Source organism: Rana temporaria, chromosome 1, assembly GCF_905171775.1.
Source record: "Rana temporaria chromosome 1, aRanTem1.1, whole genome shotgun sequence".
NCBI lineage: Eukaryota > Metazoa > Chordata > Amphibia > Anura > Ranidae > Rana > Rana temporaria.
Genome location: NC_053489.1, coordinates 597,563,024 through 597,635,112, shown reverse-complemented (window position 1 = coordinate 597,635,112; position 72,089 = coordinate 597,563,024).

Below are 72,089 nucleotides of genomic sequence, written 5' to 3'. Positions count from 1 at the left end.
CTGCTGGAAAAGGGGTGTCACCCTCTGCCATGTGAAAGGTGTATGAATGGACAGCAACATAATTGGAGCCTTGACGCGGCGTTGCTGCTCCCTAATACCATGGGGTATTGTTGGGTCTAATCCAATTTGGGGTGCATGTGTCGGGTGTGTGCTAGGGACTACAGTGGTGTGCATACATGCATTATACTTGTGACAAGATCAGGGTGTGTTTAATGTGCAAAGAGACGTTCCACAAGACCATTCCGGATTGCTCTTCCCTCAGAAGATCCGGTAGTGTTTCTTGGGGGGGGGGGGTTGTGTGGTTTGGGGGTAAGGTCATTGCGTAGCTCAATGTGCATGCCCCTTCTTTGAGCAAAATTGTGGAGAATACTACATGCCCCGACGATTTGGCACACAAAGTTGGGTGAATACAACAGGGTCCCCCCTGATTTATCCAGACATCTGAATCGAGATTTAAGGATGCCAAATGTGCGCTCCACCACCGCACGGGTACGTGCATGGGCTTCGTTATATCTTTCCTCTCCTGGTGTTTGAGGGTTACGAAATGGGGTCATCATGTGAGGTCCCAGGGCATATGCAGAGTCACCTGGAAGGGAAAAGACAGGAGGATGTTAGTCGTGCATGTGCCCCTTGTGATGTGTGCATCATGGGGGGGGGCAGTCATACCTGACACCCATGTCACTCACCAATCAGCCAGCTGTCTCCATACATGTTCTGGTCAAACTCGGTTGGGATGAGGCTGTGTCGGTAAATAAAACTGTCATGGCTTGACCCTGGGTGTTTGGCACGGACATGCCATATGAGGCCATGTGCATCCACAATCATCTGCACATTTATCGAATGCCAATGCTTCCTGTTGCAGTAGATATGCTCGAGGAGCCGGGGGGGGGGCGTAGTGCCACATGGGTACAATCTATTGCACCCACAGTGCGTGGAAATCTGGCTATTGCATAAAAATCACTGATTGCCTTCTGCCGCAGGTCAGCCGTGGTTGGTTTGATAAATTGTGTGCCCATGCGTCTGAGTATTGCAGGGATCACTTGGTGCACACACCTGCTCATGCTGGATTGGGACATCCCCGCCACCATTCCACCTGTGCGCTGAAATGAGCCACTTGCCAAAAAGTGAAGGGTTGCCACTACCTTCACCAGTGGCTGCACTGCCTGTCCCCGATGGGTCGGGCTGCTGATGTCATCCTGCAGGATTGTTACCAACTCAAGGATGACTTCAGGGCTGAAGCGAAACATGTGATACACCTCATTATCACTCATCTCAAAAAGGTTGTAGCGCCCTCTGTAAATCCTCTCCCGTGCCCTCCTACGAGTCGGCTCAGTCAATAGAATATCAAGAACCATAGCTGCCCCTGGCATGTTGGTGCACAGATGTGAGGTCCCGAAAATGTGGGTGCTCTGCTTGTTCAGCTCGTCTGTCTAGGTGCTGCTGAAGTTGCGCGCTCCTTCAGATGACATTTGGCCATCTTTTGCTAACTTGCCCCTGCTTTTAGCAGGAGCAAGTTTGCCCGGGGAAAAAAGCTTGCGCGCTTCCAGCGCAAGATGCGCATCACACGCGCATGTTTCTGAATCATCGGCAGTACCTAATTTGCATATTCGCTGAGGGAATTCCATGAAGGCGCAACTTACACCCCGCGCAAAATTGCGCGAAAATTGCGCCGGAGCAGCTAGGCTGCGTGCGCGGGAAAATGGCCGCATTTCAGGCTTAACTGGTTTACAGAATCAGCCGCAAATTTGCATGGGAGCAAATCAGTACTTGCGCGGCGCAAATCATACTTGCTCCCGCGCAAGTGCTTCTTGAATCTGGGCCATTGTGTGCATTTTCAAATTTTGGCTTGTTTGAAAAAGTGCAAAAAAACTATTTGAAACTGGGGGGAAAAAAGGGGGTCTTATTAGTTTCCCCCAAGTCATCAATTATGTCCTTAAATGTTTCCTCAACAAAGGCCATTTTTTGTTTGATGATGTACATCTCCCTACTGCACGCCTTGTTTTGGAGGAGGATGTTTTGGGCCCTCGAACAGGAGAATAGAGGCCTTTCTACAGCCACATGTTCATCCCCTAAACCAAAAACAACAAAAAAGTATTAGGAAATCTGCAGGCCTACATCTCATATTACCTGAAGCTGTGGTGACAGATACTGACCTGTAGTGGGAATTTCCACCACATCCTCCACCTCTCCTTCCTCCACTTCTCCTTCCTCCACATCCTGAGGTCTGGGTGGTCGGTGAGGTATGGGTTCCTGGCGAGGTGGTCGGTGAGGTGTGGGTTCCTGGCGAGGTGGTCAGTGAGGTGTGGGTTCCTGGTGAGGTGGTCGGTGAGGTCTGTGTTTACTGGGCTCTGAGGAGTGGTGTCCTCCCAGTCTCCCAGTACAAAAGGTACTCTTATCACACACATATTTGAGGGCAAAATTAGGAATATTAAACATTGCTTGGAAGTGGGGTACAAGTGTCTGTTTGGGCAGTTACAAGCAGAAGACATGATTTTTGCAAACACAAATCTTGACTACTCACCTTTTTGGGATAAGTTTCACACATGTAGACACCCCAAAAATGCACAGGAGCACCTGTGTGGGTCACCCTAAAAAGGTTGTTCTGGTGGCCCACACTAGTGCTCTTGAGTGCAGATGTGTAAACAGCTGCTGAGTGTCCTCTCCTTTAGACTGATGTAATTTTGATTTTAATTCTAGTTACAAACACATCAGCTAGACACCAATGTAAACATATTTCTTGAATATAAACAGGCATTTTAAAATATTTTTAACCCTGTATCTTCATAAAACATTGTATGTAGTGGCCGAACGATGTGTCTGAAACGACTGTTATTCCTATATTCAAAAGCAACACCATGGAGCAATATGCAAGTTCTGAAAAACAATAATAATAGGGACACAGGAGAAGTACTTACTTTTTTCAAGCATTCTCTTAATGCTCCTTAACTGTTCTGGCTCCCTCAGTTTGAGGTCTGACCACCTCTTTCTGAGCTGCTCCTTCGATCTTTTCACCCCAAAATGTCTCTTCAAACTTTTTACCACTTGTTCCCTAATTTTGGCCTTCCTTAAATTAGGGTGGTTATAGGGTCAATGCCTGGCATCATAATCAGACTTTAGCAATATGCCCACCATTTCCGCCATCCACGCGTAGGACATGTTAGATGTCTTGTATCTGCTCCTCGTTTGTGATGTTTCCTCATCAGGCTCCGGGCTTGTTGTGTCGTCGTTCGACGAATTTATAATTACAGACTCCTGCTCATCAGACTCCGCCAGGTGGTTGTTTTTTTGATGAACTAGGCCTAATTGGAGACACCTGCTCATCTGATTCTGCCATGTCATTTGTGTGCCGAAAGAGAAAGGGCGGGGAAACATCGAGTAAGAACGTCATGGGCGGGTGACATGTGTAGAGTGTCACGCATGCGTAGTGTATATAAAGCTTAACACACATGTGTTGTACCTACGTTCGGTGTGCGGAGGAAGTCGTAAAAGCGAGGAACGTGTGAACGAAGGTATGATTTGAGTGGCCTATATTGCAAAGAGATTGAAGGCCTGTATGGGGATAAAGATTACTAGGGGTTATAGACTGTGATTGACATTAGTATATTTGTCTTTTGTTTTGTCTTGCAGAAAAGATTAATCCATTTAATGAGAAGGAGTTCCTTAGTGAATTTATTGATAGATTAAAGGAGCTGCCTGCTCTTTGGGCAACAAAATACCCCATCCACTGGCAAAAAGGGCTAAGAACAGCAGCACTGAAGAGATTGCTCCCATTTGTGCACACTTGCATGCCCCATGTAACCATTGAACAGCTGGACACTAAAATTGGGACCTTGAGAGGCACATACAGGACTGAGCGTAACAAGGTCCTGGCTTCTCAGAGGTCTGGAGCAGCAGCAGGAAAGGTATATGTACCATCGTTGTGGTACTACAGCAGACTGTCCATTCTTGATGACCACCTTGAATCAGGGCAGTCACTTTCCAGCTTTCCCCCCAGACTTCCCTCCAGAAAAAGCTCCAGAAAAACCTCCAGCCAAGCCTCCAGCCTTCCCTGCAGCCAAGCTGAGCCTTCTCAGGAGAAAGATGAGCCTTCCATCCTGGAGGACGACCCAGATGTGGCTGTCTGGAACCAGGTATAGTACAGTATTTAAAATGTATTTATTGTGAAAAAAATGCTGTAAAATAGATGTTAATATGTAAAATATATCTAATGTTTAATCTAAAAGTGTTTTCCATATCAATAGACAGTAGTGGCCCAAAAAGTTAGGGAGAAAAGAATGAAAACTGCTGGGGTCAGAATGATTGTCTTTTCTATTTATTTTCAATCAATTTGCAACAGTCATGAGCTGAAAATTGTGTGTGATTGATGAACCAAAACTCAAGATCAGCATGAGAAATGTTACAAAAAGTTAGTCAGAACTCTGTGTGAATAGCAGCAGCAAAAGAAGGTCATTATTGCTCATTATTGTACCATTCTAAAGATGATTTAAATGTGCAGCATTTAAACGATGCTATAATTTTTACAGCGTGACGAATGTGCTATCTCCATTACGAATGCTACTTTTACCGAAGGTGCGCTCCTGTCTCATACTTTATTCTGAGCATGTGTGGGTTTCTAAGCATACACACAAACGTGTTTCTCGTTGTAAACCAGCCCGACGAGAAACATGACGAGAAAATTGAGACTCCCGACGAGAAAAAAGAGAGCATGTTCTCCTTTTTTCTCGTCGAGATCCACAACAGTTTTCTCGACGAAAAACATACACACAAACATTGTTCTCTGCAAAAATGCTCTACCAGCATTTTTCTTGATGGATTTTGCCAAAGAAAACAGTTGTGTGTATGAGGCCTAACACATCAATTAGGTGATCAGGTAACAGGCCCTCATTAGTATGAGACCTGGAGCATTACTGACAGCTCACTCTCTTTGGTGGGAGCACGCCGTGCACAGGGTGCTCTGAGCACAAACACAGCAATGCATATATGCAAATCTATGGATACGGACCCACTTCTGTGAGGCTGAATATATGTGTATGCTCAGCAGGAAGGGGTAATATATATATATATATATATATATATATATATATATATATATATATATATGTATTACTTTGCTATCTTAAGTAATGATAATGTTTGCCAATAAATTACTCTGGTTTAGAGGGGTGTACAGGTTGGAGCTGAAGTGGCTAAGGGCATCTCCCAAGCATGTTATTTAAAGGATAGTTTCATCTTTTGTAGCATGTTACACATTACACACATACACATTATTAAAAGGGGCTTAGGAAAGGTTAATTTTCTTAAGTAAATAGGGAGTAACTGGGTGGATGGGGTGGGTTAAAATTTTGCAAGGAGATTGGCCTTAACCAACCTTTCCACTAAATACCACATTATACAAACAAGTACAGAAATGTTAAAAAAATATAGTTTGTTTTTAGCACAGACAACAGCCATTGTAAACACCTTACTAAACACTAGAACCTTAGAAATACTTTAAGAAATATTCTAGTCTATAACAGCAAATTGATCAGTCATAAAACAAATATGAGGAAGAGTAATTTGAGTAAAGAAGCCCACAGCTTACACTTGAGCAAAGAATCAATGGAGAGCACAGAAAAATATATGCTCATATTAGGAAAAAATAAAACTTTTTGGTACCTGTGGAAGCTATAACTTTATATAAAATAAAATAGATAAAGAAAAAATATCTAAAAAGACAGCTTGTGTTTACAGAGAATGGGTTTAAAAGCCGAACAAAATCAATACAACTAATGCGTTTAAACATTTTCAATTAATGGATTTTTACAAAGTAATACATTTGTTTGTCCATTTGCTAAATGTTTGTAAAACCACTTATTTCTGTTAAACTCCACAAGTGGCAGCTTACTAAAAAATACTATTAAACAGATTTAAAAAAATAAAAATAAAATACAAACTGAAGGCTTATGTTTTATATTTCTGCACGTGATGGTAAAAAAAAAAAAAAAAACATGACTAAGAACATAAATTTTGTTGAACTTGTCATGCTGCAATAATAGTCATTAGGGTTAAAGTATAAGTCCCAACATACCAACAGTTCTAAGGAATGATTACATGGTTTAATATAAGTAATAAATAATAAGCCATAGGGGCTCATTGTTCGATAAAATAGGACTCACTCTGGCTCATTAGGGTTAATTAAAGTTGTATTTAATTCAGTCCTCCATTTTGTACACATTCACTTGGCTAATTAAAAAGTATACACCTTTATTAAATTAATATCAGGTGCTTATATCACATTCTTTCTTACAGAACAAAGCAAGGTTTCTTATCCCTCTTTTTGATTATGTTATCTAGCCAGTAATAGTTAACTAGTCATGACTAGTAGTGATGGGCCGAACACCCCCCGGTTTGGTTTGCACCAGAACTTTCGAACATGGAAAAAGTTTGGACCCAAACCGTGAATTGTATTAACCATTTGCCCTCCGGGAGGTTTACACCTTCAAGATCAGGCCATTTTTTGCGATACAACACAGCGTTACTTTAACCACTTTAACAGTATATATACTGCAGCAGATCGGCTCTCCTGTGCAAACTGACGTACCCATACATCGCTCTGTGTTATACTGCGGTTCCCGCTGACTCGATGTCCACCGGTGACCCGCGATCACAATGAGGAAAGCCAGAATGGGGACCTGCCTATGTAAATAAGGCGGATTCCCACTCTGTCAGGGGACATCATGGAGATCTGCTATTCCCAGTGATTAGGAACAGCGATCTCTTTGCCATTCCAGGCAGCCCATATTCCATACAGTTAGAAGACACCCAGGGAACACAGTTAAACCCTTAATCACCCTCTAGAGTTAACCCCTTCCCTGCCAGTGCAATTTTTACATTGATCAGTGCATTTTTATAACACTGATCAATGTAGTAATGCCACTGGTCTCCAAAAAGTGTTACTTTGGGTCAGATTTGTCAGCCGCAATGTCACAGTCCTGCTAAAAATCACAGATCATGCCATTACCAGTAAAAGTGTAAAAATATATAAAAGTCCCTATATTTCCTGATATTTCTGCCTGCTGCAAATTGATCATGGCCTGTTAATTGATCATGCCTCTGCCTGCTTCCTGAACTGGACACACATTTGCCTGCTACTGACTCAGGCCTGTTTATGGACCATGTTTCTGCCAACTGCCAGGACCAATACTTTGGCTGTGCTAACCATGTCTCTGTCTGCTGCTTAAACCAATGCTTTGGGTGTGCTGACAATATCTTTGCCTTCTGCCTGTACTGACCCTGGATGGTTTATGAACAATATTTCTGCCTGCTGCCTTTACAATTAATTTTGCTGTCACTTTCCATGTCCCTGCCTGCTGCCTGGACTAATGCTCTTCTCTGTGGACAACTGCACTACTAAAACCACAGGTAATGTTTTGTTGCCCTTTGCTCAGCAGAATGTGTTTTGGGTGTAATTCTTGGTATGTTCATGATGGGTGTTAGAAATATCTTATAAGGGAGCATGGTTTGATAGCAGACTGACTTGCTCGCTAGACCTGGTGCTCTGTCTTACCTCTGCCATTCTGACAGCCATCCTGCAGTGAGCTGGTTTCTATTTCCCCCGATTCACCTCTCCCCAGCTGTGGGCACTGTCCCACGCCACCAGCATGGTTAAAATCAGGCAGTTCCATAGGCAAGATGGCTCAGACAATCCCACACCATCCCCTTCTTTACAGCCTGAGCTTCTGAACTCCCAGTGTGGCTTCTCTCCTGTGCTATGTCCAGACCTAGATGCTCCAGATACACAGGAAGGATCTCCTTTCTCCTCGAGCCTGATGTGTGATCCTGAGACAGATGGGGATAATTACCAAAAGGCTGCTGAACCCACATTTTCTTAAATTATGCAGGCTATATAGGACTGTAAGGCTGCACTTACCACCCAAATTGAAACCATTCTTATTGATTATTAGTTACTGAAGCAAGATGTCACAGAGAGATTATGGGTGTAGAAGAGGAACTCATTTGCTCTTTAGAAGACACTCTAATCCCTCTTATCTGCCACAGTACAAATGGCTATCAGTGAGATGGCGGCACTCAGGGCTTGGAGAATTGATAACAGGAAGTGGCACCTGAATTCTTTTTGACCACCTGGCTACAGGAAATGTTTGGGGCTGAATCCATGCCCCCTACCTTCACTATATAATGAGTGCATTGCACCTAACCCCGCCCATCCCCATTGGGTATACACCTACGACCACTGATTGTGAGGATCCTCAAATTCTAAGGTTGCCATTCTCAAAGCTGCCAGGATGAAAGAGACTCCGCTACAATGGTAATCTTGTCTCTATATACCCTGATTTTTCAGCAAAGTTTCAAAGGCAACAAACTTCCTTCCAGAAGGTTAAGACCCGCTTGAGAACCCAAGGTCTCTAACATACCATGTTGTATCTGGCTAAACTATAAATCATCTTGGTGTGAAAAGCTCACTCCTTCACCTCCCCAAGAAAGGCAATGACCTGGTTGGAAGATCACTTTGGACTCCCGCCACAACAGCAAAGACAGTGAACACCTGGATTTTATTGCGCTCATTTTTCTCATCTATGTGAGCCTTCTAGTTCCTCATTCCCTATTGACCTACATCTGCATACCCTGCTGAACACTTCTGGATGGTCGTTTCTTCTCTTCCTGTTTGTTTGACTTTTTACAGATTTTCTCTATATCTACCTTTAAGTGCCTTCTCATATCTGCTCCAGTATTTAAACGACTGACTTCATGTTATATCCTCTGTTGGTACTGGAGCCTTTTTGCATCTGACCAAGAAAAAGTACATGTAATCATGTGCACTCTATCAGCTGAATAAAAAGAGAGTGGGCAATTGAAGCTCTCTGTCACAGGGGTCCATGCAAGGAGTTCATATGACAAGTACAACTGGTGGTCTCAGGGGGTGCTGGCTGTGTTATAAACAAAAAAAAAGTTATAATAAATATCCCCAAAAAATATATAAAAAAATAATTCTTTCTCACTTTAGGCTGATATATATTCTTCTACATATTTTTGGTAAAACAAAATCACAATAAGCATATATATTGATTGGTTTGCGCAAAAGTTATAGCGTCTACAATATAGTGGATAATTTTATGGCAGTTTCATTATTATTATTTTTTATTAGTAATGGCAGCGATCTGCGATTTTTATCATGACTGTGACATTATGGCGGACACATCGAACACTTTTGATGCTATTTTGGGACCATTGTCATTTATACAGCGATCAGTGCTATAAAAATACACTAATTAATGTGTAAATGACACTGGCATTGAATGGGGTTAACCAGTAGGGGGCTAGGAAGGGGTTAAGTGTGCCCTAGGGAGTGATTCTAACTGTGTGGGCTACCTGTGACACGACACCGATGACAGGGAGCAGTAGATCAGTGTCATGTCACTAGGAAGAACAGGGAGATGCCTTGTTTACAATTGCATCCCCCCATTCTGCTGCTCCGTGACATGATCGGGGGACACCGGCGGACATCGAGTCCGTGGGCACGGTCATGGACTCGCGGCACGCCCGCAGTTTTATAAAGCAAAGTACTGGTATGTTTCTATGGGCACAGAAGCCATCATGCTGACGTACATGTGCGTTACACGGTCAGCAAGTGATTAAGTAAGGAATCCTGCGTGGTCCTAAAACATTGAAGTGTTTAAAATGTTATAGTGATCCCAATAAAATGTGTTTTTCTAATACAAGGAATTTTCTGGTGACACAAGTCTGTGGCCATTAAAATATGGTACTGTCCATCTAATCACTTCAGTAAAAATCAAAAATTGAAAGCCTGACATTTTAATGTCTCTCAATAAATCCAAACCAAGACATTCTTTGCATTAGGAATAGATAAATAACTATAATAGTCAGAGTCTTAAAGCTTTTGTTACCCTAAAAAAAAGGATCCTGTTCCTTTAAAGCATGTCATACAGCACAGTGCTTGTGCTGTGTCATTTATCCCTTTGTAGCACCTAAAATATCTTGCTGATCCTGACTTGTTCTGCCCTCCCCTCTGTAAACTGACCACAATTTATCATGGGTGCTGAGCCCTGACACCATGGTCATTTTACATGCCTCTATCATCCACAGCCCTGCTCTCTGCTGTCCTATGTCTCCTGTGTCCTCCTCCCCCTCCCCTCCCTGTCTGTCAGCTATTCTGTGTGTGAGACGTCCCTCCTCTTCTACCACAGTCCCAAGCAGTGCAAAAATTACTGCTCACAAGCACTGTCAGCCCCACTGCTAGAAAAACATGTAGTGTATACTATATTCTGCTTTTTTCAAATTCATCTTCTAAATACCTTATTCTTTCTCCCAAATCAGTGGTCACATGACCACCTGTCGCTCGCTCCCTTCAGTGTATGTACTAGGGAGGGAGGTCACGTGACCGCCCAGCAGACATTAAAGGGAGAGCTCAGCCCTTCCCTCCTTAGTACAAATCAGAAGGAGAGAGTGGCGGGGAGAATGTATAAGGTATTTAGAAGATGAATTTTAAATAAAATGGCATACAGTATAAACTACGGGTTACACTAGCAGTGGGGTTTGTAGTGCTGGTGTGCACTGCCTTAACTATCCCATTAATTATAACAACATTTGCTGCTCTTTTAATACTGATTTAAGTAGATGTACACACTAACTAAACCAAGTGACATTTTGTTTACTTATGCATTGTGTATCATAAACAATTCCCATGGTTTTGTTTTTTGGAAATTACTGTTTTCACCATTTATTTTCTTTATTCATCACCATCTTGTAGCTCTCCTCTAGCCTATTTCATCCACTTTGTATCTACATACAATTCAGCATCAGCTACACATAAGGGCTCTGGACTGGCTCCCTGAAAGTGACAATGGTGCACTCTGTCTGCACAATATGTACTTCCATTATCACTTGAAACTGAAAACTCAAGAGCACTGTCCCTGAACAAAGACTATGTGGAAGAACATATGTGGCTCCCCTTCAGTCCACCTGCCCTCATCTATCCATCAGAATACATGTGCCTCCACTGTGGGGACACTCGTAGTTTAGTGTTAGAACCACAGATTAGAGGGTGCCTTGGCGTGGCTCTGTGGCTCACCCATGCGTTTGAAAATGTATGTGGACAAAACCCTTGTTTTTAACGCATACTGTTAGACAGGTTAAGTGGTTGTTCTGCGAGCTGGTTGGTAAGTTGCCTTGGTTTTTCCCTGGGCATTCCCCAGGCTTTGTTGTTATCTGCTGTAGCCTTCCAATGCTACTCACTGCAATGGCCAGCTATAGATGGGGCGGTGGACAAGTTTATGTTTCACCTGTCCACTTGGTCCAGCAGCGCACCAGAACCTTTGAAGCCATTGCGCTACATGCTGGGTGTTTGGTGTGTTCCTGGAACCTTTTAAGGAGGGGTGGCTCCCCTTCAGTCCACCTGCCCTCATCTATCCATCAGAATGCATGTGCCTCCATTGTGGGGACACTCATAGTTTAGTGTTAGTACCACAGATTCCAGGGTGCCTTGGTGTGGCTTTGTGGCTCACGCATGCATTTGCAAATGCATGCGGACAAAACCCCTGTTTTTAAAGCATACTGTTAGACAGGTTAATTGGTTGTTCTGCGAGCTGGTCAGTAAGTAGGCTTGTTTTTTCCCTGGGCATTCCCCAGGCTTTGTTGTTATCTGCTTTAGCCTTCCAATGCTACTTACTGCGATGGCCAGCTATAGATGGGGCGCTGGACAAGTTTTTGTTTCACCTGTGGTGCTTGTATTGGTCCAGCAGCGCACCAGCACCTTTGCAGCCATTGTGCTACATTCTGGGTGTTTGGTGTGCTCTTGCACCTTTTAAGAAGGGGTGGCTCCCCTTCAGTCCACCTGCCCTCATCTATCCATCAGAATGCATGTGCTTCCATTGTGGGGACACTCATAGTTTAGTGTTAGGTCCACAGATTCCAGGGTGCCTTGGTGTGGCTCTGTGGCTCACGCATGCGTTTGCAAATGCGTGGGGATCAAAACCCCTGTTTTTTACTTTCAAAGAATTTTATTTTTGAAAGTTAAAGTACAAAGCAACAATCCATACAATCACACAAAAAAAAGGATAATGCACAATAAAAGGAACAGAGGGCGAGCTACACAATAAGACAGAGGCTGAACATTAAACAAAGCAGACAGGTTACCCCTGACCTAACTAACTGTCCCCTGGACCGGCCACCAGGGAGTTGGTAATGGCAATGACCAGTTGCTCAAAGAGAGAAAAGGGATAGCAAACTGAGACAAGAAAGAGAAGAGAGAGGAGAGGGAAGCAAGAAAAGAGAAGGGGAAGGGATATATAACGGTCACATTTTGCTAGTAAAGAACTGACACTAATTAGGTTGAATTCCAGGGACGAGGGATATTCCCATAAACTTAGCCCAGGGACCCCAAACCAACTTGAATTTAGGCATAGAGTCGTTAAGGATAGCGGCCACCTTTTCCTGGGCCATGATCCATGACACCTTCCTGATTGTGCCTTAAAGGAAACGTTCGGAAGCTTCCAGGCCTTGGCCAGTGTGATTTTCGCACCAAGCAAGATAAAGTGAATTAGTCTACGCGTCTGTTTGGAAATCCCAGGTAAGTGGGCATTCAATAAGATGAATTCCGGAGACCTCAAAATCTCGCAGCCAGTAATTTTTTATGAGGATAAGTACCTTCCTCCAGAAAGGCCTGACTCTAGGACATTCCCACCATACATGAGCGATAGAGCCCAGTAGTTGGCATCCCCTAAAAAATAGCGGCTCAATTGAGGGAAACATTTTAGCTAATCTATTAGGTGTGAGGTACCATCTAGTTATAACATTCAAGCTAGCTTCCATGAGGGGCGTATTGATAATACCTTTATATGCAGATGCTACGGCTGACTGCCAGGTCTCCAGGCTCCACCAAAACTGGAAGTCCTCCTCCTATGCCAACATGAAGGAGGACTTACCAGCGGGTAAAGAAAGTGATGCATAGGTGATCTAAATGCCTCCCCTCCTCTCCATGGACTGACTGCACCATAATTCATAGTTGGAGAATTTGGGAGGGATATGTTTAGAAGACCAGATGCTGTGGAGGAAATTACTGATTTGATTGACACGGAATCTTTCCGACTGCGGAATATCTAGATTGCTCACACAGTAGGCTAGGCATATAAGGCCATTAGATGTGAATAAGGATGAGCCCAACACCCCCCTGTTCGGTTTGCATCAGAACTTGCGAACACACCAAATGTTCATGTAAACTTTAGAACCCTGTTAAAGTCTATGGGACTCGAACATTTGAAATTTAAAGTGTTAATTTTAAAGGCTAATATGCAAGTTATTGTCCTAAAAAGTGTTTGGGGACCTGGGTCCTGTCCCAGGAAACATGTATCAATGCAAAAAAAAGTTTTAAAAACTGCCGTTTTTTCAGAAGCAGTGAATTTAATAATGCTAAAAGTGAAACAGTAAAAGTGTAATATTACTTTAAATTTCGTACCTGGGGGGGTGTAAAGTCAGCATGTGAAAAAGCGCATGTTTCCCGTACATAGAACTGTCCCTGCACAAAGTGTCATTTCTGAAAGAAAAAAAGGCATTTAAAACCGGCTTTGCAGCTCTAATGAATTGCCGGCTCTGGCAATTACAGAGATGATTCATTCACAAAAAATATAAATAAAAAAGCTGGGGGTCCCCCAAATTCCATTAACAGGCCCTTCAGGTCTGATATGGACATTAAGGGGAACCCTGCCGTCAATTTAAAAAAAAAATGACGTGGGGTTCCCCCCAAATATCCATACCAGACTCTTCAGGTCTGGTGTGGATTTTAAGGGGAACTCCACCCCAAATTTAAAAAAAAAAATGGCGTGGAGTTCCCCCAAAAATCCACACCAGACCCTTATCCGAGCACGTTAACCTGGCCAGCCGCAGAAAAGAGGGGGGGACAGAGTGGGCCCCCCCTCTCCTGAACCGCACCAGGCTACATGCCCTCAACATGGGGAGGATGTCCCCATGTTGATGGGGACAAGGGCCTCATCCCCACAACCCTTGCCCGGTGGTTGTGGGGGTCTGCGGGCGGGGGGCTTATCAGAATCTGGAAGACCCCTTTAACAAAGGGGACCCCCAGATCCTGGCCCCCCCTATGTGAATTGGTAATGGGGTACACTGTACCTCTACCATTTCACGAAGGAAGTGTAAATAGTTAAAAAAAAACACACCATAGAAAAAATTCCTTTATTAATAATAAAAAAAAAATCCAGCGATGTGAATCCACTCTCGGCCAAGCCCCCCGCTCCAACTTGGTCTTCTATCCAGCGATGAATGATCTCTCCAGCGACGGGTGATCAGCGGTCTGGTCCAGCGACCTGTGACCTACGAGGGTGCGTCAGAGGGGGCAGGGTCACGTGACGGGTGGCCGCTTCCCCTATATAAGAAATGTCACAGCTCCAGAGCGTCATTCCGCTGGCCTGTGTCCAGCGGAGAGAGGAGCTGCCTGCTGCGCTCTGGACGGATGTATCTTCTCATCGCTGGACCGGGCCGCTGATCACCCGTCGCTGGAGAGATCATCCGTCGCTGGATAGAAGACCACGTTGGAGCAGTGGCCGGGCCGAGAGTGGATTCACATCGCTGGATTTTTTTTTTTATTAATAAAGGATTTTTTCTACGGTGTTTGTGTGTTTTTTTTTAACTATTTACACTTCCTTCCTACCGGGCAAGGGTTGTGGGGATGAGGCCCTTGTCCCCATCAACATGGGGACATCCTCCCTATGTTGAGGGCATGTGGCCTGGTGTGGTTCAGGAGAGGGGGGGCGCACTCTGTCCCCCCCTCTTTTCTGCGGCCGGCCAGGTTAACGTGCTCGGATAAGGGTCTGGTGTGGATTTTTGGGGGAACTCCACGCCATTTTTTTTTTAATTTGGGGTGGATTTCCCCTTTAAGTCCACACCAGACCTGAAGGCCCACGTCATTTTTTTTTTAAATTGACGGCGGGGTTCCCCTTAATATCCATATCAGACCTGAAGGGCCTGTTAATGGAATTTGGGGGGACCCCCAGCTTTTTTATTTTTATTTTTTATGAATGAATCATCTCTGAATTGCCATAGCCGACAATTCATTAGAGCCGCAAAGCCGGTTTTAAATGCCTTTTTTTCTTTCATAAATGACACTTTGTGCAGGGACAGTTCTATGTACGGGAAACATGCGCTTTTTCACATGCTGACTTTACACCCCCCCTAGGTATGAAATTGAAAGTAATATTACACTTTTATTGTTTCATTTTTAGCATTATTAAATTCACTGCTCCTGAAAAAACGGACGTTTTTAAAACTTTTTTTTTGCATTGATACATGTTTCCTGGGACAGGACCCAGGTCCCCAAACACTTTTTCGGACAATAAATTGCATATTAGACTTTAAAATTAACACTTTAGATTTCTCCCATAGACTTTAACAGGGTGTTCCGCGGCTTTTCGAATTTGCCGCGAACACCCATAATTATTCGTTGTTCGCCGAACGGGCGAACAGGCAATGTTCGAGTCGAACATGAGTTTGACTCGAACTCAAAGCTCATCCCTAGATGTGAAGAACTGACCCAAGCGATACAGCCCTTTGTCAAGCCACCATCTGAAGGCTTTTATGTCCAGCCCAGGGGAGAATTTTGGATTACGAAATAGATGTGACAAGGGTTTAACTTCTGAGGTGAGGTTAGGATTTAATTTCAATTTATCCCACAAAGCATAAGAGTGAGAAAGGGTGGGGGCTAAGATTGGGGGTCTATTCTTAGGATTTTGCCATGATAGAAAATCTAGGGTGTGAAGGGGAACAGCCTGCCCTTCAATCTGTACCCAGTCCGGTTTTTCCCACTGAGTGTAAATTATGGAGAATTGAGCTAGTCTCGAAGCTAGGTAATATCTATAAAAGTGAGGCACGCCCAAACCGCCATGTTTTCTCGAGAGAAAAAGGGTCTGTTTCTTAATTCTATAACCCGAACCCCCCCCCCCCCCCCAGATACATTTTTGAATTTTGCTCTGGAAGGACTTTAAGTGATCCCTCCTCAATGGGATAGGGAGAGCTTGGAAAATATAGAGAAGCCTAGGGAGCAGAGTCATCTTGACAGCGTTTATTCTGCCGAGCCAAGATAAATTAAGTTTTGACAATGACTTCAGATCTTGTTCCAATTTGTGGAACATGGGAGGGTAGTTCTTAGCATAAAGAGATTCAAATTTAGAAGTAAGGGAGATACTCAAATATTTGATAGAGAGAGAGAGAGAGAGAAGGTCCCTCCAGGTTAACAACAAATTAGCTTTAATGAATAACAGGTTACAGCATCCACTTACATCAGAAATAATGATGATCCGGCATGTGGATCCTTGGTGAATAGTTCTCAGATATAGCGTACTTCCGGGCTAGATGTAAGCTGAGGTAATGCTCTGTTGCCTCTCTGTATCAGACCCTTCGTTTGTAGGAAGTCCTATCTGGAGCGGTGTGTACATCGGGAGCGAGGCGTGGAGCGCAGCGTGAGTTGCAGTGACGTCACTGGGAACTTTGACATGCGCATAGACTCGGATCATCTGGTTCATACAGGACAGCATTTCCTTCCCCTGTCCTCTTTCTCACTGCCTCCATTCATCTTTAGAGTTTTAAACATTTATTATAAACATCTTGAGGACTTGTTGTAAACTGACTTTTTAAGTTTCTTTTTTTAACCTCATATACCACTAACCATCAGCGCCACTACCCCAATCTTTTGTCCAAATATTTGATAGCAGAGTCACTCCAGGCAAACTGGAAATTTTGTTAAAGCAGGGCAACCATCTCGGAGCTGAGAGAGACATTAAGAGCTAGGGATTTGGAGAAATGTACTTGTAAACCAGATATAGCCCTAAAAGCTGCTAGGATCTTATTTAACTGCTTGCCAACCACCCACCGTCATATTATGGTGGCAAGTCGGCTCCCCTGCGCGAGAGCCCGTTGTTAGAGTTGAGCGGACACCTGGATGTTCGGGTTCGGACCCGAACCCGGACTTTGAAAAAAAAGTTTGGGTTCGGGCCCGAACCCGACCCGAACTTTGACCCAAACCCGAACCCCATTGAAGTCAATGGGGACCCAGACTTTTGACTACAAAAATGTCTCTAAAAAACTAAGGGAAAGGGCGGGAGGGCTGCAAATGGCAGCAAAATGCCGGAAAGAGCATGGCAAGTACTCTGGAAATAAATGTGGATAGGGAAATAACTTAAAATAACATAAAAAAAATAAAAATAAAAAATAAAATCATTTTGACCTAGGAGGACGACGTCCATATGTAGTAGGAGGTTGAGGTGGATGTGGCGGTGTAGGTGGAAGCGGCGGTGGAGGAGGAGGAGGTAGCCAACACAGCAGGTTTTGGATTTTAATTTATTTATTTTTTAAATTAGGGTAAACCCCAAAAGAGTGAGAAAGATCTAGGGTTGCTACCTCATCCCTTTAAACCTGAACACAGAGTAATTACACAGGTTCTGGGGCAAATTTAATGTCGATAAGGCACCAAGTGAGTTTAATTAGCAGCACCTTAATCAGCCAGAGAACCTGTGTAATTAATATATTTTTGCTTTTAAAGGGATGAGATGGCAACCCTAGAAAGATCAGAAAAAAAAACCAAACAATGGCTGGGTAAGGCCGGCCCGGTGTCTATTCTGCACAAGGTACGGACAAGTCCTCTGGGATCCATGCCTGGTTCATTTTAATGAATGTGAGCTTGTCCACATTGGCTCTGGACAGGCGGCTGCGCTTGTCTGTGATAACGCCCCCTGCCGTGCTAAATACATGTTCAGACAATACACTGGCCGCAGGGCAGGCCAGCACCTCCAAGGCGTAAAGGGCAAGCTCAGGCCATGTGCCCAATTTGGAGACCCAGAAGTTTAAGGGGGCATAGCCGTCATTCAGTACGTGTAGGCGTGTGCACACATACTGCTCCACCATGTTGCTGAAATGCTGCCTCCTGCTAAAATGTTCCATATCAGCTGGTGGTGCTGTTTGTTGTGGCGTGCTGACAAAGCTTTTTCACATTTCGGCCATGCTAACCCTGCCTTCTGAGGTGCTGGCGGTGCCCCTGCTGCATTGGCGACCTCTTCCTCCTCCTCTGCCTTCGCCTTCTGCTTCCACTGTGCCCCCGCTGCCAGGTGGGAATTGCACCAGCAGCACGTCTACCAGCGTGCGCTTGTACTCGCGCATCTTGCGTTCACGCTCCAGTGAGGGAATTAAGGACGGTACATTGTCCTTGTAACGGGGATCCAGCAGCGTGGCCACCCAGTAATCAGCACCTGTTATAATGTGCGAAACACGCCGGTCGTTGCGGAGACACTGCAGCATGTAATTGCTCATGTGTGCCAGGCTGCCCAGAGGCAATGAAAAGCTGTCCTCTGTGGGAGGTGTATCATCTGTGTCCTCTGTATCCCCCAGCCACGCACCAGTGATGGCCATGAGCTGGTCTGGATGCCATCCTGCTGTGAACATGGTTCCTCCTCCTCCTCCTCCTCCATGTCTTCCTCCTCCTCATCCTCCACCGTGTCATCCTCCAGAACTGTGCCCTTGCTGGACAATTGTGTTCCTGGCCTTTGTTGGTGCACAAACCCACCCTCGGAGCCACTTGTGAATGACTGCCCTGAAAGCCTTGGAAATGATCCCGATTCCTCCTCCTCCTCCTCCTGTGCCACATCCTCTTCCATCATCGCCCTTAGCGTTTTTTCAAGGAGGCATAGAACTGGGATAGTCACGCTGAGAGCGGCGTCATCGGCACTGGCCATGTTGGTGAAGTACTCGAAACAGCGCAACAAGGCACATAGGTCTCACATGGAGGCCCAGTTATTGGTGGTGAAGTGGTTCTGTTCCGCAGAGCGACTCACGCGTGCGTGCTGCAGCTGAAACTCCACTATCGCCTGCTGCTGCTCGCACACTCTGGCCAGCATGTGCAAGGTGGAGTTCCACCTTGTGGGCACATCACATATGAGACGGTGAGCGGGAAGGCTGAAGTTACGCTGCAGCGCTGCCAGGCGAGCAGCAGCAGGGTGAGAACCTCGAAAGTGCGCACAGACGGTCCGCACTTTCTGCAGCAGCTGTGGCATATCGGGGTAAGTTTTCAGGAAACTCTGCACCTCCAAATTCAGCACATGCGCCAGGCAAGGGATGTGCATCAAACCGGCTACGCCCAGAGCTGCTACGAAATTTCGCCCGTCATCGCACACCACCAAACCCAGCTTGAGGCTCACTGACGCCAACCACTCATCGGTCTGTTGTTCCATGTCCCTCCACAACTCCTGCGTGGTGTGTGGTTTTTCCCCCAAACAGGAAAGTTTTAAAACTGCCTGCTGGCGTTTACCCATGGTTGTGCTGAATTTGGTGGTGAATTTGTTACGCTGACTGGATGAGGAGGCGGTAGAGGATGAGGAAGCGGAGTAGGAGGAGTTAGGAACAGGAGGCAAACTGAAGCGCCCTGCAATCCTCGGTGGTGGAAGGACATGCGCCAAACTGCTATCCGCCTCAGGCCCAGCCGCCACTGCATTTACCCAGTGCGCTGTTAGGGAGATATAACGTCCCTGACCGTGCTTACTGGTCCACGTATCCATAGTTAGGTGGACCTTGGCACAGATGGTGTTGCGCAGTGCACACCTGATTTTGTCCCCCACTTGGTTGTGCAGGGAAGGGGTGGCTTGCCTGGAAAAGTAGTGGCGGCTGGGCACGACATACTGTGGGACAGCCAATGCCATCAGGCTTTTAAAACTCTGTGTCTCCACCAGATGGAATGACAGCATTTCAAAGGCCAGTAATTTTGAAATACTGGCATTCAGGGCCAGGGATCGCGGGTGGGTAGGGGGGTACTTCCTCTTCCGCTCCAGTGTTTGGGAGATAGAGAGCTGAATGCTTCCATGGGACATTATGGAGATGTTTGGGGACCCAGGTGGTAGTGTTGCTTGCCGATACTCTAATTGAGGGGTGGCAGGTGGTACTGTCACTACAGAGGTGGATGAAGAGGCCGAGAGGCCCAAGACTGATGCAGAAGAGGAAGCAGGAGGAGCCAAAGACCTTTCTTGGTTTTTGAGGTGTCTACTCCACTGCAGCTCGTGCTTTGCACTTAGATGCCTGGTCATGCAGGTTGTGCTCAGGTTGAGAACGTTTATGCCTCGCTGCAGGCTCTGATTGCACAACGTGCAAACCACACGTGTCTTGTCATCAGCACATTGTGTGAAGAACTGCCACGCTAGGGAACTCCTTGGACCTGGCTTTGGTGTGCTTGGTCCCTTGCTGCGTTGGGCAGTAGCAGGCGTACTGTCTAGGGCAGACCTGGGCAAACTACGGCCCGCGGGCCGTATACGGCCGGCGGACCTTTTAATCCGGCCCCCGGGCAGAGCGATAGTTACGGTGCAGTGTCATATTCTGCTGCCTATCTCAGAATGCTGCGGAAGTCACGTGGCGGCGAAATGCGCATGCGCAATGCGTTCCAACGCAAAATGCGATGCGTTCCAGGCAGCATTCTGAGATAGGGAGCAGCGGGAGAGAAAGAGACATACAGATGTAATGAGAGAGACATACATATATAATGAAAGAGACATACAGATATAATGAAAGAGACATACAGATGTAATGAAAGAGACATACAGATATAATGCAAGAGACATACAGATGTAATGAAAGAGACATACAGATGTAATGAAAGAGACATACAGATATAATGAAAGAGACATACAGATGTAATGAAAGAGACATACAGATGTAATGAAAGAGACATACAGATGTAATGAAAGAGACATACAGATGTAATGAAAGAGACATACAGATGTAATGAAAGAGACATACAGATGTAATGAGAGAGACATACAGATGTAATGAAAGAGACATACAGATGTAATGAAAGAGACATACAGATGTAATGAGAGAGACATACAGATATAATGAAAGAGACAATACAGATATAATGAAAGAGACATACAGATATGATACAGAGAGCGTTAAAGAGCGGGGGGGCGGAGGGAAAGACATACAGATGTAATGAGAATCGGCAGCACTGCCTCCAGCCCCGTGTAAACACACAGTAGCCTGCTTATTCCCGAGGTCGAGACCCCCACACCCTAGCCTGCTCTGCTGAAGTGCCCACCATATGCAGTCACTTGTGCCCATCATACGCAGCAGTTGTGCCCACCATATACAGTCACTTGTGCCCGTCATACGCAGCAGTTGTGCCCACCATATGCAGTCACTTGTGCCCATCATATGCAGCAGTTGTGCCCACCATATACAGTCACTTGTGCCCGTCATAATCAGCAGTTGTGCCCACCATATGCAGTCACTTGTGCCCATCATACGCAGCAATTGTGCCCACCATATGCAGTCACTTGTGCCCGTCATACGCAGCCAGTGTGCCCACCATATGAAGCTACTTGTGCCTGTCATACCCAGCCAGTGTGCCCACCATATGCAGTCACTTGTGCCCATCATACGCAGCCAGTGTGCCCACCATATGCTGCTACTTGTGCCCACCATATGCAGCCACTTGTGCCCGTCATACCCAGCCAGTGTGCCCACCATATGCAGCTACTTGTGCCCGTCATACGCAGCCAGTGTGCCCACCATATGCAGTCACTTGTGCCCATCAAACGCAGCCAGTGTGCCCACCATATGCTGCTACTTGTGCCCGTCATACGCAGCCAGTGTGCTCACCATATGCAGCTACTTGTGCCTGCCACACCCAGCCAGTGTGCCCACCATATGCAGTCACTTGTGCCCATCATACGCAGCCAGTGTGCCCACCATATGCAGCTACTTGTGCCTGTCATACGCAGCCATTGTGCCCACTATTTGCAGCCACTTGTGCCCGTCATACCCAGCCAGTGTGCCCATCATATGCAGTCACTTGTGCCCATCGTACGCAGGCAGTGTGCCCACCATATGCAGCTACTTGTGCCCTTCATACCCAGCCAGTGTGCCCATCATATGCAGCTACTTGTGCCCATCATACGCAGCCATTGTGCCCACTATTTGCAGCCACCTGTGCCCGTCATGCGCAGCAGTTGTGCCCTCCATATGCAGTCACTTGTACCCGTCATACGCGTCACTTCCTTCTTCTTCTGTAGCGGCGGCTGTGGCTCCTGTGTCCGCTTGGCTCCTCAGGCTTCCTCCGTCATGTCTCCTTTTCCGCCAAAGAACTATTTCCAACAGTAAATGAAACTCAAAATGTGTTTGAGTGAACATGATTGGAAATTTTCACTAATATGAGTCACAAATAGTGAAAAATGTTCATTGTTTTGGGAAATTTTGTTTAATAAATTAAAAAAATAATTCTTGTAAGGCAACCTCACTTTTTCATTGTTTAACTATAACAAGTACTCGTACCAGTTGTCCAACAATGATATTTACTGCTTTTTATAAAGAAATACAATTGATTTTATGCAGTATTGAGTTTAGCCTTTTGGCCCGGCCGTCCAAAATATTTTTAGTTTCTCATGTGGCCCCATCGAAAAAATAATTGCCCACCCCTGGTCTAGGGGATGGATGCTCTGCTTTGGCACCCTGCTCCCTCTTCTGCTGTGCTGGTGGCTCTGTGCAACCACCGCCTCTTCCTCCAAACTACATGGGTCATTCCATGTCGGGCTGAGGACCTCATCGTCCTCCACATCATCTTCCACCCAGTGTTCACCACTGCCCTCCTTGTCGGTCTGCACAATTGCAAAAGCACCAGCAACTGTGTTTCATCATCATCCAAGATGTGCTGTGATGGTCCCCCCATGTACTCATCTTGAAATATAAGTGGTTGGGCATCGGTGCACTCAATCTCTTCCACTTCTGGGGCTGGGCTAGGTGGATGGCCCTGGGAACACATGCTAACAGACTCATCAAAAAGAAGAAGAGACTGCTGCATGATTTGGGGCTCAGACTGCTTGGCTGATTTGCAAGGGGGTGAGGTGAAAGACTGATGGTGGACATCGGCTGCAGGCGCCAACTCTGAACTTTCATCACAAGACTGGTTGGAAGACAATGTGAAGGACCTGGAGGCACTGTCAGCAACCCAATCTACTACCGCCTGTTCTGCTCCTGGCCTCAACATTCGTAGAGCTGGATTAGGCCCGACCAAATACCGCTGCAGGCTCTGTCGGCTACTCGCATCTGAGAAAGGTGTTTCACTTGTGCGTGTAGCTGGCACAGATCGACCACGTCCTCTCCCTGTAACAGGAGCTCCACCAGCAGCACCACGACCACGGCCACATCCCTTATTTGACGTTTTCCTCATATTTCTCAAATGTAGGATCTTGCCCTAAATGGGTGTTTTTTAAATACAACAATAGTGTAATATGGTGTAATATGCAGAGATTCACCTATATATTTCTCTCCCTATAGCAAGAAGCAGGAACCTAGCCCTAAACAATGTACTGCACAAAATATATATAAGTGCACTGACACCTGCTTAACCACTTACCCCCCGGACCATATTGCTGCCCAAAGACCAGAGACCTTTTTGCGATTCGGGACTGCGTCGCTTTAACAGACAATTGCGCGGTCGTGCGACGTGGCGCCCAAACAAAATTGGCGTCCTTTTTTTCCCACAAATAGAGCTTTCTTTTGGTGGTATTTGATCACCTCTGCGGTTTTTATTTTTTGCGCTATAAACAAAAATATAGCGACAATTTTGAAAAGAATGAATATTTTTTACTTTTTGCCATAATAAATATCCCCCAAAAATATATAAAAAAATTTTTTTTTCCTCGAATTAGGCCGATACGTATTCTTCTATATATTTTTCGTAAAAAAAAAGCGCAATAAGCGTTAATTGATTGGTTTGCGCAAAAGTTATAGCGTTTCCAAAATAGGGGGTATTTTTATGGCATTTTTATTAATATTTTTTTTTACTAGTAATGGCGGCGATCAGCGATTTTTTTTTCGGTACTGCGACATTATGGTGGACACTTCGGACACTTTTGACACATTTTTGGGACCATTGGCATTTTTATAGCGATCAGTGCTATAAAATGCATTGGATTACTATAAAAATGCCACTGGCAGTGAAGGGGTTAACACTAGGGGGTGGGGAAGGGGTTAAGTATGCCTGGGTGTGTTCTTACTGTGGGGGGGGTGTGGCCTCACTAGGGGAAACACTGATCCTCTGTTCATACATTGTATGAACAGAAGATCAGCATTTCCCCCACTGACAGGACCGAGAGCTGTGTGTTTACACACACAGCTCCTGGTCCCCGCTCTGTAACGAGCGATCGCGTGTGCCCGGCGGCGATCCCGCCCACCGGGCACATGCACGGGAGTCTGGGGCGAGCGGGGGGCGCCGTATAGCTACGGGCTCTCGCCCAGCAGAGCCGACCTGCCGCCGTAGAATGACGGCGGATGGTCGGCAAGCAGTTAAGGGAGATAAGTGGCTGAATATATAAAGCGTGGTCGGGGGCGTGGTCATCTTATCACTGGAGAACTGGAGAAAGTGCAGAGAAGGGCAACCAAACTGATAAGAGGCATGGAGGAGCTCAGCTATGAGGAAAGATTAGAGGAACTGAATTTATTCACTTTTGAGAAGAGGAGAATAAGGGGGGATATGATCAACATGTACAAATATATAAGAGGTCCATACAGTGAACTTGGTGTTGAGTTATTCACTTTACGGTCAACACTGAGGACAAGGGGGCACTCTTTACGTCTAGAGGAAAAGAGATTTCACCTCCAAATACGGAAAGGTTTTTTCACAGTAAGAGCTGTGAAAATGTGGAACAGACTCCCTCCAGAGGTGGTTCTGGCCAGCTCAGTAGATTGCTTTAAGAAAGGCCTGGATTCTTTCCTAAATGTACAGAATATAACTGAGTACTAAGATTTGTAGGTAAAGTTGATCCAGGGTAAATCCGATTGCCTCTCGGGGGATCAGGAAGGAATTTTTTCCCCTGCTGTAACAAATTTGATCATGCTCTGCTGGGGTTTTTTGCCTTCCTCTGGATCAACTGTGGGTATGGAGTTGGGTGTATAGGATTTTACTGTGTTTTTTATTTTGTTTTTTTATTTTTTGTGGTTGAACTGGATGGACTTGTGTCTTTTTTCAACCTGACTAACTATGTAACTATGTAACTATGTAACTATGTAATCTGAACTAACGTGGATATTTTGGAGTGTGGCGTTTTTTGAGCTTGCTGTGGAATAAGGAAGGAGTTTTGGAAGATTACATACGGTTGTGAGTACTTCTAGGCTGATTGAGGGTCCGCCGTGACCACTAGCTCACCTGCAAGGAGAATTGGATTACACCTTTTTTATTTGGAGTGATTAATGCCTGGTTAAAGAGTTTGTTTGTGAGTGTATAATTTGAAGATTTCACGCATGGTATTTATTAAAACTGGTTTACAGTATTACACTATTGTGGATTTTCTTTTATCATTTATGTGGACACAATTGTGGATTGCACTATTTTGGAACAGATCTCTTATCAATACATCTGAGTGGTCCTGGTTTAAGCTTTAACGCCAAACACGAGAGTGTGAGGCCTATCATTCTGGTGAGTGCGTTTTTCTGAAGGGTGGAGGATTCACTGAACACTGTGGTGTGGTGGTAGAAATCTGAGGAAGAGACCAACACTTATGAACTTTATTTATGTCACTTTTTAAACACTTATTTTTTCACGGGTTTTTGATAAATCATTTATCCGTCCGATCATCTATGTATGGTTGTCTTACACTTTAATGTGTTTTAATCATCACTACATTGTTATTTTGTGTATATATATTCACATCTTTATTTAGTTTTGTAAGCGCTGCTTTATATATTCAGACACTTATCTCCCTTAAGCAGGTGTCAGTGCACTTATATATATTTTGTCACAATCTTGTCTTTTAATAGCAGCAGCTAGTTAAATTCATTGGCCCAGATTCAGGTACATTTGTGTTTTATTTGCGGAGGCACAGGGCAACGATTTTGCCCTGCGCCCATGCAAATATTTTGCGCTGCCCTCGATTCACGGAGCAGTAGCTCCGTAAATTGCGATGGCGCGCCGGCAAAATTGCCCGGCGTAAGCACGCGCAATGCAAATGATCCTGCCGGGGGCGGGAATCATTTAAATTAGGCGCGCTCCCGTGCCGAGCGTAGAGCGCATGCTCCGTCGGGAAACTTTCCCGACGTGCATTGCGGCAAATGACGTCGCAAGGTTGTCATTTGCTTCAAAGTGAACGTGAATGGCGTCCAGCGCCATTCACGAATCACTTACGCAAACGATGTAAAATTTGAATGTCGCGACGCGGGAAGGGCGGTATACTTTAGCATTGGCTGCCCCTACTATTAGAAGGGGCAGACTTACGCTAAAGACGCCGTACGAGAAATCCGTAACTTGCGTACGCAGGGCAATTTGCATACTATACGCTGATCACAATGGGAGCGCCCCCTAGCGGCCAACGCAAGAATGCAGCCTAAAATCAGCGTGGCATAAGAGCCTTATGCCACGCAGATTTTAGGCTGCAGTCGGCGTTACGATGTTCCTTAATCAGGAGCATTCGTAATGCCGGCACAAGTAAGCAATTGCGCTGCGTAACCAGTGCCAGTGGCATTTTTATAGTAATCCAATGCATTTTTATAGCACTGATCGCTATAAAAATGCCAATGGTCCCAAAAATGTGTCAAAAGTGTCCGAAGTGTCCGCCATAATGTCGCAGTACCAAAAAAAAGCTGATCGCCGCCATTACTAGTAAAACAAAATATTAATAAAAATGCCATAAAAATACCCCCTATTTTGTAAACATTATAACTTTTGCGCAAACCAATCAATAAACAATTATTGCGATTTTTTTTTACGAAAATATTTAGAAGAATACCTATCGGCCTAAACTGAGGAAAAAATATGTTTTTTTATATATTTTTGTGGGATATTTATTATAGCAAAAAGTAAAAAATATTCATTTTTTTCAAAATTGTCGCTCTATTTTTGTTTATAGCGCAAAAACTAAAAACCTGCAGAGGTGAGCAAATACCACCAAAATAAATCTTTAGTTGTGGGAAAAAAAGGACGCCAATTTTGTTTGGGAGCCACGTTGTACGAACGCGCAATTGTCAGTTAAAGCGACACAGTGCCGAATCGCAAAAAGTGCTCTGGTCTTTGGGCAGCAATATGGTCCGGGGGTTAAGTGGTTAAATTAGGAAGAGAGGTTAGGGGGGACGTAATAAAGAGTATTAAGTCATCAGCAAATAAACCACACTTGTGCATCTTGGAACCACAGGCAACCCCCTTGACGTCAGGATTCTCTCAAATCGCAATTGCTAGCGTTTCCATGGCCATCGCAAATATTATAGGAGACAGTGGACACCCCTGCCTCGTACCTCTAGCAATTCGTATTTTGGGGGAATAATAACCCTGCAGATGTATAAGCGCTGTGGGTGAGGAGTACAGGGCTTTCAACGTACCGATGAAACGGCTACCATACCCCCAATGCTCTAAAAGCGTAAAAATATAAGGCCAAGAAACTGTATCAAACGCTTTTTGCATATCCAGGGGAAGAAGAATTCCCTGTTGCTTTGGGCCTCCTGGCCAGTTAGATTGGAGGATCGAAACTATATTGATGGCTCTCCTGGTTTGGTTGGGTCACTGTCTCCCGGGATAAAACCCACTTGATCCTTGTGGATGTAAGAGCTAATGAAGGAGTTTAACCTGTTTGCTAGGATTTTGGTAAAGGATCTTGACGTCATTTTTTATCAAGGAGATTGGCCTGTATTTCCCTACCTCTTCCGGATTTTTATCAGGTTTTGGTATGACAGTAATGAAGGCTGCATTTAGATCAGGATTAAGGGGCTTGCCTGAAGTTTTTTCATTGAAGAATTTTGTCATAAAAGGGGCTAACAACTCAGAAAACCCTTTGTAGTAGGGCATTGATAAACCGTCCGGACCTGGGGCCGAACCCCTCTTAAGATTTTTAATGACCTCCAGAGTTTCCTCCACAAAAATTAAGTCCTCCATAATAGCTTTATGCTCATCCGAGTTGTAAGGGCGAGATTAAGTTCCAATCTAGCGACGTCTATTTGAGATATGTTAATTCTGGAGGGATCTTTTTTATTTTGGGCTCTAAGGGATGCGTACAATTTTTCGAGTCTGATAATGTTCGCCACCCTTTCTATTTTAATTTTAGAGGCTAGTTGGATAAACTTCCCTCTGATAGTAACTTTATGGGCCCAGAGAACCTCCGCAGAAACATTTCCGATATTATTTAGAGTGAAATATTCTGACAAAGCCATATGAATTTCATCCACATTAATGGGGTCAGATAAGATGGATTCATTAAGTCTCCACTGAAAGGGCTTGGGTATATGCGAGGGATTATAAAGTGTAGCTAATACAATGGAGTGGTCCGAAAGAGGTGAGTCTATAATTTGGGCCCCGGTAACATTAGGAAGATGGCTCGTGGACATGATAATGTGGTCAATTCTAGCATAGGATTGATGAGGGCAAGAGAAATGGGTGAAGTCCCTAGTCATCGGGTTCTGTCCCCGCCAGACATCCGCTAATCCTTGTGCATTGAGAAGTCTAGCAAATTTTAGGCTACAGTAGGTGACCGCGATATTGTGTCAATCTCGCTCCCTTTCTCAGCGAGATTGACCACCTACGAGCCCCATCGCGGGAGCCAGCGCCGAGATGGCTTGCCGCGATGGAGACAAAGCTGTCATAGAAGCAACGGGGATCCGACTTGGATTCCTGCCAATTCTAGCTTCTGCATTTGGTGTGCATTCCCGAGAGGGAGAACTCCACGCCAATTTTTAAATAAAAAACCGACATGGGTTCCCCCCAGGAGCATACCAGGCCCTTAGGTCTGGTATGGGTTGTAAGGAGACCCCCCCTACGCTGAAAAACCGACGTAGGGGGTCCCCCAACAATCCATACCAGACCCGTATCCAAAGCATGCTACCCGGCCGGCCAGGAAAGGAGTGGGGACAAGCGAGCGCCCCCCCTCCTGAGCCGTACCAGGCCGCATGCCCTCAACATAGGGGGGGTTGGGTGCTCTGGGGCAGGGGGGCTCACTGCGGGGCCCCCCCACCCCAGAGCACCCTGTTTCCATGTTGATAAGGACAGGGCCTCTTCCCGACAACCCTGGCCATTGGTTGTCGGGGTCTGCGGGCGGGGGGCTTATCGGAATCTGGGAGCCCCCTCAAATAAGGGGGCCTCCAGATACCCACCCCCCACCCTAAGTGAATGGATATGGGGTACATCGTACCCCTACTCATTCACCTGGAGGCAAAGTGTTAAAGTTAATAAACACACGACACAGGGTTTTTAAAATAATTTATTAGTCTGCTCCGGGGGCCCGCCCTGTCTTCTTTAGCTCTTTCACCAGGGGGGGCTTCTTCTTCCGCTCTCCGGGGGGTCTTCTGCTCTCCGGGGGTCTCCTCCGCTCTCCGGGGGTCTTCTCCACTTTCCAGGGGTCTTCTCCGCTCTCGGGGGGTCTTCTTATATCTTCGCCGCTCTCCGCTGTTGACTCGGCGCACCTCGGTTCTTCTCCCGCTGTCCGGTGCCTTCTCCTTCAGGGCTGGCCGCCGCTATCTTCGTGTGTTAGCTCAATTACTAGCAGGCGGCCAGCCCGCTCTTCTGTGACGTCTTCTTCTCTTCTCTTCTTCTCCCTTCTTCCGATGTTGACCCGACGCCTCTTCTCGCTGCAATGACAGGTGCGCGGTTTGCATCCGACTTATATAGGCCTACCCACGTGGGTAGGTACCACGTGGGTAGGTACCGGAGCATGATGGGACTGTGACATCATAAGAGAGGCCTATATAAATTGGATGCAAACCTCGCACCAGTTATTGCAGCGAGAAGAGGCGTCGGGTCAACATCGGAAGAAGGGAGAAGAAGAGAAGAAGAAGATGTCACAGAAGAGCGGGCTGGCCGCCTGCTAGTAATTGAGCTAACACACGAAGATAGCGGCGGCCAGCCCTGAAGGAGAAGGCACCGAACAGTGGGAGAAGAACCGGGGTGCGCCGAGTCAACAGCGGAGAGCGGCAAAGATAGAAGAAGACCCCCGAGAGCGGAGAAGACCCCCGGAAAGCGGAGAAGACCCCCGGAGAGCAGAAGACCCCCCAGAGAGCGGAAGAAGAAGCCCCCCCTGGTGAAAGAGCTAAAGAAGACAGGGGGGCCCCCGAAGCAGACTAATAAATTATTTTAAAAACCCTGCGTCGTGTGTTTATTAACTTTAACACTTTGCCTCCAGGTGAATGGGTAGGGGTACGATGTACCCCATATCCATTCACTTAGGGTGGGGAGCCGGTATCTGGGGGCCCCCTTATTTGAGGGGGCTCCCAGATTCTGATAAGCCCCCCGCCCGCAGACCCCGACAACCAACGGCCAGGGTTGTCGGGAAGAGTGCGCCCCCCTACCCCAGAGCACCCAACCCCCCCATGTTGAGGGCATGCGGCCTGGTACGGCTCAGGAGGGGGGCGCTCGCTCGTCCCCACTCCTTTCCTGGCCGGCCGGGTAGCGTGCTTTGGATATGGGTCTGGTATGGATTGTAGGGGGACCCCCTATGTCGGTTTTTCAATGTAGGGGGGGTCTCCTTAGAACCCATACCAGACCTAAGGGCCTGGTATGCTCCTGGGGGGGAACCCATGTCGGTTTTTTATTTAAAAATTGCGTGGAGTTCTCCCTCTCGGGAATGCATACCGAATGCCGCAGCTAGAATTGGCGGGAATCCAAGTCGGATCCCCGTTGCTTCTATGACGCGCTCACTGGAATGTGCTTTGTCTATTCCAGTGAGTGCGAGATGTCGGCACCATGTCGCCGAGAATCAGCGCGATGCTGTCGTGCTAGAAACACATTCTCGGCAACATGTACTGTAGCTCTAGTGGGGCAGGTTAAAGTAATTTTGTCAGGGTTGGATTTATCTAGCCCTTGGTCAAGCGCCAAATTGGAGTCACCCCCAAAGATGGGAGTCCCCTCAATCATAGGGTTCAGGGTAGACATCATGGATTGAAAAAATTTCAGTTGGCCTTTATTCGGGGCGTAATATGAGACAAAAATCAATAAATGACCCTCTATCTGCCCCTTAACTAAACGGAATCTACCTCCCGGTCTCTATAAGCAGCCTGCCATGAGAAATTACAAGATTTGGAGAACAAGATTGCTACCCCTCTTGTCTTATCCTCTGCTTTTGCAAGGAAAAAATGAGGAAATTATGATGAAGAAAGGTAGGGCTGTATAGCTTAGGGAAGTGGGTTTCCTTGTAACATGATCACATCAAATTTAAGTGATTTATAGCTGTCAAACATCTTTCTCTGTTTGTTGGGAGAGTTGAGGCCCTGGGCGTTGTGAGATGCTATTTTGAGCACGGGTGTAGGTGTGCTAGTCATGTAGAGGAGGAGAAAGAGTGCTGTCAATCCCTGCGTCGCTTACCGTTAGAAGAGCTGGACCACAAGAAATCGAATATGCAGATCTTCCATATGAAGGCACAGCTTGAGTAGGAACCTCAAAATGAACCTGGATGAAGATTGAGAGAATAACAGGCGATAAATATCCCAAAATACAGGAGAGGGAAGGGAAGAGGGGAATAAAAAAGAAAAGCAAAGTGAGAAAAAGAGGGGGGGCGTGGCCGAGAGCGGCATGTGAGGCCGGGTACTCACGACCAAACATGTTCGCTGGAAATGTCCGACGGGCTGTTTCCGGCGTACAAGGCTGTTTTTTCATTTGGCCCGCTGGCTTGTACACACCAGCGGACCATATTTCCCGGCGGACCTGAACGCGTGCACGTAATCCACGTTTGACGTCACTATAAAGGGAAAGGCCAAAGTCAATGGCGACGCCCTCTGTTCCGCTTTTGCTAGTTACGGCTTTGCTCGTGTTAGTGAAGGTTTGGTTAGAGCTGATTCGCGCTTCTCGGTCTCCAGGCTTTAGCAGATAGTATTTTCTCGTTCAGTGCGTGTGCTTGTGGGTACGTAGTTGGCATTCGGGTACAGGCGTGCAGTTCGTTGTGCTTTGCAGTTTCGTACTGTGCGTTCGCATCTGTGTGTCGTGCGTTCTTTGCAGGTACCGCTGGATTTGATTGTGCTTTCTGTTGGAGTGTGTTCTTGACTGACCAGCCGGCCGGTTTGAAGCCATGATGGAGCAGCAGCGTCAATTTTCGCGAGTTGGTGCTGTTTATGGGATGGCTGCTGGATATGTTCATTATTCCAGTACTTTGGCCAGAAACAGGGGGCGGAGGCGTTTCTGGACCAAGAATTGGTTGCGCCAGCGTGACCAGTTCTCACATATGCCTCTGCTTAGGGAAATCCAGGAGAATAATCCTAATGACTATAGGAATTTTCTCCGCATGACGGACCCCGTATTCAACAGTCTACTGGAACTTCTGTCCCCCTATATCACGAGGCAGGACACTGTGATGCGCCAAGCCATCACGGCCGAGCAGAGGCTTATTGCCACGTTGCGGTACCTGACGACTGGGAGGAGCCTGCAGGACCTCAAGTTCTCAACAGGCATCTCTCCGCAGGCGCTTGGGGTCATCATACCGGACACGTGTGCTGCCATCATCAAAGTTCTGCACGAGGAGTATATTAAGGTAAGTTCCCTCATTTGAACCTCACAATGTGTCTTTAATAATGTTGGCAACTAACAAAAAGTTCCCAGATATGCTGTGTGTTTAACTTTTACGTTCCCTTTTCTCACTATGCATGTTGATATCAGCTTTTACATGTTCTTTTTATTTTGGCCTACCTGCATATTTGGACCTTACCCAATATTAACCTGTCCAGCATGCTATCTTCGTGCCAACCCCCACCTTGCCACTTTATATATATATTATTTTTTTCTTAAAACAGTTTAAACACCCCCCACCCCCCCTTCAAAGTGTTTTTGTCCCCATCAGAGGGCTGTGGAGTCTGTTATTAATTAAGTGGGCGTATCTATTTGTGCCCCGAAATTCTCCCTTCATAATTTGAAAATGCTATTTTAAAAATGTAAAGTTGCACAAGGATGCTTGCAGGATTATGTTTGCAATGTTTATGTGCCAAAGTACTAAATCTCTTTTTTTGTTTGTCCCCACAGCTACCCTCCACACCACAGGAATGGCAGTCTGTGGCTTCCCAATTTGCCGAGCGGTGGGATTTTCCTAACTGCGGTGGCGCAATAGATGGGAAACACATCCGCATTGTGCCCCCACCCCACTCGGGGTCCTTCTATTATAACTACAAGGGTTATCATAGTATCGTGTTGATGGCGGTGGTGTCGGCACAGTATGAGTTTCTATATGTGGACGTGGGGAAGAACGGCCGGATGTCAGATGGGGGAGTGTTCTCACGGACTGATTTCTATGATCGTCTCCAAACTGGTGGTCTGGCATTGCCACCAGATGAAGATAATGTGGAAGGACTTCCGTTTGTGTTCCTAGCGGACGAGGCTTTCAGGCTTGGACCTCACCTAATGCGGCCTTTTCCCCAGAGGACCCTCACCTTAGAGAGGAAGGTGTTCAATTTTCGGTTGTCCAGGGCTCGGAGGGTAGTCGAGAATGCCTTTGGGATCCTCTCCAACCGGTTCCGCCTGTTCCTGACATCGATACATTTGGCGGAATATAAATTGAACACCATTATATTTGCCTGCTGCATTTTGCACAATTTTCTACGCAGGCACTCCCAGACGTACCTAGCCCCCATGGGCTCTGAGGCAGGACTACCCTCAGAGAACATTCCTGGCCTGGACACTGGTCGCGCTGGCTTGGCCCCCCAATCTGCTCGTGAGGTACGCGACAAATATGTTGAGTACTTCATGGGTCGGGGGGCCATTGCTATGCCAGATCATATTTCTTTCTAATTCGGCCCCCAAAAGAAAGGAATATTCTCAGAACTAATAAATAATTAGACCATTGGACTTTATACAGTTGTTTGTCATTACTGCTTTTTCTCTATTTTTCTGTCTTCCAGGTTCTCTCCAAAAATAGTGCACTTCTAGTGCCAAATTTACTTACTCAGATGTATTAACTAACCACATTTGCACATTAGTCACTCATCTACAAACTGGGTATTCAGTCTAGAAATAAGAAGCCACTCATTTTTCAGCTTTTGATGTCACAACTATATTTTTTTATTTTAGTCATTTTTCCCCAAAAAATGTGTCTTTTTTGGATGAATAAATTTTTTTGGAATTTTGTGTTGTAAATATTTGCTTTTAATTCTTTATTTTTTTGTCTTTATTGACAGTGATTATCAAGAATACTGATCGAAACACAATGTAATAATAATTTCACTGAAAATATACGCCAGAATTTTTTGGCTTGTCTCCTATATATCTATCTCTACATATATATATATATACACACTTCTAAACATATATTTTTACTACTTTTGATCAAAATTAAAGGTATTATTTAGTTTGGTTTTCAGTAACCCAGAATAATTTATATGTTTCTATTTTTTTTGGGTGTTTTTTTAAAATAATTTTTCGCTTTTTTTTAAAAATATATTTCTTTTTTTATAAGACATTTATTTACATTTCGAAATTTTTGGGTATTGTTTTTCTACAAAACATTTTTGTGCTTTGTATTTTTTTGTGTCTATTTTTTTTTTGTAAATTTTAACACAACCAAAAAGTTTTGTATTTTTTTTAAGATAATTAGTTAACTTATTTCTTTAGGTGATATTTCTTGTTCGTTTTGTGATCTGAAACTGTAAACATTTACAACCAAAAAAAGATCAACACCAAACCAAAATATAAAAAAAGAACAGCAGTCAGTCATGGATGGTGTGCTTTCACACTGGAACACGCCAACATTTCTAAATGCACACATTCAGTGAAAAATCGCCAAATGTCATTGGTTAAACAGACAAATGGCCACATGTGCTATCTGACATCATGGGTGATCAATGTCTGTGTTTTGTGGGAGCAAACCCTTCTTCCTCTCAGGACTTGAGGATCGAGGAGGGGTTTGTACCCACAAAGCACAGACAATAGATAGTCTGTGATGGCAGATAGCACATATTGGCACACTGTGTGTGCATTTAGAAATTTTGGCGTATTATAAAGTACAAAAATTAAAAATGGTTTTGTGGGCGGGGGATGGGCGGGGGATGGGCTTTTGTGTTTCAGTCTTTGACACGGCCCATCATGTCAATGATATTTTTGAAATTCTGTTCGATGACTAGCATCCTTTGGCGCATGTTGTCCATTTCCGTGCTGCACTCTGAAATGACATTTCGAACATTCTGCTCCATGACGACCATCCTTTCCCGCATATTGTCCATTTCCGTGCTGCACTCCATTACTTGCTGTACAATTATTGAAGCACTTGCACGTGAAAAATGTGCTACACCATCTTCATCCCCTAAAAACAAACAAATTGGCATTCAAAATATGTAAAGAGTTTCCGGCCTATCTGCATATGTTTGGCCCTATTAATGTTGGGGTGACACTGACCTGATGGCCTGATAATTTCAACATCCACAATTTCACAATCTTCTATGACTCCTCCTTCTTCCACCACCTCAGCCTCATCCTCCACGACTCCTCCTTCTTCCACCACCTCCCCCTCATCCTCCACGACTCCTCCATCTTCTTCCAGAACTCCTTCTTTATCCATCACTACCCCTTCAAAATCACTCAATTCTGCTTCGTCCAGTTCCGCCTCATCTTCACCGAATTCTAAATCCAGAGTTAAGTCTTCCTCCTCTCTTCCTTCCACATCCTCCTCTCTTCCTTCCACAGCCTCCTCTCTTCCTTCCACAGCCTCCTCTCTTCCTTCCACATCCTCCTCTCTTCCTTCCACAGCCTCCTCCTCCTCCACATGTGGAGGTGTTTGATTTTGTGGGTGTCTGGCCCTCTCTGCCTCCTCCAATTGCTGGCGTCTTCTTTCCCCTATAAGAAATACGAAAAAACAAAAGGTATACTCATCAGCACACAGATATTGTATATCATAAATCGCACACATTGCATAGACGATACATTTATGATGATTTTTGTTTGTTTATTCTTTCAGCAATCCTCCATTTTTGGCGTAGTTCTAGGCCAAGCTCTGATCCTGCCCCTTTTTTGCAAAGAAGTGACACACATGGATGTCCCCCCAAAACATTAATTCTCGTCGACCCTCCAAATAAATATCCTTTGATTGTTGAGACACAGGTGCTTTGCATTTCCAGATGTTAAAACATCAGCTTTATTTGCATTTTGGAGAATGAATCTTGTTTGCCTGTCACATGCACTCAAGTAAATTTCTGTGATTTTGCTATTCAAAAATGTTTGCAAACAAAGTTTGTGGCCAGTCAGCCATGTCCAGGTGTGTTGTTCCTGGACTAACCTCGCATTTTTGCGAAACAATGTCATATTACGCGTGTTTACTATTTCACGAAATTTGGTAAAGGTTGTTATTTTACATAAACACAATACAGTATCTACACGTGTTCAAAAGTACAAGCAGGCCAAGGAGGCAGATGTCAAAAACTACATGTCAACACATTATTGCAGACATTTCCCCCCCCCCCCCTTAAATAATATGGACTTACTTTTACGCAGAATTTTGATCTTCTTCATGTGATGTGGCTCCCTCAATTTTAAATCGGACCAACGCTTCCGGAGTTGCTCCTTGGACCTGGTGACACCAAACATTCTCCTCATTCTCCTTGCCACCTTGTCCATTATGTGTGACTTTCTACGGTTCGGTGTTTTGTAGGGCCCACATTCACCATCATAATCCTTCCTCCTCATGATGTAAACCAACTCCACCATTTCTTCAAACGCCATATTAGTGGCTTTATATCTTTTAGGCCTGGATCGGGACGGTCCTGCCTCTGTCCCTTCACTTGCGCCATGAGAGCTCCGTGCCCGCTCGTGTGACATCGCCATCTTTCCTTCCCACAGAGATTAGGGGCGTGGAAACGTGGAAATGTCCCGTCAGGGGCGGATATGAGGGCGGGGATTCTTGCATATGCGGAGTGTCGCGAATGCCAACAACGTATTGACGTAGTTTACGCGGAGAATATTCGCGCGATTCCAGAACCTACACAGTTAACGCCATATTTACATTTTCAATTGATTAGGGGCATGGCAAAGGTGACGAGGGCGGCGTTTCATACATACGCGGAGTGGATAAAAGGTGCATGACGTGATTACGTGTTAATTCATCGAGCGTAACAAACGAGGATTTTGAGAGAGGCAGGTAAGAAATTTAAACATGGGATCAGCAGTGGGCTATAAAATGTAGAGCCATGGGATGGGGGTTTGGTCTGTTGGTTGCACAGTTTTATTAAGCTATTATGTCTCTTGGATACCAGAATGTGATTTTCGTACCCAAATGCTTTTGTAGACATCACAAAATATAGATGTCAAAAATGATGTAACTCATTAGCAATTATGTAGGGTGTATTCAGATCAGGCCAAGTATTGTTCTGTGTTGGTTGGACAAAGGTCATTAGGAAGTGTCTTTCATGTAATCAATGCTGAGGGGCAGGATATCTACACATGCAATAGTGCCTTGATCAATGCTGTCATTTGTAATAATTGGGTATGGTTGTATATTTCTATTATTTCCTGCAATGGAACCAAAGGGGTGGCATGTATTTAAAAAATTTTAGCTACAACCAACCAATAGGGCAGAGCTGGCCAGCATTTTGTAAACAAGAGACACTGTGTTTGTATTTCTATATAGGTCCTACTTTTTTAACAACAGATTCTATCAATGTAAATGCTGAGCCTTTTTTAAATCGAGTTTTTGGTTTCTTTTTCTTTTTGTAATCTAGACTAAAATTTCAAAAATAAAAATTGGAAATGGATCTAATGCAGACCCAAGACATAATCCAGCACTTGCTGGATAAATTTAGGGAAATGCCCATCCTGTGGGATTCAAAGCAGCCCACCTACCACAACAAGGACGTACGAGCGGCAGCACTTGAACAGCTAGCAGCATACATGAGGACATGGGTGCCAGAATGCAGTGCCAACATGGTGAAGGATAAACTTGCCAACCTCAGGGGCACATATAGGAGAGCATACAAAGCTCACCAAAAGCAGCTAAGATCTGGAGCAGCAGCAAGACCACCAAAGGAACCCAAGCTGTGGTATTACAACCAGATGTCATTTTTGCGGGATCAACTGGAAGGCAGGCCATCTATGTCAAGTCTGAATCCCAACCTTCCCTCCACGTGACCTTCCAGCGGGACTTCCCCAGATCACCACAGCCCTGCAGAGTCGGATGAAGAGGGCCTGGCTGACAGAGAGGCAGATCTGCGCCTCTACGATGATGAGGTATAGTAGTTTCATAACTATTTATGGAATAATATTAATTATTGTTTGATTCTTGACTTGATATTGGTTAATAAAATACAAGCTGGGAAGCAAAAATCAAAAGTCGTGGGCAAACAAATAGGTGTCAGGGATGACAACTGCAGGGGTCAGAGGGTGAGTCTGTTTTCAAGTTTAAATTAGCGGGAAAAAAGAAAATTCAAGCATGAAAATGTGAGTGATTATATTTATAAATATATTACAACATGTCCCTTTTTTTTACACAGGAAGAAGAGACCAGCCAGGAGGTGGCAGATCCTCTCCTCACTGACAGCCAGGCCGAAGGGGTCAGTGGCAGCCAGGAGGAGGCCGGGCCCAGTGGCGTTCAGCAGCTCCCCAGGACAACCACCACCAGCCAGGCTCCTCCCCTCCATATTAGGCCACCAGGCCGAAAGAAGAAATTGGGGGCAGTGGAGGAAGCCAGCCTCCAAATGATTAGGGAGGCGAGTGCCATCATGAGGGCCCCCCTTAACCCCACTGAGGCCTACAGTGCCTCCCTGGCACATGATCTAAATAAAGGCACGGAGGAGCAGAGGCAACTGGCAAAGGGTGTGATCAACCAGGCCCTTTGGTGGATGCAGAGGGAGCTGCTGACCCCAGACACTGGGCTATGTGACCCGGCCCGGCTTGCTCAACACCATACTCCTGCTGCCACATCATCCCCACCTGCAAGGGCCCAGGGAAGACCCGCTGTAAGGCAGCCTGGAAGGAAGGTTGCAAGGAAGAGGAGACGTTGATGCCCTGCCTTCCATTTGATCCCCCACAAATGGCATCTTGTTTGGACTACCACAGCTTGGGTTCCTTTGGTGTTATGTGCTGCTGCTTCTGATTTTAGTTTGTGTGCCTCTTGAGGTTGGCTAGTTTAGCCTTCACCATGTTTGACAATGCAAGTTTGCATGTATTTTGCTAGCTGTTCAAGTGCTGCCATTCTGTTTTTGTTCCTTTTTATCATTTGCTAAAATAAAAGCCTTTTTGTTGAATTTAAAAACGTGCCTATTGTTTGTAATACTTTGGGGATTATTTTAGGCATCAAACATTACAAACAAATAAAATGTTTCATCTAAAATATTCACTAACTCATGTGGGGGGGGGGGGGGCATTTGGTGTGCCAACATGGTAGACAATTTAAACAACCTTCAAAATAATCCAGTTAAATATACAAACAAAAGCAAAATCCTAACAATTTGCTATTAAAAAATTCTAAATGGTGACATAACTATAAACACATAAATAAAGTGGGAAAGATAAACATTAAACATTAAAATAAAAAAATTATACATGTGGAGGACCACTAAAAATATGATACGTCGGGCCAATAAAAGATTGCTAAAATCTTACTACATCACAGCTAACAAATGTCACTTTTCAGTATGGAACAACTCAGTTGAAATAACATGAGCTAAATAACTGATTATTTCTAGCAAGAGAAGAATGAATAAAACGACGGCATCAAGTGTTGTTTATTGTGTGGTTTGCTTCAGTGTTCTATTGCTAGAATTAATCTTTCTATTGACGAATGTGCCATATCCCAAACAAACGTGAGTTTTACCTGAACGAGCGCTCCCGTGGCCTCATTTAGTCTGAGCATGCGCTGGGTTTTTGTACGTTGGTTTTGTGTACTCACCACCAAACATGTCCGTTCGGACAGGATTTGAGCGGACGGTTTTAAAACAAGTTTGCAAATAAATGTCTGCTGAAAAACGGCCCGGCGGGCAAATGTACGGTGAAATTCTGTACGCTCGTAACTACACACGACCAAACATGTCTGCTGAAACTGGTCCGCGGGCCAGTTTCAGCAGACATGTTTGGTCGTGTGTACGGGGCCTGAGAGGACGTGCATCACGGAGCTCCCGCACTAATCCTCTAATGATCCTCTTCCCAGCCAGCTAATCCTTGCGGAATTCGACTGATTCATTGCAGGCTCCCTTCTGGACACTCCGGGTGACATTAGCGGCGATCGTGGAAGCCATGCTGACCCGCAAGCAGTTAGAGACCGGGCCGCCCGAAATCCAACATGGCGCCGCGGCTCCTCTCTCGCAGCGCGCACAAGGCATGGATAAAGGCAAGGACACGGGTAAGCCTCCTAAAACCCCTCGAGGGACTGGGAAAGACCCCCCAAAGGATATACTTTATTATGCCCTGAAGCTAACGAGCGCAGCAGCACATGGGAGTGGGGAGGACATGTCAGCTACCCCTGCAGTCTTTCATACGCAGGCCCCCTCAGTGAGGGACTTATTGATGATGGAGGAGGATGAGGAGGATGGGAGAGATGCTCAGCTTTCCCTAGCTGACATACTGCATGCGGTGAATAAATGCACAGCGTCAGTACACTCATTGCAGGAGAATTTTGGCACTTTGAAGGAGGAATTGGGTTTCAATAGACGTGATCTGCAGAAGACGCGGGAGCGCACCACTGCTGCTGAGGGACTCATCAGCGATTTGGAAGACAAGCTGACACCACTCATAAGGGATGTGCAAATCACTGACAGGATTGCCAGGGCAAATGACCTCAAGTCTGACGACATTGAGAATCGTTAACGACAAAATAATGTTCGCATAGTGGGGCTCCCCGAGAAAACTGAGGGCAGGGACCCCACCGAATTTGTGGAACAATGGCTACTCCAGGTGTTTGGGAAGGAGGTCTTTACCCGGTTATATTCGGTGGAACGGGCACACAGAGTACCAACTAGGCCCTTACCGCCAGGACAACCGCCGCACACCATGATTGCTAGGCTGCTCAACTATAAGGATAAAGAAATTGTGCTCAGACAAGCGAGGGAGCAACACAATATCCTGTTTAATGGGGCTCGTGTATCGTTTTACCCTGATTACTCTCCGGAAGTACAGAAGAGAAGAGCAAGATTTACTAATGTCAAGAAGAGGTTGCAGCGGCTGCGGGCCTCATATGCCATGCTGTTCCCAGCGAAGCTCCGGATCATAGTTGGCGGTCAGTCCCATTTCTTTGGAAAATTAAATTCAGCGCCAAACAAATAAAATAAAATTAGCTAAAATACAAAAGCTGCTCCTCAAAAACAATACTGATTGTGATAAATGAAAAAATGTAGAGGGCGCTAGACCACTCAGTGATACTAAATAATATTAAACCAAAGTGATCCTGTGAAAAAAATAGTTATAGATATGTAACTATCTGATATTAACAAAATATATAATAAAGATAATTGACAAAAAAAAATGTATATTCAGAAGTGTCTCTGTGTCAAAAAAAATATATATAAATAGTCCCAATAATGTGTTCAATCAATGCATCACACATATATAAACAAATCTTCTTTGTTGAGTTTTCTTTATGTGAAAAAGGAGAGGAAAGCCATCACCACAAATCCAATCTTCTTAATCACCCTCTAATGGTGTTGAAGCAAACAGATGCGCTTACCGGAAATATTGGACTATTATAATTAAACAATAGTCTGTTAGACTTATGCAGGATTGTGCCTGCATACACATCGGACAGGAAAACCAAATTTGAACCTCGGTACCAGGGATTCCAGATAGGATATGAAACAAACAAAAAGGCAATGGAGATGCCAATAGTGTGATATTGCTAAAAATTTATTGTATTTAAAAAATATAGAAAAAACAAGGTACAACGGCCAAAGATGGCCTCTTACTTTAAAAGTGCCTACCCGGCACTGGGGCTGCAGGTGTGTCACCGCTACCTTGCGGTGCGGTACGTATCAGGGTCGTCTAGTGCGGTGCTAGCTCCGTAGCACGGCTCGGCGTCCCAGCTGTCAGCTAACATGGGCAGGGAGGCACGTCACGTGATCGGGTCCGCCTCCGACGTACGTTTCGTCAGGTACAACGTCTTCAGGGGGGGCGGCGCCCCCTGAAGATGCCCCTGAAGACGTTGTACCTGACGAAACGTACGTCGGAGGCGGACCCGATCACGTGACGTGCCTCCCTGCCCGTGTTAGCTGACAGCTGGGACGCCGAGGGGTGAGTGTGCTAGTCCATAAAGCCCTGGAGTTTCTTCTGATGGACAAATTGATAGATGACGAGGGGCGTTATGTGGTTCTACTGTGTAAAATTGGTCAACTGAAATGTATATTAGCTGCTATATATGTTCCCCCCCCCTTTTAACTCTGAGGTACTGCGGATTTTGTTAATGTACCAGTTGGACCACCCTGATGTACCGTTCGTCGTCATGGGTGATTTCAACTGTTATATGGATCCTGTCATGGACAAACATCCGCCTCCATTGGCTTCCCGCAACAGAGCTCGAACAGCACTGCGGAAGTTCACGGAGGAGGTGGGGTGGGTTGATCCGTGGCGCAGCCGTAACCCGCAGCAAAAGCTGTTCTCCTGTTTCTCCAAGACTCACCTTTCTCTGTCACGTATTGACTTATGCTTATGCTCGCCCCAGACGGTCAATCTGTTGGAGGATCTTAGATACCTGGTGAGAGGGTGTCGGATCATTCCCCTCTTTTGGCATCCCTGATTGTTAGGCCCGCTACGGATCTTCCTAGGGCTCCTTGGAAGCTCAACACCTTCTGGCTTAATTTGTTTCCTTCCCATGCACAAGTAGCGGAGGAGATTGCTGGGTTTTGGCGGCGCCATGAGGATCACTCGGATTTGGGATTGACCTGGGAGACGTTTAAAGCGTTTCTCAGGGGAATCTTGATAACGGAGGTTAATGGTATCAAGGCCAAAATGAATGGGATACAGGAGCAATCTGAATTATTGGTGAGCAGGCTGGAGGCAGAATTCATTGCAGATCCTTCAGATGCGGCTAGAGAGGCGTGGATAGCTGCACAGGAGGCAGTGGGCTGATAGAAAATGGTTTTTCAATAGACAGGCTTTCTTCGAGGAGGGGGAACAAACAGGCCGTCTGCTTGCAAAGATAGTGAAGGCGTCCCAAACATCCCCATCTATTGGCGCACTACAAAAGGAGCGGGGTGGGCTTGTAAATACTCCCGCACAAATTATGGAGGAGCTGGTTAGGTTCTATTCTGATCTATACAGGTCCCGGGTGGCTTATTCAGACTTGGAGTTACAGGAGTACCTGCGGGGAATTGAGCTACCTAGTTTGTCGGCTACCAAGAGGGCACTCCTGGATTCTCCAATCAGGCTGGAGGAACTGCAGGAGGCTCTCGGTCTTTTTCCTAATTCAAAATCTCCGGGGGATGACGGTCTACCCATGGAAATTTTTAAACAGTATGGGGGGATAGTCTTGCCACACTTGCTCAGGGTTCTTAATTTTGCTAGAGAACGACAGTGTCTACCAGACTCCATGACCAGAGCTTGCATTGTTCTTCTTCTGAAACCGGGTAAGGACCCGCTCTTACAGAGCGACATTAAAATTTTAGCGAAGGTCCTGGCTCTGAGGCTTAACAAGGTCATCTCCTGCATCATTCACTCAGATCAGTCCAGCTTTATGCCCCAAAAGTGCACAGCCATCAATCTCCGCAGGCTTTATTTGAATATTCAGACGTGTTGGAGCACATGGGAAACAGGGCCCTATTGTCGTTAGATGCCCACAAGGCTTTTGACAGCATAGAATGGGGTTACCTTTGGGCTGTTATGGGAAAATTTGGCTTCGGTGAACAGTTCCTGTCGTGGGTACAGTTATTATACTGTTCACCCAGGGCCCTGGCATATGCACTATCCAACAAAAAGTTTCCCACATATGCGCTGCTGCAAAAAATGTGGAACAAACTTAGACAGATGCAGGAAGTAGAGGGGTTCACAGGTTTCAGCCCGATCTGGGACAATAGGTACTATGAGGAGTTGCTCTCATTGGACTGTGGGGCACGGTGGAGAAGACATGGTGTTACGCTTCTGAAACATATTTTTGTTGCGGGTGAGCTGATCCCCTTCCCTGAATTGAGGGAGAGGTATCGCCTCCCATAGTCTATGTTCTTCCATTACATGCAGTTGAGACATGCTGTGATGGCGCAGGCAGGGGGGCCCCGTGGGTTCTTTCGAAAGCGCCGATATTCAAATTTATGGCCGAGGTGTCTCAGTTTAAGGGTTTTATTTCTGACGCTTATTCAATGATCTTAAATATCTACTTAGATGACTTTCCCCTTGGGGTGTCCACGAAGTGGGAGAGGGACGTGGGGACCTTCGAGGATGAACAATGGGAGGAGGCACTTCAGGCAGTGCAGTTGTGCTCCCTGAATGTGGCCCAGCGGTTATCCCAATTGTATATTGTGCTCAGAATGCATTACACACCCGTCAGACTATTTAAAATGGGGATAAGGTCAGACTCCAACTGCACTAGATGTGCAAGGGACCATGGCGACCTAATTCATTTACTGTGGCGGTGCCCCAAGCTTCATTTATTCTGGTCAGGGGTCGTGGCTCTCCTTAACAGTGTTTATCTGACTAACATTCCTGTTGACCCAAAACCGTGTCTTCTTGGAATTATAGATGATACGTCACTGGACAACAATAGCAGGCAAGCCATGTTGAGAGCTCTGTTTCAGGCCCGTAAGCTAATCCTTCGGCATTGGAAGGCAGTTGATCCTCCAACGTTGAAGGAATGGATTGCTCAAATGGGTGACACCATAAGAATGGAGAGGTATGTCTATCAACACAGGGGTTGCTCGAGAAAATTTGAGCAAGTGTGGGCTCCATGGTTAGATTCCCCTGGCTAATCCCCGGTAGATCTGGTCATGTATAGGTTGCTTAGATAGATGGGGGGGGTAGTCAGCCATGGGGGGCAGTCAGAGAGTGGGGAGTTTGATTCATTGGATTTATCCTTTGTATGTGATGTGGGGGATGTGGGTACTCCAGTGGGGCTAGTGCCTTTTTAAAGAGTGGCCTCGGACTGAGGTCTTATGTTATATGGGAGTCTGCTGTGCTTTATGTGTGAACTGTCATTTGCACTGGTGGAATGTTTCGGTGCTGTGTTTATGAGCTGTGTACTTGCTGTGATTTCCTTTTCTGTTTAAGAAAAAAAAATGTTTTTTCTCAATAAACATCTCTGTTTTAAAGAAAATAGAAAACGGAGAGGCCACAGACAGCCTTTCCGAAGGTGTCAGATCAGCTCCCAGGGGAGGAAAAATCCCCCTGGGACCGGATCCCTCAGATAGTGTCTGCTCCAAAAATGGCAGACAACCCATCCCGCAAAGTCCAAAGAGTCAGAGGGATAGGTGGAGGCACATGCTGAGCACCATGCTCCTAGGCACTCAAATAGTTTTTTAAATTGTTTTCTATAACACAGAAGAAACAGTAACCCACAATGAAGGCAAACCAAAAACCCCTAGGTGGACTATCTTGATAGTTCCCCAACATTTGCCCCCCCCCCAAAGGAAACAGGAAACAAGGTTAACCATTAATAAAGAGGGGGGGAATTGGTAGACGAGTATTGGGGGAGCTATAGCTCCTATCACAAAGGATGGAGGATCTAAAAACATACTCCCTCAAGGAGTAGCAGAAAAGAGAAAAAATAAAAAAGTCTGCAGGCATCTTTCAGGTCAGGCGAACATCTTCCGGTTTCTTCATCTTCGGGTTGTTCCAGAGCGGCGTCAGAGGGCTGGTAGGAGAAGGTCGTTTAGCCGAGTTGTAGGCTGGATCTGAAGTGTCTATATCAGCTTCCAAGGCAATTAGCTTCAGGGACAAGAGGGTCTTCTCTCCATCTTGGAGACTAGCAAAAGAGGAGTGTTTACTCTTATAGAGAAATTTAACAGTGAATAGGAAAGTCCACCAGTAATTAATGTCCTTTGGGGTCAGGACCGACAGGACAGATTTCAGGGTCTGTCTCCTCTGGATCGTCGATTGGGAGAGATCAGCAAAAAATTTGAACAGGATGACCCTGACATGAGATTTGTTTCATCGCTCTAGATTGCTTCATTATATCCTCTTTGACCAGGTAAAAATGAGGTTTAACGATGACATCCCTGGGGGTCCCATCCTTTCTAGGGGGTCCAAGAGCCCTGTGAACCCTATCGAGTTCAAGACGGTGTGGCGGGATGTTTGGGATCAGTAAATTAATTATCTCGTGAGTAGCTTGGGAGACATCTGTTATAGCTTCAGGCAGGCCCCTAATCCTGAAGTTGTATCTTCTGCATCTGTTTTCTAGTTCATCGATTCTGAGTAGGGCTGACTCAAGCCTGTCCTACAGCATCTGGATATGGCCCAAATTCTGGTTAGTAGTCCCAACTGTGAGGTCAAGCTTGTGTTCTATAGCTTCCATCCTGGAACCCAGGTTCTGGAAGTCAGCTTTTATGTTGTTGGTTATTTTAGCAGCTGTAGACACAAGCCCTCTTTCCAGCAGAGCTGATAATCTTAGGAACAGGTCATCAGAGTGAGATCCTGCCATTGGGATTGGGGTTGTTGGAAAGGGACTCTCCTGATGTACAGGTAATGTCGGCCCAGCGGTTGGAAATGCAGACTGCCCAAAGTTCCTGCTGAGTAAGGATTCGGTGGAGGCTGGGGAAGGAGTCATTTGAGGGAGCATCATGCTCTGGTGGGCTGGGGTGTAGGTCAGGGTAGCCGGAGCTATCACTTGCCTCTGCTCCGTGTGTCCCTCTGTGCTTGCAACGTGCTGCTGGGCCGTGGCAGCCATCTTGGTACACCCAGGTGGCTGATCCTGGTCGAACTGCGGCCCGAGGTCCCAACGAACCTGGTTGCCACTCATACGGGGGGATACCCTGAGTGAGTGGGGCTCCGGATCGACCAAGGAGACACGTCTGGGTCCCCTATGTGCGCTGCTACAAGTGCCGTTGGAGCTGGGTGTGACGGAGCTCCGGCTCACGTGGCCATCTTAGAAACTCTGCGCATTCACACTCACAAAACCCGTTTTTAACGCATACTGTTAGACAGGTTAATTGGTTGTTCTGCAAGCTGGTCGGTAAGTAGGCTTGTTTTTTTCCCGGGGCTTTCCCCAGGCTTTGTTGTTATGTGGAAGAACAACCCGGTATTATTTTAAAGAAGGCTTCTAACTTTATAGGTTTAACTCTATCAACGTTTATAGTTATTAGGATTTGATCCACTTTAAAGTAGACATCACTTTAGTTACTCTTAATACTTTATTTGAGCTGTGTCACTTGAGCAAGTGTGTCTAATTTCTCCCTTTGCAGGCCAAAAGTCCACTTTAATTGAGAGCCAGGAATAAAAAACACATTGTCATATGTGTGCATACTTACAGTATATGGTGAGGCATAGTGCAGGAGTACACTTATTTTAACTCTGATGAGCAACCAGGTGTACAGTATTGACAGATTTCTTTCTGTTGTCTGAAGCTGTCTTTAATATTAGGCGGTATATGTTTAGATTTATTTATTTTATCAGAAAACAAGTTATTTGGCAGAATCACTGTTTTTCTCAAGGCAAAATATATTTGTTCTCCAGTGCTGACCTCCAATTCTTTTGTAGAGTACGAAATAGAAAGGTTTTTATATGTAACAACTCGACATATCTTTCTGATTGCCAGTGAAGCAGAAACTGTACATTTTTTTTTCTTTAAAAAAAGAAACTGTCTTATCTTGAATTCCTCTACCTTTCTTCATGATTTTATTATAATAATCATTCCGTAGTTCAAGAAGAATTATTGCTTCAGAAATGCTGCCCCTTCTGTGAAATCTGAATCTTTTATATTCCTCCAAATGCAGTTAAATAGCATTGAGAAAGGAACTTTGTCTGCTGTTATACTATAGTAATACAGTGAATACTGCTAATACTGACCCTCTTTTGGTTATGACCCATTTCATATTTTTCTGTGGATTACAACTAAATTCTTTATCATGTTTTATTTAACCATTTATTCAATTAAAAGCCACACATGAATTACATGGTGGCCAAAATTAAATTATTTTTAATCTTATAATATTAAAAGATATGCTACTTTTATGTCCAGTTGCCTTCCAGTTCAGTAAACTTGATGAATGCTACCAGACTCTGAATTCAACTTTATGTTAACCTAAATGAGTCATAATATAAAAGAATGCAGAGCAAAAAAAGCATTTTTTTTCAAGTATGAACATTTATATTGTTATGGGGTGTACAAATATATATATTAGTAAAAAACAAGAGTAGTTGAAGGCTGAGCTTTAGTAAGACGAGTTTAACAGAGGCATATTATAAACCAATTGTGTTTCAGTTTAACCACCTTTATCAATTTACTGTTAAATAGAAAAATTCAGTAAAAAAAAGGTTTACGTGTTTATATTAAAAAATAATCACATATTTTGTGGAACCTGTGCCTTAAAGTCAAGCGGGCGACAAAGGCCAAGTCATTGGTTTTGGTCATAATCCCCCTGCAGCTGATTATTTTCATCAGTGTTAACTTACTATATCCTATTCCACACTGTATCTATTTGTTAAAGGCACTAAAAACCTTCCTGTTTTTTTTTTTTTTGTCTAAGATATGCATAGATTATGTAGTTTTACGGTGCCATTTGGTAACTTGTATGCACAGCCTATAGTAGAGTAAATCTCTGCTTTCCGGAGTCAGAAGTTTCTGTTTGTGTAAAAACATGAGGCATGCCACATGGTACTGTATAGGTTAATACATGACCTCTGTGAACTGACACTTTCTGTGAAGAATCTACTGTACACATCCCACAATCCTTGGACTGCTCAAATAAGTGCTCTGCAGGTGAAAGCTGCATAGTTTTTAGATTTGAAACAGGCACAAGCAGGCAGAGCAATGGAGAGAAGAGATATGTTTTCGGAACATGACTCGGAACAAGCTAGGTTAATGAATACAGGGAATTGATCTACAATAGCCACTTCAGCCCCTGAAAATTGTACCCCCTTCCTGACCAGAGCACTTTTTACAATTGGCACTGTGTCACTTTAACTGACAATTGCGTGGTCATGCAATGCTATACCCAAACAAAATTTGCGTCCTTTTTTCCCCACAAATAGAGCTTTCTTTTGGTGCTATTTGATCACCTATGTGTTTTTATTTTTTGTGCTATAAACAAAAAAGAGAGACAATTTTGAAAAACAATGATTTTTTAATTTTTGCTATAATAAATATCCCCAAAAATTATTTTAACCAGTTAACCACCAGCCGCCGTCATATAACGGCGGCAAGGTGGTTGCTTAACTGGGGGCCGCCGTTATGTAACGGCGCCCAGCAGAATTAGTAATGTGCGCCGCCTCGGGCGTGCACAAAGAAAATTCTGTGCGCGCCGGGTCTATGAGACCCGGCGCTACACAGATCACGGTAACTGACCGATAACAGCAGTCTTTTACCATGTGATCGCGCCGTCCAATGACGGAGCGATCACAGGTAAACAAACCGGCGTCATTTGATGACGCCGGGTTCCTCCCTCCTCTCGCTGTACCAATCGGATGGCAGCAGCAGTGTGGGATGGATCTGTGACTATTGCAGTCACAGATCCATCCATCCCTGCTCAGCCATCCCTGCATTAACCCCTGCAATACTCTGCCTTCCCTGCGCAATACTCTGCAATGGTCTGCCTTCCCTGCGCAATTACTCTGCAATACCCCCTGCGCAATACTCTGCAATACCCCCTGCGCAATACTCTGCAAAACCCCCGCGCAATACTCTGCAAAACCCCCGCGCGATACTCTGCAAAACCCCCACGCGATACTCTGCAAAACCCCCGCGCGATACTCTGCAAAACCCCCGCGCGATACTCTACAATACCCCCGCGTGATACTCTGCAATACCCCCGCGCGATACTCTGCAATACCCCTTGCGCGATACTCTGCAATACCCCCGCGCGATACTCTGCAATACCCCCGCGCGATACTCTGCAATACCCCCGCGCGATACTCTGCAATACCCCCGCGCGATACTCTGCAATACCCCCGCGCAATACTCTGCAATACCCCCGCGCGATACTCTGCAATACCCCCTGCCAGTACTCTGCAGTACCCCTTACGCAATACTCTGCAGTACCCCTTGCGCAATACTCTGCAGTACCCCCGCACAATACTCTGCAGTACCCCTTGCGCAATACTCTGCAGTACCCCCGCACAATACTCTGCAATACCCCCTGCGCAATACTCTGCAGTACCCCTTGCGCAATACTCTGCAATACCCCCGCACAATACTCTGCAATACCCACGCACAATACTCTGCAATACCCCCACACAATACTCTGCAATACCCACGCACAATACTCTGCAATACCCCCCACACAAAACTCTGCAATACCCCCCACACAATACACTGCAATACCCCCCACACAATACTCTGCAATACCCCCCACACAATACTCTGCAATACCCCCCACACAAAACTCTGCAATACCCCCCACACAATACTCTGCAATACCCCCCACACAATACTCTGCAATACCCCCGCACCAATACTCTGCAATACCCCCCACACAATACTCTGCAATACCCCCCACACAATACTCTGCAATACCCCCCACACAATACTCTGCAATACCCCCCACACAATACTCTGAAATACCCCCGCACCATACTCTGCAATACCCCCGCACCAATACTTTGCAATACCCCGGCCAATACTTTGCAATACCCCGGCCAATACTTTGCAATACCCCGGCCAATACTCTGGGGAAAAAAATGTGTTTTAACCACTTCCCGCCCACGTCATATGAGGTCCTTGACTTTGTGCAGGGATATCTAAATGATGCCTGCAGCTACAGGCATCATTTAGATATCATTTTTTTCAGCCGGCGATTCTCTACACCATAAGAATGATCATGGCGGCTGTTCCGCCTCTTGATCATTCTTACGGGAGGCAAAAGGGGATGTCCCCACTCCCTTCGCCCTCCGGTGCTTCTTCCTACTCACCGCTGCGATCGAAGCCAGGATCGTTTGTTTTTTTGTTTTTTTTCAGGCTTCCCAGCCTAGAGGTGAGATGTGGGGTCTTATTGACCCCATATCTCACTGTAAAGAGGACCTGTCATGCTATATTCCTATTACAAGGGATGTTTACATTCCTTGTAATTGGAATAAAAGTGATCAAAACATTTATTTTTGGGGAAAAACGTGTCAAACTAAAATAAATAAAGTAAAATGAACAATAAAAATAAAAATAAAATATTTAAAGCGCCCCTGTTCCCGCGTGCTCGTATACAGAAGCGAATGTGCACGTAAGTCCCACCCACATATGAAAACGGTGTTCAAACCACACATGTGAGGTATCGCTGCGAACGTTAGAGCGAGAGCAATCATTTTGGCCCCAGACCTCCTCTGTAACTAAAAACATGTAACCAGTAAAAACATTTAAAACGTCACCTATGGGGATTTTTAAGTAGCGATTCCACAAGCGTGTGCAATATTGAAGGGTGACATGTTGGGTATCTTTTTACTCGGCGTAACTTTATCTTTCATATTATGCAAATTTATTTATTTAATTATTATTATTATTATTTAATTATTATTTATTTATTATGTTTTTTTTTTTAAAAAGCACAAAACTATTTTATTTCCCAAAAAAATGCGTTCGAAAAATTGCTGTGCAAATACCATGCGCGATAAAAAGTTGCAACGACCGCCATTGTATTCTCTAGGGTCTTTGCTAAAAAAGCATATATAATATTTTGGGGTTCTATGTAATTTTCTAGCAAATAAATGATGATTTTTACATGTAGGAGAGAAATGTCAGAACTGGTCTGGGTGCTCCAGAACGCCTGATGGTGCTCCCTGCATGTCGGGCCTCTGTATGTGGCCATGCTGTGTAAAAGTCTCACACATGTGGTATCGCCATACTCGGGAGGAATAGCAGAATGTGTTTTGGGGTGTAATTTGTGGTATGCATATGCTGTGTGTGAGAAATAACCTGCTAATATGAAACTTTTGTGGAAAAAAAATAAAAATAAAAAAACCTTGATTTTGCAAAGAATTGTGGGAAAAAATGACAACTTCAAAAAACTCACAATGCCTCTTTCTAAATACCTTGGAATGTCTTCTTTCCAAAAAGGGGTCATTTAGGGGGTATTTGTACTTTTATGGCATGTTAGGGTCTCAAGAAATGAGATAGGCCGTCAGTACTTCAGATGTGATCAAATTGATCAATTTTCAGTAATTGGTACCATAGCTTGTAGACCTTATAACTTTCACCCAGACCTAAATAGTATCCAAATTTTTTTTTTTAACCAAAGATATGTAGCAGTATACATTTTAGGCCAAATTTATGAAGAAAAATTCATTTTTTGCAAAATTTTATAATAGAAATGAAGAAAAAAATTTTTTTTTACAAAATTTTCGTTCTTTTATCATTTATAGCGAAAAAAATAAAAACCGCAGAGGTGATCAAATACCACCAAAAGAAAGCTCTATTTGTGGGAAAAAAGGACAAAAATGTCATTTGGTTACAGTGTTGTATGACTGAGTTATTGTCATTCAAAATGTGAGAGCACCGAAAGCTGAAAATTGGTCTGATTATTAAGTGGGTTTAAGTGCCCAGTTGTCAAGTGGTTAAAAAACAAATTTCTTCATCAGTTTAGGCCAATATGTATTCTTCGAAATATTTTTGGTAAAAATTGCAATAAGCGTATATTAATTGGTTTGCACAAAAGTTAACGCATTTACAAACTATGGGTGTGTGTCCCCTCACTGTGTTCTAACTGTGTGGGGAGGGTAGAGAAATAACAGATCACTGTTTCTTCTTATACACCCCTCATGATTGGTGATCAGATAATACATTTTAAAAATGGGTGGTATGTCCTCAATAGTCTGTAAAATAAATATTGATGACCATTAGCAATCAGTTTGCATAAAGTGCAAAGTGCACTCAGTACATTCCAGGCTAACGTGAGCTCTTAGTTTGTGATATTGATAATGATAATTTCTCATTGATCACAGGTAGGTTTTGGCTTCAACAAAAAAACAAAAACAGCTGCACCATATTTTCACTCTCCAGTTTTATTAAATCCACCCCACTATGTATCAACACTCTTCAAGTGCTCTTTTGTGCCACCACCTCATGTCAGGTTAACTCATTAGAAAATATTGATTGGGCCAGATCCTCATAGCGAGTACGCCGGCGTATCTACTGATACGCCAGCGTACTTTCAAATTACCCACGTCGTATCTTTCGTTTGAATCCTCAAACCAAGATACAACGGCATCTGGGTTCGATCTGACAGTTGTACGGCTTCGTACGCCTTCGGATCGTAGATGCAATACTTTGGCGTCCGCTGGGTGGAGTTTGTGTCGTTTTCCGCGTCGGGTATGCAAATTAGCTTTTGCCGACGATCCACAAACGTACGCGCGTCCGTTGCATTCTCTTACGTCGTCTCTAGTCGGCTTTTTCTGGCGTATAGTTAAAGCTGGTATTTTTCGGCGTATAGATAGACTTGCCATGTAAAGTATGGCCGTCGTTCCCGCATCGAAATTTGATTTTTTTTATTTTTTGCGTAAGTCGTCCGTGAATAGGGATGGACCTAATTCACGTCTAAGTAAAAAAAATTACGTCGTTTCACGCAATGCACGGCGGGAAATTTCGAAACAGAGCATGCGCAGTTCATTCGGCGCGGGGACGCGCTTCATTTAAATGAATCACGCCCCCTACCCGCCGATTTAAATTACGCTCCGAGAGATACACTACGCCGTCGTAACTTACGACGCAAATTCTTTGTGGATTCAAGGAATTAAAAAGTAAGTTACAGCAGTGTAGCGTATCTCTGATACGCTGCGCCTATCTAAATGTATGTGAATCTGGCCCATTGTTTCTAGTTTATGCTGTTGCAGATGTAAACATTTTATAGTAAAACTTTAGTAACATTAGTCAAATCAAGAACATCTTTGTCTATAGTTTCCAAGGAAAAATACATATATTTTTTTTGGCAAACCAATTACAAAAAAGGCCTATCCTCTCCCAAAACAAAAAATAAATAAAAAATCTATGTATGTTTTACTGTATGGACTAAAGTAATTGCCCCCAAAAAAGGTCCATAATTATAATGCAAAAAACACTCTGGTATATAAGGGTATGAGAGCTTTCTGGGCAATGCCATATTCCAGTTACATTTTCACTGTTCAGTCAGTCAGGCCATCTTTTTCAGGAAGTGGATCAAGTGTTGCAAGCAACAGTTAAAGTGCATATACTGTATAATTTTTTTTATTATTATAACTGGATCACATGGGAAAGACTTAGAATCCCTGCTAAGTTTTATTGATGTCCGTATCCCTGCTAAGTACATTAATCTTATCTACTTGTCCTGGTGACCAATATCACCAAGCGATGGGTAATCCATAATGTAGTTTTCAACGGATTAATAACTGAGGGCAAACCTTCTAATGGATGCACCTTTTCCAGTTATAGATCTCTAGGAGGACAATTCCCCTCGCTTTATAGAAATTTCCTCTCACTCCGGTTTCACCTCCAGCATAGAAAGTGAAGGAAAATGTCCCAACATGACACAACAAAAAACTAGCAAACGTGGGTTTAAACCCTTTTCTACTCTATCATATATGTACTGTAAAAAAATAAATATAGGAAGCAAAATAGAGTTTAGCCCCCAGCCCCCCCCCCCCTTTCCCGGTTTCAACCTGATATAGAAATTCAGGTTCAAAAAAATAATATATGTATATTTTATATTCTTTAAGAACCCATCTTAAAAAACATGAGCACACAATATTTTCAGGGTAACAACAATTTTAGGTACAGGCACATTGAAAACCTATTCAATTTGTATTTACAAAGATAAAAAAACATGAGAACAATGTTCCATCCATATCAAAATTTGATTGTTCTATAGGAAGGCATATATACAGACACTACCACTCAACATGTTTCATTTTACAGAGCTTCTTCAGGAGTTTCAAGTGTGATGTATTATATGCTATAGACAACAAAAAGATAAGAATGAATACTCATGTTGGTTTGTTTTAACAGGCAAAACATATTTATCAACTGTATTGGCATACATTGAATATGCAGATATTCGGAAATGAATCATAAAATCAATATCATTTTAGGGCATTATAAATGTATAGATATAGAGAAAGATCAACCTTACCCAGACTGCTTAAACCAATATACAACTTGATGACCCATTTCAGAAATGCCCTCCGGTGTTTGCAGAAGGAAAATTAACTAATAGAAAAGTTCCTAAAAAAGGAAGCAAAAAAAAAAAAAATATATAGTAGATGTATAAAACAGCTTAATTTGATCCATTTTTGTTCCCATTGTGCTATTGCAATATCTGGAATATTTAGGTTAATAGATGAAAGAGGGGTAGGGATGACTGTCAGATTTCGATGTTAGATTTCGATGTTAGATTTCTGATGAAAACAGACAGATGGACTGTTTTCATCGGTGAAAAAAAATAGAACATGTTTTAAATTTTTCCTATGGATAAAAAAAACGATAGAAAAATCAGATCGTCTGTATGGAACTCCATCGGTCAAAAATCCATGCATGCTCAGAATCAAGTCGACTGATGGTGTGTAGGGATGAACTTTGTGTTCGACTCGAACGTATGTTCGACTCGAACATTTACTGTTCGTACGTTCGACAAATTTCGAACAAAACAGGTCGTTCGCGTCAAATTAGAGTGACGCGCGTCGGCCCATAATTCACTGCGGCGATGCGCGCTGATGATTGGTCAAGCATGTACAATGACCCTGCATGCTTGGCCAATCACAAGGCGCAAAAAACGAAGAACAATAATTGGCCAAAGCCAGGGTGGCTTTGGCCAATTATGGCTCAGGGGGTTTAGTACACGCCCCACACTATATAAGGCCGCCTGCAAGGCGGCCTCGTGCAGTGTGTTCCGGCTTTGTTAAAGACAAGTCAGACAGTCAGTTAGAGAGAGAGAGATAGATAGAGACACAGTGTTTTTTCTACTAGATAGATAGATAGATAGATAGATAGATAGATAGATAGATAGATAGACATATAGATAGATAGATAGATAGATAGATAGATAGATAGATAGATAGATAGATAGATAGATAGATAGATAGATAGATAGATAGATAGATAGAGGAAGGCTAGTCAGTATAGTTAAATTTGCAGTGTGTAGAGGATATATATACATCCTAGCGTTGTACATATATTTATACACTGTATAGCTTAGCTAGATCAGCTATTCCTATTGTTAGGCAATTTCTTTGTGCTAGCTGCAGTGCTCTAACATGTTGTATTGTCTGCATGCAGTTTAGTTTAAACTTAAACATAGTACTCAGTGTTAGTGGATGTGTGCTATTTAATTGCACATACACACAGTTGCTGTTACTGCATGTGTGCTATATAATTGCACATACACGCATTAGCTGTTATTGCACGTGTGTTATTTATTTGCACATAAACGCAGTCGCTGTTAATGCACGTGTGCTATATAATTGCACATAAACGCATTAGCTGTTACTGCACGTGTGCTATTTATTTGCACATAAACGCAGTCACTGTTAATGCACGTTTGCTGTGTTTTTGGCCATAAACGCAGTCGATCTTACTGCACGTTCGCTGTGTTTTTGCCCATAAACTCAGTCGATCTTACTGCACGTTTGCTGTGTTTTTGCCCATAAACTCAGTCGATCATACTGCACGTTTGCTGTGTTTTTGCCCAAAAACTCAGTCGATCTTACTATACGTTTGCTGTGTTTTTGCCCATAAACGCAGTCGATCTTACTGCACGTTTGCTGTGTTTTTGCCCATAAACGCAGTCGATCATACAGCACATTTGCTGTGTTTTTGGCCATAAACTCAGTCGATCTTACTATACGTTTGCTGTGTTTTTTCCCATAAACACAGTCGATCTTACTGCACGTTTGCTGTGTTTTTGCCCATAAACGCAGTCGATCTTACTGCACGTTTGCTGTGTTTTAGCCAATAAACGCAGTTGCTGTTAGTGCACGTTTGCTGTGTTTTTGCCCATAAACACAGTCGATCATACTGCACGTTTGCTGTGTTTTTGGCCATAAACTCAGTCAATCTTACTGCACGTTTGCTGTGTTTTAGCCCATAAACGCAGTTGCTGTTAGTGCACGTTTGCTGTGTTTTTGCCCATAAACTCAGTCGATCTTACTATATGTTTGCTGTGTTTTTGCCCATAAACGCAGTCGATCTTACTGCACGTTCGCTGTGTTTTTGCCCATAAACTCAGTCGATCTTACTGCACGTTTGCTGTGTTTTTGCCCATAAACTCAGTCGATCATACTGCACGTTTGCTGTGTTTTTGCCCAAAAACTCAGTCGATCTTACTATACGTTTGCTGTGTTTTTGCCCATAAACGCAGTCGATCTTACTGCATGTTTGCTGTGTTTTTTCCCATAAACTCAGTCGATCTTACTGCATGTTTGCTGTGTTTTTGCCCATAAACTCAGTCGATCTTACTATACGTTTGCTGTGTTTTTGCCCATAAACGCAGTCGATCTTACTGCACGTTTGCTGTGTTTTTGCCCATAAACGCAGTCGCTCTTACTGCACGTTTGCTGTGTTTTTGCCCATAAACGCAGTCGATCTTACTGCATGTTTGCTGTGTTTTTGCCCATAAACGCAGTTGCTGTTAGTGCACGTTTGCTGTGTTTTTGCCCATAAACGCAGTTGCTCTTACTGGATAGGTGCTGTTTATTTCTGATTTTGTCCTGTGCAGGCTATTAAAATGTCTGGAAGGACAACAAAGAAAGGCAGAGAGTCACGAGGGCAAGCAGGCTCTGCATCTAGAGTCAACGCTGGTGGTGGACACGGTGCATCCTCTTTAGGAAGTGGCTGTCTGACACGCTCGTCCTTCTTTTCGGGAGCTGGCCGTGTTGAGCCTCAACATGCAGAGAAATTAGTAGAGTGGATGACCAAGCCGTCCTCATCCTCCTCATCCTCTTTCACCCAGGCTGAGCTTAGTTTATCTGGCAAAGCAGCTGCCAAGGCGTCCTCTTCCTTCTGCACAATGGCATCAAACAATCCTTCCCTAGTCCCACCATGTCCTCCTGAGGAGTCCACCGAACTGTTTCAACACAGTGTTGGGTACATGCTAAATGAAGATGCGCAGCGTTTTGAAGGCTCCGATGACGGAACACAGATAGAGAAAGGCATTGATGTGAGCCCAGAGAGAGCGGGTGCCTGAGAGGGACAGCAATCTGGCAGTCATGTTCCCCCAGCTGCAGCATACTGCCAGGTTATCCACAGTGATGGAGGAGGGAGGGGATGATGAGGTCACTGACTCTACCTGGGTGCCTGATTGGAGAGAGGAGGAGGAAGAGGAGGAGGAGGATGAGGAAGAGGCACAGGCACAGGCACATCTCCAAAGAGGCAGGATGTCCTCCAGGGGACAGCTTAAGGGCAGCACACCAACTGCATTACATCGCAGAGCTACGCCTGTGCAGGGCGCTGCTGCGTCTCAACAGTACTGCAAAAGTTCTTTGGTGTGGGCCTTTTTTGAGACATGTGCATCAGATCGCACCGTTGTTATTTGCATCATATGTCTCAAGCGTATTTCGCGTGGCCAAAACATCACCCGCTTGGGCACCACATGCTTGACCAGACATATGTCGACCTGCCATTCAGTTCATTGGCAAGCATACCAGAAAGACCCACACCAAAGAACAAAGCGGATCTCCCCTTGCCCCTCATCAGCTGGGAGCTCCAACCCCACAAGACCCTCAGTCCTCTCTGAAGCCTGCACTGGTAGGACTGAAGGTGTAGAAATAGGTGTGTCACAACTTAGTAGTACATGCAGAAAATCTACTGATGGTAGCAGACAAATTTCCCTGCCCCAGCTGCTGCAGCGCCAAAAGAAGTACTCTCCCAGCCATCCACATGCCCAGCGGTTGAATGCTAGCTTAGCGAAATTGCTAGCACTTCAACTGCTACCTTTTCAGTTGGTAGATTCTGCCCCCTTCCGTGAGTTTGTGCAATGTGCGGTACCTCAGTGGCAAGTACCCAAACGCCACTTTTTCTCACGGAATGCCATTCCCGCTCTCTACCGGTATGTGGAAGGCAATGTCCATGCCTCACTGGACAGGGCAGTCAGTGGTAAGGTGCATCTTACCGCTGACTCATGGTCCAGCAGGCATGGACAGGGACGTTACCTCTCTTTCACGGCGCATTGGGTGACTCTGCTGACAGCTGGGAAGGACACAGGGCAAGGTACAGTAGTGTTGGAGGTTGTTCCGCCACCACGCCTCCAAAACACTACTACTGATTGTGACAAACCTCTCTCCTCCACCCCCTCCTCTTCTTCTTCCTCTGTGGCCTCTTCCTGTGCTGATGTTTCCTCTGAACCAGCCGTGCTCCGTAGGTGTACAAGGGGCTACGCAGGAATGCAGGCCAAGAGATGCCATGCGGTGCTAGAGCAGGTGTGCTTGGGAGACAGGAGCCACACTGGGGCAGAGGTTCTGTCAGCTCTACAGGGGCAGGCTCAGAGGTGGTTGAAGCCACGCCAGCTTAAGCCAGGAATGATGGTTAGCGACAATGGCACCAACCTCCTCTCTGCCCTGCGACAGGGAAAACTGACCCATGTGCCCTGTTTTGCTCATGTTCTCAATTTGGTGGTGCAGCGGTTCTTGGGCAGGTACCCAGGCTTACAGGATGTCCTGAAGCAGACCAGGAAAGTCTGTGTGCATTTCCAAAGGTCATACAATGCCACTGCTCGGCTGTCAGACCTCCAAAGGGAATACAACCTTCCCAAGAACCGCCTAAAATGTGACATGCCCACCAGATGGAACTCTACATTGGCCATGCTGCAGCGGCTAAACACGCAGCAGAGGGCCATCAATGAGTACCTGTGCCAGTATGGCAGCAGAACTGGGTCAGGGGAGCGTGGGTTTTTTTCCCCATGCCAGTGGGTCTTGATCAGGGATGCATGAACTGTCCTGTCACCATTTGAGGAGGCCACAAGGATGGTGAGCAGTGACAGTGCATGCATCAGTGAGACTGTCCCTCTTATTTACCTGTTGGAGCACACGCTACGTGGAATAATGGACAGGGCCCTTGAGGCAGAACAGAGGGAGGAAGAGGAGGACTTCTTTACCTCTCAAGGCCCCCTTTTTCCAGACAATGGTCCTGCATGCCCGCCTAGCACACAGGAAGAGGATGAGGAGGAGGAGGAGGAGGAGGAGGATTGTATCAGCAGCATGGAGGTGGAGTCTAGCACTCAGCAGCCTACAAAGGATCACTTAGAGTCCCAAGGAACCCGTGGACTTTTACGTGGCTGGGATGAGGTGGCTGTGGATCCTGTCGTCCTCAGTGACCCAGAGGACTGTGCCCCGAATGCCTCAGCAAACCTACGCTGCATGGCCTCCCTGATCCTGCAAAGCCTGCGTAAGGATCCTCGTGTTCGTGGTATCAAGGAGAGGGATCATTACTGGCTGGCAACTCTCCTTGATCCACGTTACAAGAGTAAGGTTGCGGAGCTTAGCTTGCAGTCGCAGAGGGAGCAGAAGATGAAACATCTTCGGGAGGCCTTGCAGAAGGCTCTGTGCAACACGTTCCCAGAACCTGGGGGATTACCAAATCTTGTTCCTGGACAACGTGTTGCTGAGACTTCGGCGAGTCACAGAAGGAGCGGTGGAGAAGGTGGCCATCTGACCGATGCGTTCAGACAATTTTTTAGTCCGCAGCCCCAAGGTATGACCGGTTCCAGCAACCATCGCCAGCATTTGGTTTACATGGTGCATGAATACCTAGGGGCAAGATCAGACTTGGACACCTTCCCCACCGAAAATCCTCTGGCATACTGGGTCTTGAGGATGGATCACTGGCCAGAGCTTGCACAGTATGCAATTGAGCTACTGGCTTGCCCTGCATCAGAACGCACATTCAGTGCTGCTGGAGGCTTTGTGACCGATCACAGGGTGTGCCTCTCCACCGACTCCGTTGATCGACTGACCTTCATAAAAATGAATCAGGCTTGGATCAACACCAGCTACCAAGCACCTGATGCAGATGTAACTGAATATTTTTTTTTAAATGACAGATCCCTTGGAGACTGCCTATGCTGATGCTGAGTGACTGTCCTGTTATGCTGCTGACTGAATATCCGTTTCCTCCTCACTGATCTTGCTGATAGCTACTAAGAAAATGTTTGTTTCTGGGCTCCGCCACCAGTGCCTAAGGCCCAATTTTTTGGCCCCTGTTTAACAGGGGCGTCTAATAACAATTTTTAATGCAATATGTTGCATGTGGCTCTTTTCTGCGCTCCAATTAAAGTATCTGAGGGGTTGCAGTGTTGTGTTGTGCCTAAGGCCCAATGTTTCTGCCCCTGTTTAACAGGGGTGTCTAATAAAAAAATTTAATGCAATACTTTGCATGTGGCTCTTTTCTGCTCTTCAATTACAGTATCTGAGGGGTTGCAGTGTTGTGTTGTGCCTAAGGCCCAATGTTTCTGCCCCTGTTTAACAGGGGCGTCTAATAACAATTTTTAATGCAATACTTTGCATGTGGCTCTTTTCTGCGCTCCAATTACAGTATCTGAGGGTTTGCAGTGTTGTGTTGTGCCTAAGGCCCAATGTTTCTGCCCCTGTTTAACAGGGGTGTCTAAAAACAATTTTTGATGCAAAACTGTGCATGTGGCTTTTTTCTGCGCTCCAATTACAGTATCTGAGGGGTTGCAGTGTTGTGTTGTGCCTAAGGCCCAATGTTTCTGCCCCTGTTTAACAGAGGCGTCTAATAACAATTTTTAATGCAATACTTTTCTTGTGGCTCTTTTCTGCGCTCCAATTACAGTATCTGAGGGGTTGCAGTGTTGTGTTGTGCCTAAGGCCCAATGTTTCTGCCCCTGTTTAACAGGGGCATCTAATAACAATTTTTAATGCAATACTTTGCATGTGGCTCTTTTCTGAGCTCCAATTAGAATATCTGAGGGGTTGCAGTGTTGTGTTGTGCCTAATGCCCAATGTTTCTGCCCCTGTTTAACAGGGGCGTCTAATAACAATTTTTGATGCAATACTTTGCATGTGGCTCTTTTCTGCGCTCCAATTACAGTATCTTAGGGGTTGCAGTGTTGTGTTGTGCCTAAGGCCCAATTTTTCTGCCCCTGTTTAACAGGGGCGTCTAATAACAATTTTTAATGCAATACTTTGCATGTGGCTCTGTTCTCCGCTCCAATTACAGTATCTGAGGGGTTGCAGTGTTGTGTTGTGCCTAAGGCCCAATGTTTCTGCCCCTGTTTAACAGGGGCGTCTAATAACAATTTTTGATGCAATACTTTGCATGTGGCTCTTTGCTGTGCTCCAATTACAGTATCTGTGACGCCTCGTACACACGACCGAGAAACTCAACGGGCGAAACACATAGTTTTGCTCGTCGAGTTCCTTGTGAAGCCGTCGAGAAACTCGACAAGCCAATTTTCTCCATTCCCGTCAAGGAAATAGAGAACATGCTTTCTTTTTGGCTCGTCAAGTTTCTCGACAGTTTCCTTGACGAAAATGTACACACGACCGGTTTCCTCGGCAAAAAAATATCTCCCAGCAAGTTTCTTGCTGGTTTTTGCCGAGAAACTCGGTCGTGTGTACGAGGCCTGAGGGGTTGCAGTGTTGTGACACCGCCACCAGTGCCTAAGGCCCAATTTTTCTGCCCCTGTTCTAGTAATTTTCTTTGTTTGATTCTTTTCTAATTTGAGTTCATTCTAGCTTTCTCCTACGTTATCATAGTGTCATGTTTATTTTCCTGTACTAAATACTCATCATTGTCAATATAATCACCGCAAATTTACATGTGTTCTTTTAGGCAGCATTGATATAATAAGAAGCCAGACATTGTTCAGTATCCAAAAATATTTATTGTATCACACTTAAAATGTGTCATTTTTATCTTTTCAAAAAATATCTTAATAGAAATTGTTTATGTTTTTATTTATTTTTTAAGAACTATATTTTTGCTTTTAAATACTTGTCTATATCTATTTTTTTTATTAGTTTTTTTTAAACCCTCCCCAGAACATCAATAAGATTCTTCAGGTTTTGGTCCACCTTTCTGTTGTTCTTTATGATCTTCTCGAGGGCAAGGTTTGTGTCCTCTATTTGTGCCCTGCAGGACATTATCTCCCCAATTAGCACCTGGGCACTGTAGGTGTCTAAGCCGCCACCAACAGCTCGTACACCTGAAATTTGGGAAAAAAACGTGTATTAAAATTATGCAGGCCTACATGTATTACCTGAAGCTGTGCTGTATGACACTGACCTGATGTGGTGGCATTTTGCACTTCCTGCACATCCCGCGAGGGTGGGGCTTGGCACTGTGTGGGGTTGGTCGGCTCCACTGCTGCAGCTTGATTGCGGCCTATGAGATTGTAAAAAAAGGATAGATGAATCAAAAAGATTAGAGGCCTGAAAGAGGAATATCAATCATTCTTTTTAAAAAGTGTGGTACAATTGTCTGTTTTTACAATCCTTCTAAGCTTAACACATTTTATCCATTACCAAAGCTGCTGCATTTCTCTATCTTTGGCCAAGTTTCCTACATGGGAAAACAACAAGTATACACTGGATCACCTCTGTGTGACATGCTAACTAGGTTGTTCTTGTGACCAACACTCAGTGGCGATCCTGACCTCCCTGGGGCCCGAAGCAAAATGACATGGCACATTAAAAATGAGAAGCGGGGGGCGCTGACGACAGTGACATGTCACATTAAAGAAAGTTGAGAAGTGGGGGGAGGGGGTGTTCTGCTATCGGAAATGACATCTTACATTAAATTGAGAAGCAAGGGGTGCTGACTTCTTGCCTCTTCTCCCATGCATTCAGCGAGTTGAGAAGCAGGGTGAGGGGACGAATATGACTTCTTACTAGACAGGGCCTCTAGTTATTTGGGGGGCCCTTCACAGCTTTGTGGGGCCCTTAGCGGCTTGCATAGTGAGCCTATAGGGCGGATCGGCCATGCCAACCATCGTGCTACAGAGTCCATATGTGTAATCAACTGCTGTGCTGAGCATACTCTCCTTTTACTGTATATTGACTTAAGTTGGATTATTTAAATCTAGTTAATAACACATCTACATTAAATAAAAAATTGGTCTCACATAAAAAGATCTTAAATAGAATGAACAACCAATTATTATGCCCACAAACATGAACCTTAAAACATCTATTCTTGAACTGTATATATACACAACCTGAAATAAACAGCACATGCCGCAAAATAATAAAAACAAATATTCATAGTACACATGAAAATTACTTACGTCTTCTGAGGACTCTTCGAATTCTCTCCAGCTGCTCCGGCTCTCGTAGTTTCAAATCAGACCATCTCTTGCGCAACTGCTCCCTGGACCTCTGCACCCCGAATTTTGCATGGAGAGTCCTCCGTACCTTGTACATGATCTGGGCCTTCAGTTTATTGGGGTTCTTGTAAGGCCCTTTTTTGCCATCATAGTCCTCCTTTTAAAGAACAGCCACCATCTCTACCATCTCGTCGAAGCTCATGTTGGTGGCTTTGTACCTCCTGCTCCTCCTGGTGTGTGCCTGGCCTCTCTCCTGCCTGGTTGCAGCTTGCTGTCTCTCCTCCATCATTTCTTCAGACTCTTGCATTGACCGACTGAAAAGGGGCGTGTCAATCACTAGAACGATCGTCATGGGCGTGGAAACATGCAGAGCTTCTCACATGCGCAGTGTATAAAGGGATATTGCGTGAATGAGAACGTCGTTCACAGACGGTAGAAAACGTCGGAAAAACTATCGTGCAATACGACGATACGAAACTTGATTTTTGGACTTTATGATCAGTGGATGAGTTTGTGGGTTAGATATGGGTTAGATATGGGGAGAAAGCTAAGGCTTGACTGACATTAGTTTTTTTTGCTAAATTTTGACTTGCAGAAATAATGGAGGCCTTCAGAGAACAGGAGTTCTTCACAGAATTTGTTCAAAGGAGGCCCCCGGATGGCAACCCCCCTTTTCTCTAGAATTTTTCTTTCCCAAAAAAATAATTTATTGAGCCAAGATCTGGCATTGTAATGCCCCCCACCCCTAAAATAATCGACATATTGTTGCCACACAGCACGTGCACTTTGGGGGGCCAAGCCTGTATGGACAGTCTCACGGGCCACCACCACTGAAACATCATAAGGTCACACCCACTTACGCCGACAAAATTATGTTACGCCAGCGCAATGTTGGGAACAAGTGCTTTGTACTTACCTCTCAGAGTTACGTTGGCGTAGTGCATATGAGATGTGCTACGCCGGTATAAAGATGTGCCAATCTACGTGAATCTGGCCCAATATATATATCCAAATCCCCAGGGGGGCCATATTAAATCAACAGGGACAGGGACTTTGGACATGGCTGTTCTAATTTATTATCACTATTTTTTAGCTGGTCTAAAACCACTTTTGACATAAAGGGACACTTTTTGGTTGCTATGGACAATCTCCAGTTTCCAGGCAGAAAGAACATTTTTTTATTATATAAAAGTGCATTCAGGACACTGGGAAGACCGCTAGGGACAAAGAGGGTGTGTATTTTTTCATACAGTACTGTAATCTATAAGAATACTGTATGTATTGTGTTTATTTACATTTTAAAAATTTGGCGCCGATCTCCGCCCCCGTGCATCATAACGTTGCAGGGAACGGAGCCCGGCGGCACATGGGCATTGTGTGAATCGAGCGAGGACACAGCTCGATCACACAGTATATCTAACAGGATCACACAGGAAGCATTGCAGGATCCAGGGACAAGGTAAGTAATTCCCTGCCTGTGGACACTGCGAGCGATCCTGAGTCTGGCTTGGGGTTACTGCTTTTGGTCCTGAAATTCCACCCCGAGCCAGACACGGGAATACCACTCGGGGGGTTAAATGGATTCACCCAGAGTTAAAGGTAATGATGCCCAATCTGTCAGTTCTCTACAAATGTTTTAAATCTTTGATGTAAAATGTAACATATACTGTATATGGATGCTGGAGTCTTCCCTTTTTTAGTTCCTAAATATGTAACCATATTAGCCACTACAAAACAAATCTTATGATGCTGTTTTAGTCCCGCTCTAGAGGTTAATGCCACTTCACATTTGGTGGCATTATTTCACAACCCTGAAAATGAACCATATTGCATGATTAACTTGTATAATTTAGGGATATAATAATTTAGATTTGTCGTGAATAGTATAATATTATCTGCAAAAAGACAGATTTTAAGTTGTTCTGCCCCTAATGGAAACACCTGATGTCTCCAAGGTAGATTGCAATAATCTGGATAGAGGTCAGACAAACATAAAGCAATTTCTTTAGAATAACAAAAGGTAGGAACCTGCAACACAATTTGTTTAAATCCTTGCAATGTACATGGATCACACAGAGGGGAATGTTTTTTTTTTCTCTCAAAAAAAGTGGAATTACTCTTTAAAAAAATGATATGTGTAAAAAAACTGTTTTCTACTAGTTACATATGCCAATAACTTTCCTGCTTTATTTCCGTATTTATGACATTTTAATTTTGCATAGGCTTCAAAATGTAACTCCATTTGTGATGGCCAATAATCAAATTGCTGTTTCTCCTTTATACATCCCTCACTGGATTGTTTTGATGGAGAACAATATAATACTGGGCTCTAACTTTTTTCTTTAAAAATGTAATGTAAGATACAATCTTGCCTCACATAAATGCCTTTCCCAAAATTACTTCATATTAGTTGTATTCATATTAGTTCTGGTCTGCATTATTTACTTCATACTCCTCCCAAGCCTTCTGCTGCATACACACTATTGGACATTCCGACAACAAAACCGTAGATTTTTTTCCAATGAAATTTTGGCTCAAACTTGTGTTGCATACACAAGGTCACACAAATGTTGTCGGAAATTCAGAAGGTAAAGAACGCAGTGATGTATAACATGTACGACGAGCCAAGAAACATTAAATTCAATAGGCAGTGCGGCTCTTCTGCTTGATTCCGAGCATGCATGGATTTTTGTGCGTCGGAATTGCATGCACACGATCCGAATTTCCAACAAGAACTTTTGTTGTCACAAAAATTGAGAACCAGCTCTCAAACATTTGTTGTCATAAATTCCGACAGCAAATATCCGATGGAGCATAAACACGGTCAGAATATCCGACCAAAAGCTCACATCAAAATTTGTTGTCGGAAATTCAGATCGTGTGTACACAGCATTACTGTTGAAATGATTAATCCTGAGACAAATAGACAAATGGGAAGGAAAATCATGGTGTCCCCTTTTGGTATAAAATCTTGCATTTCTAACATTATTGGGGAATGATCTGATATAGAGAGAATGGGAAAAATATACATATATTCTCTCCATTGGATTCTTCATTCTCCATATATATATAATATCTAGTTTCTCTGTCATATCTTGTAATATCTTGTAGTAAAGTAGATCTCACTTCTTTAAGATCTCACCTCACCTAATTTTGCCCCATATTCATTCCTAAGTAGACGTTTCTTGTCTTCCCTACTATCCATAATTAAGTTAAAGTCTCCTTTTATGATTTTATTTTTGATTTCATCTTGTATAATCCATGAGGAAATGTCCTGGAAAAAGATTTGGGAAGCAGAGTTCAGAAAATATTAATTCTACACAGACATCCACGTCCAAATTCACTATACAGTATATGCTTGCATGGGCAGGGATACAAATAATGTACCCTTCTAAAAGTACGATGAGAGTGGGAAAAATGTGTATATATTCTCTCTGTTGGATTCCTCATTCTCCATATATCTATAATATCTAACCTTTCTGTCACATCTTGTAATAAAGAAGGCTTTAAGATCAATCTCTAAATTTTCCCTTATTCTTCTATCTTAGAGTCTTACTAAACCCAGGACCCACTATATCTGGTTTCTCACAGTACACAGAACATGGAAATGCAAATATTTTAGTAAATATAAACTGCTAAATGCCTTTTTTTATCAGCAGTATATAGAGGTGACTTCTATCAGTTTTTCTGGCCCAGCACTGGTTAAGTCAAGTCAAGTCAAGCATTCTACTACACATGAGGACATATTGTAGAACGAAATGTCATATCTCACAGGGCCACGGTGCTACATACTATTTAAACATAATTATAAATATACAAAGAATAAAACACAGCAAAGAATTTAAAATAAAAAAATTATAAACCTATACACATCTGGGAACTATGTAACTGTACATATACTGTATAGTTATAATGCCACGTACACACAATCGGTCCATCCGATGAAAACGGTCTGATGGATTTTTCCATCGGTTAACCGATGAAGCTGACTGATGGTCAGTCGTGCCTACACACCATCAGCTAAAAAAACGATTGTGTCAGAACGTGGTGAAGTAAAACACAATGACGTGCTGAAAAAAACGAAGTTCAATGCTTCCAAGCATGCGTCGACTTGATTCTGAGCATGCGTGGATTTTTAACCTTAAATTTAAAACAAGATTGCATTTATTTACCATTATCATCGGTTTGACCGATCGTGTGTACGCGGCATTAGAGTAAAAAGGAGGGGAAGTGAGATATTCCTGGTCACAATATATAGTCTACAGAAGAGTTTTCAAAGAGGATTAGAGTTTAGGGCTCTCACAGTCTGGGGCAAAAAACTGTTGAGCAATCTGACAGTCCAGGTTTTGATACTCCAGAGGGTTTGGCAAGGTGTGCCTGGTGGTTGCCTTACATCCTCTGGATGCTTTCTAGGTGAGACACCTGATGGAGGTAAATGGGGGGTAATGCAATGGTCTGTGTAATGATGGGGGTAGTATGGGGGAAGGGGTCCTGTGTTATGATGGGAGTAGTATGGGGAAGGGTCCTGTGTAATGATGTAGGCGGGGGGTCCTGTGTAAGGATGGTCATAGTATCCTTTAGGGTTGCCCCCTGCACCGTTGGAAGAGAGGGGGTTACCACAGCTTCTAACTGCTTTCAGACATGTTAACTACTCTTTTCATTCACATACAGTATGCACTCCTTTTTAATGCATTACCAATTGACACTGCTCTCACCTGTAGGTGAGAGCAGTGTCAATTGGTAATGCATTAAATAGGAGTGCATAAGTGAATGAAAAGAGGAGTTAACAAGTGATCCTGATTTTGCGCTTTCCAGCTTTAGTAATTTAACCCTATTGTGTACTTAAAAGTGGTATATGCCTGTACTTATTCCAGGTTATACACTGACATTTTTATATGTTCAAATCTTGTGCCTGATCCAAGCAACCACACTTATGTAAGCATCTATCCAGTTACTTATTCAGAGATTCTAGAATTACCTTTACTAGTTCTTGCATCACTCATGCTTGCATATTCATTTATTTGTTCAAATGTACATTCCTTTTTCGTTTCATGCTATAAACTGGTGGTGCAACTTGATTTTATTAGATCTTTAATAAAAAATAAAAAAAACTGTGTTCTCTTCAAATCAAAAGCTGATTTGTTTTTGTTTTTAGAATTCATTTGATTAAAATGTATTCACCAAAAAGGTAATACTTTAAAATAGTATAATAATATTATACTGAAAAATATTTTGGCCTTTCTTTCAAAATAACAGCCATTTCAACGTTTTAATGGTAATGCTTGCTTCTATGGTTTTTACTATCTGCTCAAAATTTTCTACATTTATATATGAAGTAAAGATCAATATAACTAATTATAAAATGTAACGTTTCTGCACTGTAGGTTACTTTCAATGTCATCTACAGCCAAGAGGCAGAATGTACTTCTGAGGGCTTTTTAGTCTTTGAACCATTCAGTTATATCAAGTCTTTACCTATCACTTTGTTAATCTACATTTCTACTTTCTATAGATCTTCAATTTCCTTGATTTTCCCTCAGAACTTTGTGGAATGTTTAATGTGTACCATTTACAGAACTTTTTTCCAGCAGAAGAGGAAAAAAAAGTATTAAGACTTTGTATGGAAACCATGACTTTATGGCATAATGACACAATAAATTTAAGTTGTTTCTTTCCAATAAACCAATTATTCTAGATGCACAGCTGGCCACTAGGACATAAAGGAATTAATTGCATGGTCAACCCACTATACATAAAATACAATCATTAAGAAAAATGTGTTTGCCTATACCCATATGTGATCAATGAAATAATTGTATTACTTGACACAGTTACTTCTTTTTATGTCATATAACATCATTTGCATTTATTTAAAGTTTTCCATGAAAGGAAATCTAGACCATTCAGGGTTCATTCACACTGTGACTTGCAAAAACATATGAAAAATGCATGCATTTACTGTATATACATTTACATGTATGTTTAGCTTTTTAGTGTGTTTTTATGTGCATTAGCATTTGTTGAAGTCTGATTTTTTTTTTCATGCATTCATCTCTATTTTGTGTGTCATCACAGAAAAAAAGACAAAGACAGACAAGAGAACATCTTTCAGAGTTGATTTTAAGAGCTTTGTTGTAATGCTTTATTTAAAGTTTAAATGTTGACCATAACAGCCCTGATTGTTTTTTCTGGAACTACAGGAATTGCTCTCCAAGCATATATACACTGGCAGAATTCTCACTCTTTCTTCTTATATATTTGTTGTTTTGGTCACTCTTTTATGTTCCCCTCTCCCTTAGGCCATTCACAGTATGTCATTTATAAAAAAAAAGCGGAGAGGATCGCATTCAAACAATACTTTCACTTGCTAATGCATGCATCAATTAGAAGTACAGCAAAAAAAAAAAGAAGATGGAGGGGTTGATACTTTATACAAAACGCAAATAGGCCATTTACTGTGTTTGGAAAGTTCCACTTTACATGGGAATTTTTCCAAAATCTTGGTAAATTAGGTAATTCTCTGCTGATCATCCAACCATGTACAGGCAAAAATCCTGTTTGTTTACTTGCAGCTGATTGGGTATTCTTTGTAAAGTGAAACCTCACCACATTCATTTAGTTCTGGAGCAAATTCCCTTGCAAAGTATAACAACCCTTGCAAAGCGAAAATCTTGTTTGCCAAATCCTGTGCATCAATATGGTCAAAGGGTAAATCTATGAAGAGATAACCATTGTTAAAAAAATATCCCCAAAAAATATATACATACATTTTTACCATACAGTATAAGGCAGTGTCTGTGAGATTTTTTTATATTTTATTAACATAGTTGTATGAAAACTTTTTTTTTTGTACCATGTTCATTGGAGACTGAAAGGAAAGCTTGTTGTGAAAACTTGCAAAAAAAAAGTGTGTCATGGGCAGTATGTAACAGGTTTAATAAGCTATATATAAACACTTACCATTTTTTGCTGCAAAAAATGATGTAAAATAAATTCAATGTTACGCTCACAATTATTCTGCAAGGCCTTATGGGTACATTTGCAGAGAATTGCACTACCAACACCAATGAAAGTGAAATTGGATGAAATTAAAGGTAGAGAATGCAATCACTATTGTTAGGGCAAAACTGTGTGTTATACAGTAAAATGTGTGAGAAACGTGGAGCAAGCTCAATGGACAATGGCTATTGGCCCAAACTGTGATCTACAGCATAGATCAAATGGTTCACTATATCCTATCCCCTGTAGACCAAGTTTCCTGGAAGCACAGATTTGCGTACGAGTTCCCTAACATGTAAAAGAAAATTGTAATGTGCATGTAAATATACATGCTAGTTTTTAAAAATTAGCATGTTTTATTAAATTGTACCATAATTAAAATTAAAATAAAACCTGATGTCTCAATGCCAACGACAACATTTTTTTTTAACATGCTGCATTTTTTAACAACGTTTTAAACAATCTTGTTTTTCGGGTTGTAAAAAATGATCGTGTGTGGTCTAAAACGACGTGAAAAACATGCGCATGCTCAGAAGCAAGTTATGAGACGGGAGCACTCATTCTGATAAAACTACTGTTCATAATGGAGTAAGCACATTCATCTTGCTGTAACAGACAGAAAATTATTTTACTAACACAAAATCAGCTAAAGCAGCCCCAAGGGTGGCGGATGACCTCATGGAACTTCCCCTTTATAGTGCCGTGCTACGTGTTGTATGTCACCCCGCTTTGCTAGAGCATTTTTTTTAAATGACCGTGTGTGGGCAATGTCGTTTTAATGATGAAATGGAAAAAACTTTGGGCCAGATTCACAGAAGAAGTACGCCGGCGTATCTACTGATACACCGGCATACTTTCAAATTTTCCGCGTCGTATCTTTAGTT